We start from the raw sequence: 72,089 nt of genomic DNA, 5'->3' as shown, positions 1-72,089 counted from the left end.
TGAGCTTCGAGTGGTGGAACTCAGAGTGAGTGAAAAAAAAAGTGTGCATAGCTCCAGTTCTTTTGTCTATGGGTTGGCTTAACAAGGTCGTGTGTTTAGTTCCTGCGCTATATCGTTCGGCTCGGTCCGGGTCAAGTTGGGGTCTTACAATCAGCCCACAACACCAAACACCCTTTGAGACCATTTGACCACAATCTCTAGGTTTGTAACTATGTGTGAGGTGTTCAGTGGGTTCTTCCAGTGCGGGTCACACTTCTTGTTAGCCAAATTTCATCAAAGTCCTAGGTTTTCCTTCTCATGTTGTGTCCAATTTACTAGTGTTCGATTTTGAAAATCGGACATCTGATTTACCAATGTCCGATCTTGGGGGTCAGACAAGTTCGAGTCCGATTGTCACAATCAGACAGGTGTGTGTTCAATCAAACAACTAAAACTGGTCCAATTCTAGCGGTCTGATTGTTGTGTGTCCAATTTTCGTGCGTTCGATTTGATAGATGACCGATTTTGGAGTGTCTGATTCTGAATGGTCTGATTGGGGTATGTACTATTTTCAAAATCGGACAGGATCTGTCCGATCAAACAAGATGGGTTGGTCGACTCTGTGGTTTGATTGTCGCAATCGAACGGTCCGAGTTCGAGTGGTCGTCCGATTTTCAAAATCAGACAGTGTGTCCGATCAGACCAGGTGGGTTTGTTCGAGTGGTTTGACTCTGGGAATCGGATGGTTTGGTCGGTCCGATTCTGGAAATCGGACACTGTGGGGAGCGTCTGTTCCATCGGGTTGAAACACGTGTCGATCACTTATTTGCTGAAAATCCAAATGTAGATATTACTAGTAGCTATCAGAACTTCTAAGAATCAAGGAGGAGTGTAGGCCAAGGGCATTCCATACCTGAATCTCACTGGAAGTCCCGATATGCTCCGATCGAACCAGTGTAAACTTGGACCTGCAAGCTCTCTCTCTCTCTCTCTCTCTCTCTCTCTCTCTCTCTCTCTCTCTCTCTCTCTCTCTCTCTCTCTCTCTCTCTCTCTCTCTCTCTCTCTCTCTCGCAAAGCCAGCACTGTAAATGAGGTTTTCCCTGGTCACCCAGGACCTTAAGCCTTGGCTGGCCTCTTTTAGCCTTCCCAATCACTCAACCTTAAACTCTGAGACATCTGAGCACTCTTTTGTTTTCATTTTCCCCTGTTATTGCCATGTTAGGACTGTTTTACAGCAGTGAACTTCAAGCTTCCCTCTCTGATTTCCTCGAATTCCTCCTATACCTATCCTACTCCACAAAAATCAAAAGCAAGGTAGTGAAAGGATTTCTCCTACTCAACCAATCATCAAAAACCAAAAATACTTACTTGTAGCACGGATTAAACCCAAAGCCTTCTATCTATCTCAAGCTCCGGTGCAGGGATGAAACCCTTTTTTATGCTCGTTTTGAAGTGCGCAAGCAATCAAGCTTGAATCTGTTGGTCCCAGCAACGACACCAAAATGTAGAGGCAAGCGCACCGCCAAGACCCACGGACCGCTTATTGTTTCAAGCAAGCACTATTGGCTACCTCTCACATAGCCAACGCGCTATCCCTCTCTAAGAGTATAGTGAGCTGACCTTGATGCCCGATTGAGTTGCTTCCTCTCTCAAGCACTCTAATAGCTCCACGATTCGTGATGCAAGCTCAAGCATCCTCAAGCCTCTTCCTCCAAGCTCCATCCTCCATAGCCACGTGCGAGACAAGAGAAGAGAAGAGAAGAGAAGAGAAGAAGAAGAGAGGAGATTGTGGAGAGCTTCACCTCCAAGATTCCTCACTCTCACAATCTCACTCCCTCCCTCAAGCACTCACAAGCAAGCAAGAGAAGAGAAGGAGAGAAGAAAAAGAGTCTACTTTTCCACACACCAAAGAATGAGCTCTCATTCATCTTTTGAACTTTATATACAAAGCCCTAAATCCCATTTGGGCGGTCATCCCCTTTTTACATGGCTAGGTCCTTTTTTCCATTGTTTTCCTATCTTCCTAGCTTCCTTTCTACTGCCCATCTATATTTACAATTTGCACAGGTTAGAGCACGGCGCTCTTAAAATAAATCATAGTGCGCCTTGCACTCTTTTACAAAAGTATTGACTTGTGCTTTTTCCTGAGTGCCTCTCCTTGATTTAGGACTTTTTCACACTTCTTGTGTTTCCCGATTTTTCTTGGCATGCCTTCGTCCTCCATTTCGCTTTTGTCTTGGCTTTGTCTTCTACTTTAGATTTTCTAGATTTTTCACCTTGTTCGTTTGAGGGTTAACATGGATAGATGGCATAATTGCCGAGCTAGAGAATGGTTTCTACATAGGGCAATTTGCAAAGAGATGAGTGATTCCACACTCAACGCATCTAAGATCGGTCTTATCGTGGTTTGCTTACTCCCTTTTGGAGCAGTGTGAGGAGATGTGTCCTAGGTGACCACAAGTCCAAGATTTTTTCTTGGGTCTGCCCTCCGAAGCCTTTGCCTCTATCTCTACCTAACGAGGTCACCAGTACAAGTCGGTAATCCATAAGGATTGCATTGCCCTCTTCGTCATACGAGACCTAAGGGTGAATGTAAGGCTCTTTGTCATTTAGCTCCTCCACATAGTGGATTGGAGCGTTGCTCAATGGATGGGTGACGTAGTGTCCAGGTGGTCTAGGTAGATCTGTGGGGTTTATCTCCATCCTAGGATTGGCCGGTTTGGCATTGTTGGATGTCGGGAGAGCCAATGGGGCTTTCCTTTTGAAGAAGTTTTGCAGCCTATTTGCTAGGTAAGGCTGTCCATATGGTTGTGAGTATGGGAGTCTCCTCCGTAGCCTGCAATGCAGGGTATCATGGCGAAACCTACCACAATTTGCACAAGGTCAGGACCTTGGGAAAACCCCCCCCCTCCGAAGGAATAATTTCAGCTCAACCCAAGTCCCTTAGGGAAGGGCTCAATTACAATCAACCTGAGAGTGAGGAGAAGTAATTCTCACTCTCACAAGATCATTCAAAGATGTACAAACACACATGCATTATCATCCTTTGTACGGATCCCGAAATGCAGTAGACAGTCTCTGTAAGTGTATGGCAGCAGTAAGCATGGATCTAGACTACATTCCTTCGGGGGGGGGGGGGGGGGGGGGGGTTGCCCATCTTCAACCCTCAATCTTGTCTCCATTACTTTTACATTTTCACGACTGTAATTTTGTGAGTAATTTTCATTTTTAGCTTTAAGTGTTCATTCTCTTGTATATTAAATCTCGAAAACAAGCGAATATCATAATTGTTAAGCATACTACGTTGTTCGGGGCGTTTACAGTGGTATCAAGAGATACCACAACTCACCATAGTACACATCCAACATGGGAGGGACCATGCAGTAGCACCCAAAGTGGTAGTGTTGTTGATGAGGAGCTCTTAAGTTATTAATGACGAAGAATACAACATTGAGCTCAATATGCATTCATGTGAGAATGATAGATCAATCCCTCATCCCACCGCTCACATCACTCAGAGCATCCATCAGTAGGCTGAGTGCGCAGAGAGAGAGAGAGACAGAGAGATGGCTAACGCTCAATATTCGATTAGTCAAGTAGTGCGCATAAAGAAGCAAGCGGCGGGCAGGATGGCAGACGATGACCTTAACCGCTCCGTCTCTCACAAATTATATGGAGCCACGCATCGACTGTGCTCACTCGGTTGGCAAGTGGTTTCCACTACAATACACGCATTGGACGTGAGGCCGTGTTGGTTGTCTCATCATCTCTTGTAACTCAGCTAGCTCCATCTTCATCTCCACTAGCTCCTAACTTGGATCAGTGCCCTTTCCTTTATCCTAAGTAATTGGGCTTGATCTTTCGCTAGACATTGAAACTCTCTCTTCTCGGGTCGAGCTCCTGGAGCTTCTCTCTTTGAGTTGGTCGTCCATTCTAATCGCCTCATCAAAGTCCCTAGCTAGCGAGTCTCGCTGCAAGTGTGAATTGCCTGCCAAGGCCTTGTAGAGTTCATCACTTCGTATCCCATTGATGAAGACTGTGGAAACCGCTCTTTTGCTGGGTCGCTCGCCAGTTGGGATTCTCTTAAAGAGACTCTGCATATGGGTGACATAATCTCTGATGGCCTCCTTGTCTTTCTGCTTGATGTTTATCAAACGCATTAAAAGGTTATCGGAGAACTCGGGCCCAAAGAATCTCTTAATGAAGAGGCTCTTGAGATTGCTGAAGTCGGTTCGCTCAACAGCATCCAGACTTGTGTACCAAGTCATACCCTTATCGCCTAAGCATAGACCGAAAGCTTGCAAGCACTAGAGTAAGATTAATGAGGTCGTTGGCCTCACAGATTTGCTTGAACTACTCTATGAAGTTGTATGGGTTGTCATTTGGCTGGTACTTGTCTAACTGCTTAGCCATGATAGGAATTCTCGATTGGCTCTTAGAGCCCTGGTTAACTCCTAATCCTGCAAGCAACTAGGTTGCCAATGTTGTGGCGTTGTGCTCTGCTAACAAGTTGTCTAGTAGCCGCTTCGTAAGAAGCTTGCTCAACGTGAGATCACCATCTAGCACTATTTTTCTCTCTACATCAGGTCTTGTCCTACTTTTGCTTAATAGGGCTAGCACTCACTGAATATTGTGCATTTCCATACTTTGGCGTAAGCTCCTAGCTTGTTGCTCCTGATTGTAGGCTGCTATGTTTTGTAGGGCCTTTTGCACTAGTCTCTTCTCCTCTTTGAGGTCCGTTATGATTTCCTCAGATGGCCTACCATGGTAGTCCGTCGTTCGGGTCTACAAATCGTAATTGGTGACTAGTTGTTGGATTTCCGTCACGAAATCTCCTAGGTCAAGCTCTTTGCTACATCCGTGATTAGTGCTTCACTCTGCCATATTCGCGGTCTTGTGCTCCACCAAGTTGTCAATGGGATTGATCAAGTTGGGTAGATCCACTCCTCCAATGGTGTCGGTCCTTGCTGCATCTGATTGCTATGTTGCGTCCCTGCTTGGTTCTATACTTGGGATTCTCAATCACCAAACTACATTTCAGGGTCTTCTCCTACTGGTGGGTGTTCGTTCTGATTGCTAAGTCTGAGTGAGTTCCTTATTATTTACAAACAATTCTCAACTTACTCACTCTGTGTGTGTGCGTACTCTCTTCCGTGCACCATGCGAAATCAAGCTTTCAACTTTTCTTAAATGCACTTCAAGTGCTAGAAAACAATGTGGGTGCAAATACAAAGTGACAATTGTAGCTCTCGCACTCTTGACTATGTACTTGGCCTAATGGGGCTCTAGGCTCAATTCTTGGCCATTCTTGCTAGTGATTAGGGTCTGTGATGCATCTTTCAACTCATTCTAGGTCAAATTGGGGTCTCTTGGTTAGTCTACGGCTCTAAGCGTGTTGAATATGATGATGCGAGTGTCAGCACTGTTCCTAGTCATTTGGTTGCGATTTTTAGGGTTAGGTTTTCTTGTAAGGCTTTCGGTGAATTCGCTTGTTGCAATTGTGCTCTCTGTCATCCTGGACACACTAGATTTATCAATTTTGATGTGTCAACATCTAGTTCGATTTTGTAGAGTCCGATTCTGTAGTGCATGATTCCAAGAATTAAACATCCAATTTGACAGGTGTCCGATTTTAGCAGTCCGATTCTGAATGGTTTGATTTTCGTGTTCGATTATGGGATATCTGATTTTTGAAATCGGACAAGTCCAATAAGACAGGATGGGTTGGTCCGATTTGAGTATATCCGATTGCCAAAATTGGATAGGATGGTCCGAGCGTTCAATTTCTAAAATCAGACAAGGTCACAGGTCCGAGTGTTCGATCCTCAGGATCAAACATGTGGCGATGGTTCGATTGTTGGTCGTCCGATTCCAAATCGGACGGATATAGGATGTTTGAGGGTCTGGCTTTCAAAATCGGATGTCCAATTCTAGGAATTAGACACTGGTAAGGTGGTCCAATTCTACCGATTAAGGGGTTGAAATGACGAAAAATTGAATCTATGACACGATTATGGGCAAGCTAGGAGTCTAGGACTTCTAGAATGCAACTATGACCATAAGGCAAGGTTTGTATATACTTGGGATACACTAACAATGCCAGTGGGAATCAATCGATTCATAGGAAACCACGGTTGTCCAAGCTCTCTCTCTCTCTCTCTCTCTCTCTCTCTCTCTCTCTCTCTCTCTCTCTCTCTCTCTCTCTCTCTCTCTCTCTCTCTCTCTCTCTCTCTCTCTCTCTCTCTCTCTCTCTCTCTCTCTCTCTCTCTCTCTCTCTCTCTTAATGCCACAAGTGAAAATGAGGTTTCCCTTTACTTCCTAGGGTCTTAAACCCTTGCTATACTCAACATTAATCTCCCCAATTACTCCCCGTGCAATTCTAACACCTCTAAGCACTCTTTTTTTCCATTTTTTCCTTGTTTGTGCCCCATTTGGGCATGTTTCACAGGACCAACCCTAAAGCTTCCCGCATCAATTTCTTGGTCCTATCCTACTCTAAATGCAACACAAATCAAAAGCAAAATACTGAAATGATTTCTCATGCTTTCCTAATAATCAAAAAACCAAAATACTTACTTGTCGTAGAGATTAAAAACCCAAAACCTCCTACCTATCTCAAGCTCTGGTTCGGGGATGAAACCCTTTCTTCATCGCTCAATTTGAGGTATGCAAGTACTCAATCTTGAATCCGTTGGTCCCAACAACGGAACCAAAATGTAGAGGTGAGCTCATGCTCAATCACCAAGACCCACGGACCGCATATTAATCAAGCGTTTCAAGTGAATACCTATAGTTATCTCCCACCTAACTAACACACCTTCGATCCTACTGGGGTGTAGTAAGCTTACCTCAATGCCCAAATGAGTTGCCTCCTTCCTCAAGCACATCGGTAGCTCCACAATTCGAGATACGAGCTCAAGCATCGTCAAGCCTCTACCTCCAAGCTCCATCCTCCATAGCTGCGCATGAGATAAGAGAAGAGGAGAGGAGATGATGGGGAGCTTCACCTCCAAGATCCCTCACCCTCACACACACACTCCCTCACACTCCTCACACTCCCTCTCTCAAGCACATACAAGCAAGCAATAAGGGGAAGGGAAGAAGAGAAGAAGATGAGTCCACTTTGCCACACACCAAAGAATGAGATCCTCTATTCACTTTTTGGCTTTTATACATACCCTAAATCCTTTGGGCACCCATCCCCTTTTTCACATGACGGGCCATTGTAGCAAGGTCTTATTTTCCCATTCCCTTCTATTTGCTCTATCTCCTTACCTATGCGTGTCTACCTTTTACAATCTACACATGAGGGAGCCTGGCGTTCTTTTACAAAACTTTTAGGGGAGCCTTGCATTTACTAATGTGCCTTTGCCTTTGACTTAGCTTTTGAGGTCACCCTTGCGCTTTCGGCCATTTCCCTTCCTGCTTCTTCCGCTATGACCGATTTCCTTTTGGGCCACCTCTTTCAACTCTCGACTTGCACTTTTCCACTTTTTCCGCTTTTTCTTGTGCTGAGGTTAACACCATGACCAACTTGAGCAACCACATCAAGAGCCACACAACCAATGAAGACCTTTAGTCAGTCATCGTCGTCACATCTCACCTTGAGTTAGTGCAACCACCTCGATGGATAGAATGCATATTCAAAGTCATAGTGTCTAATATCCAATAAATGACATTATTGATGATGATAAATACATGCACCATTGTTTCGATTGGACAACTACATATTGGCTAGCTTACAACCACATACCTTTATATTGCACATATATTATTGCACATATATTGTATAGACCTTCAACTCATAGAGTATATTGCCAACTTCCTTGTACACAAGTTTTGTTGGTAACCAAACCTTGTGTGCTTTAGTGCAATAACATTGCATCTATTGCAATTAATTTTCTTATTCAATTTATATATATGTGTGGATAACAAATGCTTTAATCCAAACTTTAATTACCTTAATTTCTTGGCTAGAATATCTCGGTTTTGTATAGGCTATGAGATTGAATGCAAATATATATTTGATAGATTGATGCCTACACAAATCCCATGACCACCTCAAGTGATAATCAAACATACATTCTATCCACTTGGGTGAGAACAAACCTATTGACCACCTTGAGCTCTCATGTTGACTACCTTGAGTGGTAATCAAACACCTCAAGCCTCAAGTTCACATCTTGAGTTGAACCCACCACTTATCTCAAGTGTATCCACATCGAGTTATTCTCACATTGAGTCGATCATAATACAAATAATACATGGAGGATAATTAAACATAATAATAAATTAATTAAAATAACAAATATTATTCAATATTATAGATTATAGTTATATATTAATGTATATACATGATACACTATGTGTATACATTAACTTATTTATTAATTATTATATACATATACCATATTTTATAAATACATAATTAATATATTAATAGTTAATAATTAATAAATAATCAATTGTGGAGAGAGAGAGAGAGAGAGAGAGAGAGAGAGAGAGAGAGAGAGATGTAATTATTTTCTCTACAATGTAGTTGGACAAGAACCTATTATGGATGATCATTACTATGAATGACTCTTCAAGTTTTTGAATCAAGTGTCAATCTCAATCCCTCTTGAGAAGGTTGCTATCTTGGATTCCCCCTTTTCAGTGGACAAGCTCAAGTCTATGCTAGGGAAAATGAAGAGATCATGTGGAATGTATGGCTTGCACGTGGAGCTCTTTTGAGTTGTGGGATCTATGTGATAATGACCAAAATCTCATGGTTAATAAGGTCAACAAGTTAGGAAAGTTGACCTAGTGTCATTATATTGATCCCTTAGAATGCTAGAAGATCGTTATGTAAAAATTGCGAGTCTATTAGTGTACTCACTATCTCTTACAAAATCTTGTCTAAGGCCTTGGTGATGCAATTCAAGTATTTTTTTTCGTTCTCCATGGTCACAAAATTCATGAAGCGATTCTCAACTTGATCTTCTCTATTGAGTATGCCTTATAGCTAGGTCCAAAATGATATTAATCATTATGGATATGCATTAGGCTTATGATAAAGTCCATTAGAAGTTCATGCTAATTCTCTTGGCTAGAATTTGTTTTGGACCCAAATTTTGTATTATGGTGAGTGCATCGTTTCCAAAGATTTGATTGGAATCTATATTAATGGACACTTTCAACCTCCCTTTTTGCTTCAAAGGTTGGTGTGACTAGGTTGTCCACTTGCACCTCTTTTTTTGCTCTTGTTACTAACCCTTTGATTAAGAATGTTAAGTGTTTGGTGAATCAAAAGATGATTAAATGTCATCCCTTACTAGATGGCTCTAAGTTCACATGTCAATTGTTTGTAGATAATAACACAAATGTAGTGGCTAAAGACAAAGAAGGCATCCAAAGTCTTCTTCAAGTCTATGATGAATTCTGTCAAGATTTAGGCTCCAATTTTGAAGTTTTGAAGCTCCACATGGATGATTATAACATTGTTCTTGAGACATTTTGAGAAGTGCCCATTAAAATCAAACAATGGGTGCATTGATAGCTCTAAGGAGATCAATCGACTTCCCAAGCTCCTCCCAAGTAGTAAGCCTAGCCTAGATCTTGACATTTATAATAGGTTCTAAAAATACTCTAGCCACTTTAACCCTCCAGTAATGTTATGTTATTTATTTTTCTATTTCCTTCTCTGGATGATTAGATTATCCTCTTATCTTAAACAAGCCTTTAAATCTCACTCTATCCTTATCTAGCTAGGCCCTTGTGATTGCATCACCTTGTTAACCCTTCCCTAGAAATGCAAAAGGAAAATCAATCTTGCAAACAAGCACCAACACGAGACAATTTTATTTAAACTTGAAAATTCCTTACGATGGGTTAATTGCCAAACTAGAGTTGATCCCATCTACCATGAATGTTATTTTGATCTACCATATTCAATCACAAGAGCAAGACACTTGTTGTTTCCCTTTGCTAGGGCTCTAGCCTCTCATCACTCACTCCTTGTTGCTAGTGTTCATAGCTTGTGCAATGGTGATTCCTCATAGCCCGTGAAGGACAACTTTGGAAACTTGTTAGCATCTTGATGGAATCTACCATATTGGATTACACTTTTCTATCAAGATGCATTAGCCTCTTAACATTGCATTCTTTGTCCATTTTCTTTAGATTCTATTGTTTTCCATATAAAGATTGACGTAGTCCTCTCCCACTTGTCAAGAGTAGGTCTAGCATATCTACTTACTTGTTTACATATGCATGAAATCTTGTTATCTCATTTGTTTATATCAAACTTTCCACATGTGCATGGCCTATCGTGTGTATAGGATGTGGTTGATAGCTTATAATTGTTTAGAGTTTTCTTGTGAGAGTGATTTCATATAGTTGACTAAGGAAACATAAAGCTTCAACTCATGATTTACAACCACAAGCATGTCTAGATGTGGTGGAACCTTGGTAATGTGAAATGGGACGAGGATAGAGAAAGATATTGATTCAATTTGCATGTCTATTGAGCGAATCGTGGTTGGTCATGTGCTTTAGCATTGACAAGTTCACTAAGAGCTAGGCCACTCACAAGTAAGTTCTACCCACAAAAGTCCACAAAGTAGAGGCTGCAACATGTGTGACTAGCACACTTTAACTATTGCAACTTGTTTGTGAGCACTTTGTGAGATGATGGAGTACCCTTCAAAAATGAGAGTTGCGCCACGCCCAAGTTTATTGACTTGAGGCATATAGTAACTAAAGTAAAAGTATCGTAGTAGCCACACTCCTCTAAACTTAAATTGGACCCCACCATTGCCAACTAGGAGAGAGACTCTATGTGCATCCATTGAGAGAGAGAGAGAGAGAGAGAGTGTGTGTGTGTGTGTGTGTGTGTGTGCAAAACCTACCAATGAATGATCACCACGTCATTTTCACTCTTGGCTAGTTCATGGATTTCATGGAGCACCTCTATTTTTGGAGGTACTCCATCAACTCTAAAAGCTATGACATAAAAAGTTATGGATAGATAAATCGCCCACACATTATCAAACTTAAGTGCACACACTTGTGGAAGTAGAATTTGCCTAAGCATGTCCTAGCTCTAAGGGTAACCCATGAACTTGCTAGATTATATGGTATGGGAGTTGTGTTCTCTCTCTTCCTTTTTGTGTTCTTCCTGAGTGACTTGGACTTGCATTGGCCATGCAGACTCGAAATCCTTAGGCCCGTTACACATCGGGGAGGGGCTGCCTGGTCAAGGTTATGCTGGCCAATCGGGTGGCCCAAAAACAAAAAAAAGGCACTCCCCCATTACACATCAGGGGAGCCCAGTCTCCCAGAGTCGGGGGGGGTATTGAATGCACCCCCCGCCCTGTTTCCCTATTCCACAAGGTGGGGGAGCTCCCCTGTCCGAACTCGTCCGTGTACATGGTGGGCTCCTCCGTCGCTCGCCTATTGGTTGAAGGTTGCAGTCCGTTGCGTTTTGCTATTGATGTTCGTTGCTCCTTGGGTGATTATCGTCATCGTTTGTTGATGCTGCTGTATAAAAACGTGAACAGGGGAAATGCATGCCTGCACATACGATGACTTGCAACGGATCAAGGTATGCTTCTCTCTCTCTCTTTCTTTTTCTTGCACATGCATGGTCTCTTTGGCGATTATGCATGAATGGTCTCTCTGGCGATTACGCATTTCTGTAAAAATATGTTCTTGTGATAGTTGATGCTCTCTCTCTCTCTCTCTCTCTCTCTCTCTCTCTCTCCCCCCTCCACAAGAGAGCAGTCCACCATGCATCATCTTCTCCGTTGCTCATAGCATGTCCTTCATTCCTCCAATTGGTTCAATTTCTGGTTCACAGCATGTCTTTTCGATTGATTTAATTTTTGGTTTAAGCAACTTGTGAACTCGAATTTCTGGTTTTAGTTAATCTGTGAACTCCAATCAGAAGGGCAAAAATGCAAAAAAGCCACGTTACAGTTCATTTGAATTTCTAGTTTAAATAAACATGCATTATCTTCTTCATTACTCAACATGTCCTTCATTGTTTCGATTGGTTTAATTTCTGGTTTAGGGTCAGGTCCTTCATTTTGGCCTTTTCGATTGGTTTGATTTCTGGTTTAAGTAACCTGTGAACTCTGAATTTCTGGTTTAGTTAATCTGTGAACTCCAATCAGAAGGGCAAAAATGCAAAAAAGGGTGCCCCTCGTTACAGTTCATCTGAATTTCTGGTTTAAATAAACATGCATTATCTTCTTCATTGCTCAACATGTCCTTCGTTGTTCCGATTGGTTTAATTTCTGGTTTAGGGTCAAGTCCTTCATTTTGGCCTTTTCGATTGGTTTGATTTCTGGTTTAAGTAACCTGTGAACTCTGAATTTCTGGTTTTAGTTAATTTCTGAACTCCAATCATAAGGGAAAAAATGCAAAAAAGGGTGCCCCCCGTTACAGTTCATCTAAATTTCTGGTTTAAATAAACATGCATTATATTCTTCATTGCTCAACATGTCCTTCATTGTTCCAATTGGTTTAATTTCTGGTTTAGGGTCATGTCCTTCATTTTGGCCTTTCCAATTGGCATCATCTTCTTCATTGCTCAGCATGTCCTTCATTGCTCATTATGTCTGTAACCAGTGAACTCTGAATTTCTGGTTTGATTATACATGCACCATGATGCATCATGATAATCATGCTTTAATTATGTTTCTGGAATGATGCATCATGTTCCAGATTTTCTGAAATGATGATAATCTGTATTTTTGGAATGAATAAACTTGTATTGCTAGCGCCATAATTGTTAAATATGCATCATGCATGAATGCTCTCTCTCTCTCTCTCTCTCTCTCTCTCTCTCTCTCTCTCTCTCTCTCTCTCTCTCTCTCTCTCTCTCTCTCTCTCTCTCTCTCTCGCACAAGAGAGCAATGCATCATAATTTTTTGTTTAATTAAATGTGCACTGTGATGCATCATGATAATAGTGTCGTAATTGTGTTTTTGGAATGATATATCATGGTCTAAATTTCTCGAATGATGATAATTTGAATTTCTAGAACGATTAAACATGTATTGCTCGTGCCATGAATGTGAACTATGCATCATGCATCAATGGTGTCTCTCACTCTCTCTTTTTTGCACTGGCGAGCAATGCATCATGCATCATTCATGAATGGAATGTAACAAGTCTAGGGTTTATGGATATCGATACAATGCCACTCCATAACTGGCTATCACAATAACATATTTTTGTAGGATTACGCATTGGCTCTTGTTTTGAGGCAAAAATTTCATGGATACTCTTTTGGTGCGACATATGACAAAATTGGCTCTTGTTTTGAATATAAAATAGGCTCTAAGCATTAGCCATTATGTAAATGCTCTTAGCATAGGTCAAGCAATATAGATAATCTTATCTTTTATACATAAAAGATGTTTTAGAAGGCATCGAACAACATGGCATACATGTCAAGCGAAGAGGTGCAACCTTGGTAGAAACTATGGGTTAAGGAAAATGACACCCACGACAAACCTTTTCGATTGATGACTCTAAAGCGACAATAGATAAAACCTTTGGCACTTGTTCATAAGCATGTTCATAATGATGACTCTCGTAAAGTTATGCAAGAATATTAGATAGGTGGCATCATGGTTTAGCCAAGTTCATAAAACATATTTGCAAACTAAATTATGTTTTTGTAAAAACCTAAGTACATTCTACTTGCTTGATAAGTTTTGACACATTACTTACTTGATAAGTTTTGACATATTGTAGTTAGTTTTCATTAAAGCTATTTTAACTTTACAATTCATAGTTATGGATAGAATAAAGTTATTGAACAATAAACCTATTTGTCCATTTACGTATTGTAAATTATGGATAATTTTTATGCATAAGGTGGAGCTCGATGGATTCTCAAGAGAGCACTCCCATGGAGGAGTTTCAACAGTTCATGTCTCAAATGAGTCAGGATGCAATATGCAATAAAGACTTTATGTACTTTTCGAGCCAAAGTTTGGGTGTTCCAAGCCACCTTCCAAGCCATGGTGTGGTTGGCAGTATTCCGATAAAAGTGTTTCCAAACTACCCTTCTTTGATCAATCCTCGTCCTCCTCATTTCTCACCGTTCCAATGACCAAGACATTCAGGTGTAGAGGGACCCACAACAACACACAATCTTGTAATTCATCGTCCAATCGCACATAGTCCTCAACATGGCCCCCCGGCACCACCACAACAAGAACCACAAGCAATAAGTTCCTGTGATGCAGTCCAGGACACATGTGAAGAGGTTGGCTTGGTTCAGACTCAAGAACCAATGGTGCCATCTTCCGAGAATACCAACAAGCAGCATCGACAGTGAACCTCATTCGAGTTCGATGTGCCAAAACCTCCTAAAGCAAAGAGGGTGCGAAAAGGAAAGAATCAGGATGACGGACCTGAGACACAAGATCATTCAACAACCACAAAAAAACCGTTTGCGCAGTGGAAGGATGCATGGACAGTACAACTCATTCACATCCGAGGATCCATGAGTGCGGAGTTCTCAAAGCCACCAAAGCAAGGAGTGGATATATGGTCGAAGGTAGCCACACAGCTAGCATCTCTATTTCCAGAGTTCGACAAAGATGGTGAGGCATGCAGAAAACGCTGGGGACACGTTTATGAGTCATATAGAAAGGATAAGGCCTACAATGCCATATCAGGTAATGATCGGAGGATCATTTGTCAATGGTATGATCTTGTGGATGAATATATGTAGAATCGTGCAAATGTTGTCAGCGATGCACATGCCTCATCTGTTGGTGGGTTGTCTTCTCCAGAAGACAACACTACATCTATCTCCAATGATCCATGTGACCACACCCAGGAAGACATTGGATCTAATGAGCCTTCGAAGATTGGGCAAGATCAAACAACTAGCCAAGGAGCACGCAATAAGAAGGGTAGAAAGATAGAGGAGTCTCTTAGTGACATGGCTAGCACCGCTCGATCTATGTTAGCCAACCAGAAATCAAACCTAGAGGAAAAGAAAGCATTTGAAGAGCGCAAGCTCGTTATCATGGATACACTTGCCTCCTCTGTATCTGGGTTGTTAGATGTAATCAAAAGTCTTAAAAAGGAATGATAGTTTTAACTTTAGATGAATTTGGAACTTAAAAAAAAAGAAGTTTTTTACTCTACCTAAACATCTCTATTCAATTCTCATAGAGTTTCATAAAATCTTTTGACAAGTGAATGGACGACGAAAGTCTTTTGATAATGTATGTCATCGGTGTTACAGTTGCTGTCATGGCAATGTTTCAGCTATTGTTAAGTGATTTGGATGACGAGGACGATGACAGTATGCAATTGCATACTTTGATGGAGTGCATGGCTCGTGGTTATGTTGCACGTCGAGCTAGGATAGGTCAGCGAAGGCATGATCAACGGTCATGCTAGGCCTATCCAAGACCACAAACTTTTATGGAGTAGGGGCTTCTGGGGAGTTATTCAAACCGAATGTTCAAAAGCACGTTATGAGTTGGCAAGAGTACATTTGAATATCTCGTTGCAAAGCTAGCACCACAAATGCGATGCAAGAACACGAACTATCGAAGAGCAATGCCTGTGGAGAAGCGGGTTTGTGTGGCTCTGCATCGCCTGGTGAGTGGCTCAAATTTGGGACTCATAGCTGATTTATACGGAGTCTCAACTTCTTTTACACAGATGGCTATTCTGGACTTTTGCGATGCATTGGCCGCATGTGGATTGCATGGTATGTACATAAAGTGGCCAACATCACAACAAATGCAAAAAAATGTAGATGCATTTCAGGCCCTTCGAGGTATACCCTATGTCGTTGGTGCAGTAGATAGTAGTCATATTCCCATCATTGCCCCAAGAGAGAACCATGAAGATTATATTAATAGGAAGGGCTTCCACTCAATTATTCTACAGATAAGTGTGGTAGCCAATTGTGTTGTTTGGGACTATGACGTTGGCTAGGCAGGTTCTATGCACGACTGGAATGTTTTTCAACGTTTAGACCTAGGAAAATGATGCTTAAACAAAGCTTTGGGACAATACTGTCTACTAGGTGATTGTGCTTATCCTGCACACTTTTGGATGCTTCCTCATTTCAAGGGTGGTAAGGATGGCCTATCTTCAGAACGCTATCATTGGAATTACATACAATCAAGTACTCGTATGCTAGTTGAAAGGGCATTTGGCATCTCTAAAGCCCGATTTCGTATTTTGTTGAAGAGATGTGATATGCTTTTACAAAATCTCCCGAAGATGGTGGCAGCATGCCTTGTTCTACATAATATATGCATTGTGCATGGAGATAGTTTTGATGATGCATGGATACGTGAAGCGACAGCAGAACTTGAGAGAGAAAATAATGCACCTCGTCAAGATATGGACCAACAAAATAGTTTGAGGAATAGATTAGCAGAGGTTGCTACGCTAACTAACACAGGTACCACACAAGCAATACAAAGAGCCCAATCAGCGGAGCCAACGCCGAAGGCAAGCCATCCTGGGGGGGCATCTCAAAGAGACAACATTGCTCGAGCCATGTTTCGAGAGAGGGAGAACACAAATATGAGAACAGTCTTTGGTGATTCTGACTTTGCGGAGGAAATTGACAATGAAGATAACGGTGAGTAAACTTCAGTAGCGTTTGCAATGCAGGTGGAAAGGTGGAAAGAGGGGTGGTGTGCTAAATTTTTTTTCCTCTTTCCACCTTTTTGCAGAGAGCTGGGTAGAGCCATGTCTAAATAGCATGGTGAAGGGGTTCAACTCCCCTGCTCTCTTTTTCATTACTAATTTGCGTTAGTGTTATAAGCCGTTTTTAAAAAGTTTGTAATGCTTTGAATTCTGCTAGTCGCTTTATAGTCTTGTAACGGTTTTAGTTTTATGAATCACTTTTTTTCAATTTTAATAGTCATTTTTTAAAATCTAGCATCAATAATTGTGTTTAAATAGGTATTCAAATAGTAATTATTATACCACTAACGATCAACATCCATAGCAACCACTCATTCACACATGAGTCGAGAAGTGTCCGGTGCATAGGTGGTGGCCGGTGTGTAAACGATTACGAACGGACACTTAATGACCACGAGAAGTGTTCGCCGCCCAGTGTGTAAGCAAGTGATAGACAAGTGACCGCCCATGTTAACTTTTCCTATGCCCACCAACTGGGCACAGATTGGGCAGGCAATGGCGGTGTGTAACCAGCCTTAGTGCACACTCGCAACTCTGTATACTAGAGCATCGCGAGGCACTAGTCTAAGACGCTCAACTCATTCCAATTTGCCCGATTGTTCAAACCACCCAGCTGGCAGCCAGACACGCGCAAAGTAGCCCCACATGGAGATGACGTAGACTTGCGCAGAAATCGATTGGCCTGCTGGCGGTGCCACGCCCCTAACGAGCGGTCGACGGGGATTTTTGTGGCGCAAACAAAATGGGTTGAAAAGTAGTTCGGTAATGGGAGTGGAAACGAATCATCGTCAGCCTTCATCACCAGCCTCCAGGGCAATAGGTTTGCGAAGTGGATGTGGAACGGTATAAACACTGCAACAGCGCGCCGAGACCAAGCCTCTGAAAATTGGTAGCAATGGAAGCACTCATCTGCGGTTGTCCTGCGTTGTACACTTACTCTACCTCATTCCATGCGCCCACTCGTACTTCATCATCAATACCATCTTCATCGTCAACATCTTTCTCCTTCTTGCAGCGCCTCTTCGCTCCCCGCTCGCTCCAGCCCCAGGTAGAGCCAATCAGCTGCGCCTGTGGTCCTCTTCCAATCAGAGGTCCCGCCTGCAGGTACCGAGGTTTCTTCGCCTCGGAGGCTCGGCTCGGCAGCAGCGGAGGCGCAGGTGTTTTGGAGCGCCCCGGCCTTGATCAGTCACAGTCACCTCAGGAAGCTCGGGTCGAGGAAGGTATTCCTGTTGTTTTCGCTTTAGCAACGGAGTAATTCTATTTTCCTTGTGGAATGATGTGAAACTGTGGAAGATTTCAAGTGATGCAAGATGCAATAGGAGGATACTTCAGAGAAAGCTTTGGTTTGCAATTGGAGAAAGTGAGATTCTAGGCAGAGCTGGTCCAGATGATTTCTTTGGCTTGAGTACTTCTTACTGGCTAAATATTTACTAAATTTGGTACCCCTAGCTTTGGGCATGATAGCCATTGCTTTGGAAGTGAAGGATATGCGTACTAGGTATCCAAGTGGACAAAGTTTGGGCCATGGCACAAGGGCAGGGTCAAGAATTAAGTTCAAATCCTAAGATGTAGTAGATTTCTAAGGTTAAATGTGAACCTTATATTAATGTGAAAGTTTCGACCTTTGAATTTAGCTTTGATTAAAGTTTGGCTCAATGAGCAACTTGGATTAAATACCAAGTAGCCCCTCTAGTGTATTAATTCTAAGTAGGTCCCTTGTGTTTCCTTGCAGCTTGTGGGTGTTAGAGATTTATTCATCTATTGTATGAAGTGCAAGAAAGAGGCGAAGTTGTTGGCTTTTGTAGGTTTTTGCTGTTTGTGAAGGAGAAAAGGCTGTGTTTTCAACCTTTTGTTGCAGATTTTGAGTTTTCATTATCTCCCGTAGGGTTGAAAGAGGTTTAGGATGAATGGAGGAAGCCGGAATAGGCACCCTTTTGTGGAGTTAGAGGGGGTTGCCCTTGTTTTTTTTACATGTTAGAAGCATGGTGGGTAGAAGTACCATAAACTCGATGGGTTGCCCTTTATGAACCATAAGGTCCTCGTGTTACTAACTCTTCCTTGAGATTAGAAGCTCGATGGATAGAATTACCACATTTGGCAGGTAATGATCCTTGCCATCTTGGACTCCTACGATTTGGCAAAGCTTGTGATCGAGGCTATAGAATGTCTCAAAGCCCATGATGCCTCCAAGCTGTTTGTTGATGAGAAAGCTGAGTTGGTGAAGGTACAAGTACATTGGGACAAATTGAATGCTCACATCTACTCCTTATCTCCCTCTTGCGCTTCGGCTATAATAGCTTACATTGAGCATTTGATTGTTGCTCAGGAGATATGGCTAGAGTTGGACGAGTTGTACAATTAGGTGGCCGTGATGAAATGGATGTCTATGGTCGATAGGTTCTTTGTGGAGATCATGAGGAGAATGGATTCTAGAAGATGTGAACTTCATCAGCTCTTACTTTTCTTCTTCTCTCTTTGCAGTTTGAGATTGAGCTATGGCATGCTTGGTTTGGCCATCTCAACTGCTAGTGCCTTATGAAGATATCTTGTGGTGAGCTTGTGTGTGGATTGCCAAAGATTAGGGTGAGTCACTTGTCATGTGTGTCTTGCATTCGTGGCAAGTAGCATAGAGATGGAATTCCCAACAAGGCTTCACGTAGGGCTAAGAAGCCCTTGGAGCTTGTTTCGATGGATTTATATGGATCGATGAGGACGAAGTCTTTTAAGGGGAGTTTGTACTTTATACTTATTGGTGATGGTTTTAGTAGGATGACTTGGACATATTTCTTGGAGCTGAAGTTTGAAGCGTGATCTTCAAGGAGAATAGGTCTGGTAGGAAAATCAAGACCGTGCGTTCTAGCAAAGGAGAGGAATTTGTCTCCAATGAGCTAGGCAAGTTTTGTGCAGATCATAGCATTCACCAAGAGTTTTGCCAACACAAACACATCTCAAGAGAATGACATATTGGAGCGCAAGAATTGCAGTGTGATCGATATTTTGTGGACTATGATGAAGCATTGGCAGACATCTCAATGCCTATGGGCCGAATCAGTGGCCACTGCTTTATTCAGACATGATAGTGTAGTTATCTTTTGAGCTTCGGTTCCGTTGTATCAACATTTCTTCTCATAGCATGATTTAGTGCATTATCATTGTGTTCTTCTTGTGTTTTTGAGTTTCTCTTCTCTCTTAGTGTTTGCCTTATACATGGTGTTGCTCCCTGCAAACCCTACTGTCTATTTGTACCGTCGCTTATTTTGATATGGTATGAGAGCATGCCTGCTATTTTTGACATAAAGAAGGTCCTTTATAGCCTGGACTAGGCTCCATGTGCTTGGAATGATAGACTTGTTTTTCCAAGGGAAGTTAGGGTATCGGCATTCTTTTGTCGATCCCTAGTCGTATGTCCACACCTCAACTGAAGGGCCCGTGAAACGAGTCTTCTTCTTTGGATAGGGTGGTAAATAACTTGATTTAGTACTAATTACAACGAGCTTAAAATTCAATAATCTAGTTTAGCACTTATTACAACAAGCACAAAATTTAATAAACTGAAAACGTACACTTTATCACTTTGATCTTGGACATTGGACACCGTGTTAGCCCCAAAATTGGCACCCCTTGCTGTATTTCTTTATCTTGTATTACAAATGGAAGGAGTACAATTAAGATCCTTTGATCTCCTCTGCTAGTCCAAGTGCCTCTTGTTGTCAAAACTGATTAGCAAGCCTCCAAATCAATTTGCCCCTTGGTTTGCTTGGGGATTGACCTTCATCCTGGTTCTTGAAAGACAAATTCAGTCCCAAATTTGATATTGGTTGGTAGGCCTCTTGAATCTTCCTAATTTCTGCTGTAAATTAGGGTTTATAGCAGAGATTGATTGAAATCTCTTTCTCCACTAGCTCAAATTGCTGGAAAATGATGAGATAACTTGAGAGATGGCTTGGGGATTAGAGAGAACGCTGTAGAGAGAGAAATTTCAAAGTTTCATCGCGACAAATGTTGAAAAACTGTTGCTGCCAATAGACCCTTAGACTGATATTAATTAATTGATTAATGCTAGTCCCTAGTGTCAACACTGACACTTATTGACCAAACCATTGCCCTAAGGTTTAATCTGATACCAATTGATTAATAAAACCCAATTGGCATAACTTATCACAACTTTTGCCTTTGATATCCTTTATATCCTTGGGGTCCTTGGCTTGTTACCATGAAATAAGTGCCATGTGCATCATGTGCTAAACAACCTTGCTCATTTGAGTAATAACTTAATTAAATGTTATTAGTAAGATTAAAGCATTTTAAAATTTCACGTCCCTGTGATAACACACGTTTCGTGCTTTATGTGGATGATCTCATTTTGACAAGTGACCATACTTAGAAGGTCGAGCAGACGAAGGAGGCACGACACAAGATGTTCGAGATGACGGATATGGGCATTCTCTACTTCTTTCTAGGTCATGAGATTTGGTAGACTTCGAGGAGGATTTTCATCTCTCAGTGGTGGTATGTGCAGAAGTCTTTAACTACTTTTGAGATTGAGGGGTGTAAGGCTATTTCTACTCCCATGGATTCGAATTAGAAGACTATAGTCCATGCAGATTTAGCGGCAATGGATGCTACTTGCTGGATGCAGTTTATTAGGTCATTAATGTGGCTTTTTAAGTACTCGGATTGAATTTTGTTCTCATGTAGGTTTGCTTGTAGGGTTCATGAGTAAACCCGAGCTGGTTCATTGAAAGGTTGTGATGAGGATTTTGCGGTTCTTGAGGAGACCCCTTACCTAGGTACTTATTATCTAGCAGGTACAGGAGATTCAACCTTTGTTCTACAGGGTTAGAGGGATTTAGATTGGGTTGGAGATGTTGACCATAGGAGGTCAACAATAGGATATTGCTTCACTTTGGGTGCAAGTGCTATCTTTTGGAGTAGTAGGAAGCATAGTTGCCCTATCATCTACATGGGTGTAGTGCAGCGCCTACTACTAGGTGAGGTAGTGTGGTTTTGGAGGTTGTTAGGAGAACTTGGCTATCCTTAGATAGGTTCTACTACACTATATTGTGATAATGAGAGTTGCATTGCTTTGGTATAGAAGCCCATATTCCATGCTAGGTTGAAGGACATGTAGATCTTGGATGAGACCATTGATGTGGCGTATTACAAGACAGAGGATAACTTTAGAGATTTGTTTAGGAAGGTTCTTCCTCAGGCCATCCTTCGACAACACTCCAGATCTCTAAGCCTTATGCCCTGTCGAGGATCTAGGAGGGGGTGTTAGAGATTTATTCATCCCTTGGATAGGGCCATGCAAGCAGTGTAGATGCCATGCGGCATAGGCATTAGTGTGCAACATTTTTAAATCATTATTTATTGCTGCAATTCCACTTTTGCAGCAGTTGGCCAGTTTTTAACTGACTCACCTGATTGTTTTATTTATTATTTCTTGCCTATTTATAGGCTGGCCAGCCTCCAACATCTTCACTTGTCTTTTCAAGTGGAGAAAAAGATTGTTCGGTAGTGATACACTCGACAATCCTTGTATGTATCTGCCCTCTTCATTTCAGCATTCATTCTCTGCAGATTTCTGCGTTTTACTGTCTCTTCTCTCTCCTTGTTCTTTATGTGTTCATTTTCTTTCAATCAGTCCAGTCATTCGCTTCTGCATTTGCTGCACTTTGACAGTGGGAAATTTTAACAGCTTGCAGGGATGACTCAGTTGGGCATCGAGAAAGTTGAATGATGCCATTTACAGCTCCTCTCAGTTTTTGGGCAGCATGAGTTCTGCTATGTATTTGGTGGGAGAGCAGATTTTGAAGAGTTTTAGCTATGGAGGATGCAATTCAAGCTTGTTTCAGCAACTAATCTTCTCTACTTTGTATTGGAAGTTTCAAGTCAGCATTGTACTTTTGGAGCACCAAAGCCAGCTTTCTCTTCCACTGTTTTCTCTTTTTCTCTCTGGGACAGGCTATTCCAGGTCCAAGAGCTGAGTTCTTCTCTCTTTCTTGGAGATCCTAACATAAAAACCACTCCCGGACATTTTCATGTGAAGAAAGTGAGTTTCAGATAGTTTTGTCCATTAGTGGCGTACATATCATGGGTTAGGCACTATTGTTAGTGGGTACATTGGTCAGCATATTAGTTCAATGCATGTATGAAGATTAAGTGCAAAGGCTAAAATTAATGGCTCAACAAGGGAGAGTGGAGGCACTGTTGGTCACACAGTGTGTTGGTTACCTTGGTGGTATTGTACCCTTGTTCTTATGCTTCATTATGGATTCCATTGCCCATTCATGATTCATTCTTGAGTGCTCCATTCTTCTTATTCTCTGCTCATTGTGTTAGTGTTTGTGCTTTGTGTTAATTACTTCTGCTTTCGTCCTGCACTCTCATATGGTATTAGATTTCTAAATAATGGATCTAGGCATCTTTTTGCTGTGTTCTCACTGGTTGCGGGTCTCAACTGCTGCATTATCCTATCTTAGAGGTGCTAAACCTTGTGTTTTGCTCTCCCAGGCCTTTATCTACATCAAGATGGCCTGTCCTGAGCTGGCCAACTTTGTTAGTGGGCTGGATGGCCTGTTTCCTGCCTGAATCTGGCATCTTACACTGCAATTTGGGTTGCTATCACCTTTTGTGGGCTGGATTTGACACTGGTTTTCCACCTCCTCAACCTTGCTTTTTGGGTTGCATAATGCATTGCTCCTTTGACTGTGGTAAACTGCATTTTTGCTGACCTGATCCTTAACACACTTGCATTTTATGCTTAGCTTAAGAGAGGGCATTCATGTGTTGATTTTTATGCTCTGTCACTAAAGTCACTTCGCCATCATTCCATTTTGAATGTTCCTTGTTTGCTTGTATGTATTTGAGCCGTCGAGTTCTTGTCTTGTTTGGGCCATGTAACTGTTACATCCTTGGACATCTAGATCAGTGCAAGTAGCATGTCACAGTGGTCATGAAGTGTTCAAGAGTGAATGCACTAGGGACACCTAGGTTTAGGGCAGCCAGGCACTATTTATAGAACTCAAGGCCCTATTGTGCCGATCATTGTGTGATCATCACTCTTGGACTCTTGCCCATAGACTGATGCATCTACACATTGGGATGGTGTGGGCTTGTCCTATGGGATGCTAGCTCTTGGGATGTGGCGGTGACTTGGTATGTTGCTAGCTCGCAGGTTTGGGGCTAAGCCCATTTCGCTCTATTCTTGGGAGATGACTCTGATGTCCATTCCTCTAATGTTCTTTGTTGTGGGTATAGCTTGTGTCATGTCTCGCATGCATGTTGGATCTTTGGGAGCCTGGAGGGCATTTCATTGGTATTTAAAGCAAGAAGCACCATGTTAGTTCACTTGTTGTTTGGACTAGTGAGCTTGAGAAATGCTTTCAAACCATGAAACAGCTGGTTATTATTGTACCAATGTTGCACATTGACAATCCAAATAAACCCTATGAAGCTCATACGGCTGCCTGTGGTTATGCTGTAGGTGGTTTTTTTAATCAAGACATGCCGATCTATCACACGTGAGTGCACACAATGGAAAGGAACAATGAACACAGAGTGAATAGAAAAGGAGATAAGAGGAAGACAGTGAAATTAAGGAAGGAAACTAACTAAAAATTTGAATGATGCAAGGCTGGTCCTAGCTAGCCCCTACATGCATTATAGAGTGTAAGTGAGATCGCTAGAAAAAGGTAGCATTATCAAGATTGAAGGAGGATGGCTGGCAAAATAATTGAGTGAGTGATAGTCGAGTGAGGAGGACTGCTATAAACAGGCATGCATGCATAAAGTAGACGACTTGCATTTAATGTAGGCTGGACAAACTTGCATAAAATGCCACACAAGCATGAAATGCTGCAATAAATTATACCTAGCTGCTTGATAAAATCTGCCATGCCTGTGGCAATAAATACTTAATTAGAAATGAGGGAAATAGGTTGGCACTTTTCTAATGGAGGAAAGAAACTCCACCGAAAGTGTCTAGGACAAATGAATTGATGGACAAATTCACTGTTTGAGCTCCTAATATCTTTGTTCAACGCAGATCGAGACTCCCGTGTAAGGGATGGGCATATAAAACACAAGGCTTCTAGCACCTCCTCCTAGATCATGGATGTGGTGGAAGGCCAAAGGAGATGGAGTAGATCGAAGGGTAGTAAGAAGAGTGTCATATGTGTTTGCATAAGAAAACATGGAGTGTACAACCACAATTGATAGTGAACTCAAATACTAATGCAAAAATGCAAAAAACACAAGAATGTAGAATGTAGATAATTGAATTACGAATGAAAATGTAAAACATGCTCAAAGGGAGAGCTGTCCAACAGTTGGTGGCTCTCGTGGGAGTAGGTTAAGTGAGGGGTCAATGTATATCATCCACCAAACATGGATCCGGAGTGGAGTAACCACCAATCGAAGTAGAGGCTGATGAAGGGAAGTGTTGAAAAGACAAGAATTAATGTGACTATACCCTCTTTGAGTACAGATATCTTGAAGCCTATCTCGTCGAGGAGTCATATGACTTAAAGCGCTGCTATTGATGAGTTGAGGTCTCTCTCTAAGGACAAGATAGTCAAAGAAAACTTCTCCAAGTATTGGATGTGGAGGGAAACTGACTCTGTCGTGATGGTGGATGCAGAGGTAGATGTAGATGGAGACTCTATCATCACTCCTTTCTTCATTTGTGGACAAAGGTGAGGTTACATCTTCCAATACTACTCCTTGGGATGTGAGGTCTTCCTACAATGTGGACACTAAGGATATCCTTAGCACTTTCCCTTTGTGTTGGTATTAAAGTCGGAATATGACTCCCCTTCTTTGGCTTCTTTTCTTCTTTGTTCTTCTCTTGCTATCACTAATGACCAGCAAGCCTTCATACTAGTTTGCCCCTTGGTTTGCTTGGGAATGGGTCTCCACCTTGCTCTTTGAGAGATGAATTCAGCCCCAAATTCAATATTGATTGGCTGGCCACTTGAATCTCCATGAAATCCTCCAATTTAAGCTGATGGAATTTAAGTTCTAGGCCTTAGAATTTGAGCACATGTTTGAGGTAGCTGTCAAAACCCTAATTTCTATTGTAAATTAGGGTTTATCGGTAGAGAATCTTCAAATTCTCCACCCCCAATGGCTGGGATTGCTGAAAGAGGAAAGTTGGGAATTGGTTGGAGCATGAGAGAGAATGTTGAGGATAGAGAAAATTCAGACTTCGATCACGAAGTAAAAGGAAGAGATCAGCTACTACCCTGTCTAGACAGCCATTGTAGCTGTCACCAACTACCAGGACACACAAATAATGCTGTTGCTTACTCCTGTAGAGCCTTGGAATATAGTCGGCTAGCTCAAAAGCATCTCCTGGTGATGGCCAATGACCTCCTACAATTGGTGACTTGATCACACAGCTGCTCTTCGCTCCTCTGTTGTAGAATGACTCTCCCATCCTCTCTCCCAACTTCCTACCAGCCTCTTCTCACTTGCATGGGCAAGTTCTTCCAAGTGGCAGCCTTGCTACTCCATTTTCCAGCAATTTTCATCCTTATTAAATTAATTTTCAGAATATTGATTTAGAAATTAATTTAGCAATTATTTTTTACTTAGAAAAATAATTTCACTAGCTAATAATTTTAGCATGGTACCCATGTTTTCAAATAGTTTCTTCCAAAAAGATTTGGTTATCCTTGGATCTTGATCACTAACGATTGATTCTAGCATGCCATGTTGCAAAAATAAGGGTGGCGTATGATCGGCCTTTATCTTTTTTCTCATTGGAATGAAATGGGCTTGCTTATTGAACCTGCTAATGGTAGTCCATATCCCATCATTTGGTGTAGGTGTTATAGGAAGCTTAAAGATAAAGTCCATAGCGTTGCTCTGCCAAGGGCTATCAAGTATAGGCAAGGGTTGGAATAAACCTAGCACCTTTTGTCTATTGTACTTGACTTTCTAGCATACAATGAATGTATGGACAAACTGCTCTACATTGCGTCTCAAAGCTAGCCAATAGAAAAAGTGCTCCATAGCCTTAATTGTAGTAGCAATATCTCTATGCCCTGCACAAGGAGGAGCATGACTCTCACTCATCACTTTTGGCCTTGAGTATTTTTGTAACACAAATATATCCATGCATCGTCAAAAAGCCATCTCTAAGTATATAGTGCTCATGTCTCTGGCCATTGCCAAGCTGATTATAAACATTTGCAAAATCTGAATCAGCAACATACCGATTCTTCATGGCATCCAATTAAGTGTGATAGACCAAAGTAACTATTGAAATTTGAGGAATTTTGATAGTGCATTAGCCACCACATTCTTTTTTCCATCGATATGCAATGTGCACAATCTTAAAGTGAAATACGGAGAGGAAATTCACCCATCTCATATGCTTCTTAGACAAATTTGTTTAGGTTAAGAAGTAACACAATGTTTGATGATTTATATGCACAGTGAAATCACCCTCTAAAGATATCGTTTCCATGTTCATAGTACCTGGATTATAGCCAGTATTTCCTTCTCATAGATATTCAAATTCTTTTTTGCACCATGGAAAACACAATTCTCGTAGGCTACCACATGACCATCTTGCATTAAAACAACCCCAGTGCTATTACCACATGCATCACATTGTACAACAAAAGACTTCTGAGATTTGGCAATATAAGCAGTGGATCTAAAGTCATCTTTTCGAGCTTTTCAATTTCTGAAATCTCCATTGTTGTCCATCTAAATGGAATATATGTTGAGCTAAAACATGCTTTTCAGTTGATTAGCATTCTTAAACAGCTCCAAAACACACTTAATTAATGAAAAATCCTAAAAAGGGGAGTGGTCCGAGAGAGTTTCAGTGGTCCCAAAAAAAAAACCCTAATTCTTTGGGGCACCCTTCAACATCTATAAATAGACAGGTTGCCCCCATTCAACCTTATTCCTGTTTGTGCAGGTTTCACACCCTTGAGTGCAGATTTCAGCCATTAGTCTACCTCTATGTGGCTGTCCAGCCTTCTAGACTGCTGCCACCTCTCCATTAGCCCTTGTAGTGCCTTGGCGCCTTTCTCCAGGCTGTCGCCCATTGTTTGGTGTCTTCCTACAGGCTGCGTTTGGCATCTTCCAGCCATCGCCAGCATCTTCATCAACTCTAGCTCCTTGTGTTTGGTGTCTCTTCCTCCAGGCGATAGGTGCTGGTGCTCCTCCTCATCCAGGCGACATCCACAATTTGCGTTTACACTCATCTGGGGGCTAGCTTCCATCTCCACAGCTTCTCTTACTTGCGTTTGGTGCTCTAGGTCCTTTTGGCATCATTGTTTTGCAAACTACACACTTCGATTGGTGGTCACAAACTTGGGATCTGTCTTTGATAGATGTCACTCTTCGACATACTGCTCTGCCCTTGAGTATCTGTACACTCTTACATTCATTTGTAATATTCATTCACTTTAGAGTTGTGTTCTTCTTTCCCTTCTTTTGTTTGTGTTTGAGTATCTGTGTTTGAGTTTTGAGTTTTGCGTTTAAGATTTGAGTTTTGCTTTTTGTGTCTGTTTCTATCTCTTTGTGTTTTGTTGTGGTCATACACTTTGTGTTTCCTCAATGCAAACCCTAGCAGTTTCCTTCACATGGTATCACAGCCGGTGCTCTTGTAAAGAGTATCTTATGGATATTATGGAGAGCTAGTCTTTGTGCGAGGCACACAATACGACTCGTAACTGAATCACAATGTCCCAGACACCTTCTTCTTCAATTCCTATGATGTCCTATCAGGCTTCTCCATCATTGGAGGCCTTGAGATGGTATTATGGACTCGGTGAGGAGAACGACACTCCACTTTCTCCTTCACCTTCTTTTCTACTTCTATTCCTGATTTCACTAACATGATAGAGGAGGACATTGAGGAGTACTATCGCAACAAGTACGGTAATGTTTATATCCTTCTACAAGCTTTGCTACCACATTTGGACTGGTTGATAAGGCTAGCCACCTCTTTGATCATGGAGACATACGACATTTGGAGCGTCTGGCAATCCATCTTCATCATTTTAGCCAGGTCTAGTGTTTGGTTTGTACAACCCTTTTGAGTTGAATGAATCAAAACCCTCGCTTGTTTCTTTTTTTGAGGTGTAGGATGCGGATGGCTTTGCGCATTGAACTTTAATAGAGGGGGCTCACGAAGCAAACATAATTTAGGTACATCTACAACTTCTGTTTCATTTGAGCATGTAACAACACTTCTCACTTCTCACTTCCCTTCCATTCCACTCTCTTTTACCTCTATTCTTGATCATCTCTCTTTATCCTTTTAAAATCTCAGATTAGACTCCACATCCGCTTCACACACACTAGGGGTTGGATTTTCCATCTCCGCTCCTAGCACCTTCTCCTTCTCTACCCCATTCTCTACCTCTTTGCACCATGGTACTTTGTTAGGGGGAATACCACCCTTTAACACAATGCCTCTCACCTTGTTGCAAATGAGCACACCCATAGCACTTGGGATGGCTATGATGGGCATCCCTCTCACTACCCCCAGATTCACCCCTCACATGACCACTCAGACATAGGGAATTTCATTCTCGGCTTATGGTGCATTGTCCCACTTACCTTGGGTTACACCTATGCAGGGATTTCCATCTTCTGCTCCATGTATTCCCATCCCATCTCCACCATGGGCTACTCATGCGACTACCATGCCCATGCCTAGTTAGCCCATCCCTATCTATGGATCCACCTTGCACACTATCCGAATGCTTGGTGGGCTCTTTGGGGCCCATTCCCAAGTGCACTTTACTCCCCTATCTTACCCCCATCACACTTTTTCACACTACCCATCTCTAAGTACTACCACTCCTTTTGCAATGGCCAAGAATGTCTTCACGGATAAGACTCGTTTTAACGGGTTGAATTTCACGACTTGGTCAAATTTCATGCAATAAGTGCTTGAGTCTCATGGTCTTTGGGATCTCGTCATTGTTCTAGAGCCTATGCCAGACCCTCAACTAGCTCACCCTGACTACATCCGTCAAAGAGCTTGTAATGCCACAACCATTGTTGAGCTGATGCAGGGATTGCTTCCGGAGTTTCATTCTTTGTTATAGCACTTTCCGCTCGCGTCAGAGCGTTGGAGTCACCTTCTCGATTTCTATGTGGCCCGAGATTGTACTCGGTGCATAAATCTCGACTTTGAGGTTCAAGAGTTCTCTATTAAGGAAGGGGATGATCTGTAAGTTAAGCTGGCTGTATATAGGCGGTTACTTGCCAAGTTCGCTACTACTGGCTCTCCAAAGTCAGACAACGATCAGGTTATGTTCTTGAATAAGTCCCAAAAAATACTTTAATTTCATTTAGCACATCATCTCATAGCCTCAATTACCAACCTTCTACGAGTTTGAGTGCTAGTTCTTGTGTTACGCGAGGCTGCACGATGAAGTCCACAAGAAATCCTCATCACAGCCTTATTTAGAGCAGAGGGGGTTGGTTGCCTCTTCTTTGGGAGGGAAAACCAACAGTGGCAAGAACTCACAAGATGCGAAGGCAAGCCAATCAAAGGGTGACTTCTCTTCCTCAGATGGAACCAAAGAATCTAGACCTATTAGGTAGCAACTCCCTAAGAAAAACCGGTTTTGCACACTGTCAGAGAGCAGGCCATGTGGATGAGGAGTGTCGCTCTAAGGCCCAGGGTCTTCCACCTAAAAAGCCTCAGTAAATTGCTGCGACTGCATAGTCTAGTGGGGCTACGCCTTCCGTTCCTGCTTCATCTGCTACTTCAGCACTCGTTGTTGTTGTTGGATATGTGGCCCGAGCACAGCCTTAGCAGTCGGTCTCTTTCACTACCCTTGAGGGACTGGCTGATTGGTTTGTAGGTCTCAATCCTGTTGCATTTCATGCATCCATCTCACCTTCCTCTCCACCTCGTCAGGTGTTTCCTTAGCAGAGCCTTACTATTGGACGTACACGATGGTGGACACCTTCTTAGGCTAGCATGTCTCTAGGTCCTTTAGGATACCCTAGGTCAGTCTAACATCCATTTTTCGCACCGGTAGAGTTGGGCCAATAGGATTCTAGGATTCATTGCCCTAGCTTTTCCATTCTTAAGTCTTTCGTTGCATTTACTCACACACATACACATTCATTGCATTGTCTTTTTAGTTAGATTTTCTCTCTGTTATGTTTTGCTTTGGAGCATCTTACTATTGACCTTTGTGTTTGCAGATCCTCATCTCTTTTGCAGGGTTTTGTCTTTCAGTGTAGGGCTAACTTGCAGATTGCTTTGGTCCTACCTGGGCTAGAGACGTGGGGATATGCACCGTTCTTTTCATGGTTTCATCATCCTAGGAGTGCTTGCTCTTCTTCCAGCATGGTGGTTTCCCTTCTGGAGGCAGATTGTGCAACATCTCTCTTGATGCTATCATGGCGGTGACTTCTACCTTGCTCTTCTAGCGGGGTGCTTCATCCACTTCATCTTCATTATCTTCTTTCATTCCTTATTGTTCTCGGCACCACACGAAGATCGAGATCAAGCTCCTCTTCCTTCTTCAGCATCTACATCTAAGTCGAGAGGGGGTTCCTACCCTTCTTGGTATTCTACAGGCTTCATCACTTTGTCTTCGACATTGGTTTCTCCCCCTCTGTTGTACCTTTCTCCTTTGCATTGCATGATTTCATCATCTTTTTACTAGAGCGCTTGGGCAAGTGAACAATTTTCCCAGGAGGGACACTATCACCTGCTGCATGAACATTCTTCAGCATGCAACATACTTTGTATCTCATTGTGTAGAGCACCACTTGAGCAGATCCTAAGCTGTTTCCACCAGCGGCTGTTGACACTACACCACCATACTCCCTCATCATATTTTACGTCGCCATGGACACCCTTGAGTGGATGGGTAAGCTTGTACTGTTTTGTGATGTGTTGGGTGTATCCTCCCTACTGCCGTCTTCTGGGTGACTGTTACTCAATCGACCGCATCCCATAAAATTTGACTCACTTAAAAAAAAAAAGTTCAATGTGGTTCCATTCGCCTTTGTAGGGCTTGGTAGGCCATTGGGCAGTCGACGTGTACATTTTGTTTGATGCCTTGTCCTCTCTGGGGTGACTACTTGGAGGACTCCATTGGTAAGATAATCATCGCCTCTGTAGTTTTGGTAGGCCACTGGGCAGCCGACGTGTATCCTTTGTCTAATGCCCTGGCTGCTTGGGATGGGACGCCTTGGGGTAAGTAAAAATCAAAGTGACTAGCCTAACCTTTCGGCTCTGTTTTGGGCTTGAGAGGGGGTCACTTCTAGCATCATTGTTTTGCAAACTACACACTCCGACTGGTGGTCACAGTCTTGGGATCCGTCTTCGGTGGATGGCAGTCTCCGACACACTGCTCTACCCTTGAGTATCTGTACACTCTTACATTCATTTGCAGTATTCATTCACTGTAGAGTTGTGTTCTCTTTTCCTTCTTCTGTTTGTGTTTGAGTATCTGTGTTTGAGTTTGTTGGGAATAAAGGGTGACTGTGCCTTTTAGTGTGTTCGGGTGTGAACGCACCCTTACACTTTGTACTTTATATATATTCAAAACCTAAAATGTGGTACATTAGTCATTGTACCAAATACCCATTGTGTTGTGCTCACTCTCTCACTCTCTATTGGCCTCAACTCTCCGCATCTCCACTCTTAGCTCAGCTCACGCATAGACTCGTCTACATCAAATTGGTATCAGAGCACACAGGTTGTGTACGCTTTCTGCAGCCAGTGACGGGCGTCAGGCGAGCAGGAGCTTCAGGTCCTAGATGTGGAACGATAGTTGGTAGGTCGCAGGCTGCAGGAGATGCGTTTAAGGCGACTAGACTCGGGCCACACGTTGCAGACGAAACAAGTCGCAGGTTGCAGGAGACGTGTTTGAGGTGACCAGGCTTAAATTGCATTGCTGACAAAATGCTGCAGGTGAAATGGGCTGTAGGCACATGAAGCATTGGATTGGACGGATGAGACCAGCTTCAGCCGACGACCACGACCAGTTGCTACGAACGTGGCTCACGCGATAGGCAGCAAGTCAACGTTTTTTCTTTTAAAGGAAATATCTTTTTTTCCTCCTTCATCGGGCGTTCACACGCCAAGGCACAAAGTTAAATTCTCCCTAGGGAATTTGGGGCTTTTCTCGGATTTGGGGATTTTAATGCAGAAATGGATAATCTGACTCAGTAATTGCGAAATCAGTGCACAATTGCGCGCTAAATTTTGGGGCTTTTTGACATTTCAGTGAAATTTCTTCAATTTTAGTGAAATTTGTGCACACCGAACTTGAAAAATTTGGGGCTTTTGCAGAATTTCATATATTTGTGCAAGAATTGCTTGGTATATGTGTTGAGAAATAAGAAATGATGTATGCTCTAGGAACAGATGTCTTGAATCCCATATGCACAGTGAGGATAGTGGAGAAGCTGGAATGCTATAAAGACATGTACTTGGTTCACTTTTAAATGTAATGCTATTGTCCTTTCAATCAAGTGTTAGTGTCATTGTCCTTACACACAAGAATGTGTTTATGAGTCCCAGTCTCAATCTTGGAATCTAATTCACTTGTGTGACAATTGGTCTTGTCTAGTCTATGTCTTCATCAGTTTGTACTTTGAGTTCCAACCTCCATAGCTGCAGCCATGCTCTAGATCGGTGTTTTCTCACATGGTATCAGAGTGCAGCTGAGCATGGCTTAGCATGTGTTAGCTCATCTCTTTGCCTCTACAGGTCTCCTCTCACTCCTCCCAGCTCAGCTCCAGCTTAGCTCGAGTACATGAACTCCATTTCCTCACTTCTGTCCATCTTGACTAGTTGGTAGCCATAGCCAACAGGACCTGCAACCATTTGAGCTACTGGATCTCATAGTAGAGGCTATATCTCCACAAAGTTTCTTCTAGACATATCTTTCTACACTCCTTGTGCTCCTTCCTGGCACCTTATAGTGCAATATTGGTCTGTCTAGGCTCCAGCATTGTCTGCATCAGCCCACTGTCATATTGCACCTTGTCAATGGTCGTACCATCAGTTCTTTCCTTGTGCGCTGTGGACATTCCTGTGAGTATAGGGCTTCTAAAGCCTACTCTATAGGGCACCTTCTCACCAAATATCTTATGGAATGGGTCACATATCGAGCTGTTGCGACTGATTTATTAGCCGCCTGTGGAAACCCTAGTGCAGGACTCCATAGCCTTGAGCTTCAAACTCCTAAACAACTTGAAATTCTCACTCCTGACAAGCTACTACCACTCTGATCCGAGTCTACACTCAGTTCCAAGCAAACCATCACATCAAATCAGCAAGCAAGAGGCAGATCAAGCATTGACATCCATCACTAAGCTCAAGAATAGTATCCATTGATACTCAACTCGTGTCATTTGACATTGATATTCTTGTGTCTCTTGACACATTGACCTACAATCTTTTGCTGGTTGTTTGAAGTTGATAAGCATGACAAAGCTTGAGCAAATAGCAAAGTTTAACAGTGAGAGCTTTCATGCTTGGAAGGAGAAAACCATGTACCATCTCATGAGGAAAGACCTCTGGGATCTCTTTGAGGAAGATGATGCCGATGACAATGCTAAAGAGGAAGATGCTGCAGAAGACCAGCCTAAAACAAAGGCATGGAAGAAGATGAACAACAAAGTTCTAGGTATTATTGCATGGGGTCTATCAGATGATGTATTACACCACATCTCTGGCATCAAGGATGCAAAGAAGGCATGGGAAGAACTTGACAAGATCTTTGGTACACAAGCAAAGAACTCGAAGGTAAAATTACTTATGCAATTTTATAAGTTGGATGTAAAAGACAATTCATCTATGACTATACATATCAATAAGTTCAAAAGCCTTAAAACTTAGCTAGCAACTCTTAAAAATAACATTGATGAAGATGAGGCAATAGCAGTGCTACTTGCCAGTGTTAATCATGAACCGTATGAGAACCTTGTTTCAACACTAAGTAATGTTTCCAGTCTCTGACTCAAAGACATTGAGCACTCATTGCTTGGTGGAGAAAGCAAATTTAAAAGCAAAGATGAAAAAGAAGCCAATTCAAGGGAAGATCTTTTATACACCAAAGGAGCTACTAGACCCAAAGGAAGAGGATTCAACACCGACAACAAAAGTCGGATGACATGCCATTATTGTGGTAAGACTGGTCATATTACGAGTGAATGCTTTCACAAGAAAAGAGCACAGTAGATGCAGAATGACCACCACCAAAGTCAATTCATGAATGAAGAAGAAGAGGAAGATGCTTTTGCTACCATTAATAACTATGATAGATTGTTCTAAGGAAATTTGTTCCCATAGTGGATCTCTATGTTTCCCTTAGTGGATTTACTTTGTAAAAACCCTTGCCAAAGATGTAAAGTCTCAAGCTTTAACTTGACTAGGATGCCTATGAGCTAGTCTCTCAGGCCAAGTTATCTGTAGGGGGGGCAAAAGCTAGCAAGTGTAGAGACTCATCATTTGAGGGGGGGTGTTGAGAAATAACAAATGATGTATGCTCCAGGAACAGATGTCCTGAATCCCATATGCACAGTGAGGATAGTGGAGAAGCTAGAATGCTATAAAGACATGTACTTGGTTCACTTTTAAATGTAATGCGATTGTCCTTTCAATCAAGTGCCAGTGTCATTGTCCTTACACACAAGAATGTGTTTATGAGTCCAAGTCTCAATCTTGGAACCCAATTCACTTGTGTGACAATTGGTCTTGTCTAGTCTATGTCTTCATGAGTTTGTGCTTTGAGTTCCAACCTCCATAGCTGCAGCCATGCTCTAGATCTGTGTTTTCTCACAATATGCACTTGGGTACTTGAATTGATACAATTTTGAACAGATTATCCTAAAAAATTTGGGGCTTTTGATCCAAATTGTCAAATTTGTGCTCGGGAATGCTTTTGGAGCAGAAATTGCAGTGAAATTTTGGGGATTTCACGTGTAATTGTTGGCTTGGTCTCTAATTGTGTCAGAAATTGCTTGAGGAGTGTAGGAAACGACATTTTTTAATTCTGAAAATTCATTAGCAGATCTGAAAATTTCTGCAATCTTGGGATTTTCATTGTTGGTTGGTACTCTTGTGCATTGTGGTCACTTGTGTCATATTTGGGCTTGCCTTTGGTGACTGGTTAGTCCATTTGGGGCTGCAAATTATGGCTGGAAATAGTGACAACAGTAAACTTTTGCACATTAAGAAGCTTGAGGGTGCCCATAATTTTGCAATCTAGTAGAAATAACGCTGTAATGTCTTGGTGCAGAAGAAACATGTAAAGCCCGTCAAAACGAAAGGAATCAAACTAGCAGACTGTCAGAGTGCAGCGGTGCGGAAGCGTAGGATTGAGAGAGAGAGAACGCAGAGAGAGAAGAGAGAGAAAGAGACAGTGGAAGACAAAGATCTGCTGTATAAAGTGTGCTGTATACAAAGATATGTAGATATGTACACGGGCGCAGTGCGCTGGACTGCGTGTCTCCACCTCGATGATGCAACCTGCTGTTCACCTCGAAGTCCGCTGCAGTCTGCACTGTCTCCTGTCTGAAATCTGCGGACAGAGAGGGCATCTGCGCGTGCCACCAGTCTGTAATCTGCGAGCAGAGAAGTGTTGGAGACTGCTGAAGAACTCGGCTATTTATAGCCAGAATCTGGGCGAAAATCAGGGCAGGTCGGATGCAGCCGACTGGACTGTAGGTAGTCGGACTGTATAGTCCGACTGGACTGTGCAGTCCCGTACAGGCGATGATCTCTAACACCCTGTCAGATGACTCAGAAGAAGACTATCAAGCCAGAAGAAAACCGTCCAGATCGGTGAGCACGAGTGATTCTTTTTTCCTCCCAGCCTTGCCTAGTATGTTGCTGGCCAGACCATCGTGATCCGATTGCCAGCCGTCAAACCTTGGTGAGTCCTACTATTCTTGGACTCTCTTAATTACTAGGCTCCCCTTAACCCCGTTCGGGCGCCCAAGAGCCCGGACGGTCATCCTCGTGTGTGTTTCTCTTGATTCACCTTAATGTCAAATTAAATGTCACTTTAATGTCACATTCAATGTTTGTGACCTTAATGTCACAGTAAATATCACATTAATGTCACACACCCCCTCTCAGAGCCTGGGCGGGGCAGAAGCCTGAGGGATCTGGAATGTCTCCGAAGTAGAGCCTGGGGAAGTGCCTTCGTAAACAAATCTGCAAGATTGTCCTCCGTCTTGCAGTAGTCCACAGTGATGGTCTCATCTAGAAGCTTCTCTCTAATGAAGTGGTACTGGATCTCTATGTGCTTCGTCCGGGCATGAAAAACAGGGTTCCGTGCCAAGGCAATGCAACTCTCATTGTCACATTGCAGCAAAGTAGGACGAGTCTGGGGGCACCCAAGCTCCTCCAATAATCTCCGAAGCCACACAGCCTCACATGTGGTGGAAGACGCAGCCCGATACTCCCCCTCAGTAGACGAAAGGGCTACCGTGGGCTGCTTCTTGCTACTCTATGAGATAAGACTTGCACCCAAAGTAAAACAGTAACCTGTAGTAGACCACCTGTGGTCCACATCACTGGCCCAATCCGAGTCGCTCCAACCTGCAAGTACAAGATCTGAACCATCTGTCCCTGCGGGATAATGAAGCCCTAAATCAGACGTCCCTCTCAAATACCGAAGTATCCTCTGAGCAGCCTGCCAATGCACCGTCTTGGGTTCACTCATAAACCCTGCCAAGAGCCCAATAGCAAAACAAAGATCAACACGAGTGTTGAGAAGCCAAATTAAGGATCCAATCAACTGAGGATAGCGGGAAGCATCCGCCAGGGGAAAAGCTGAATGGAAAGTGGCCTTCCAGTTCGGATCCATAGGAGTAGAAAGAGTCCAACAATCCTTCATCGCAAAAGACACCAAGAGCTCCTGTATATATCTCTGCTGAGAGATGAAGATCCCCCTCTGAGACTGATAAATCTCATGGCCCAAAAAGAAATGGAGTAGACCCAAGTCTGTCATCTCGAACGTCCGATGTAAAGCTGACTTTGTCTCTTGGACCTGCTGTGCATGATCACCTGTGACAATCAAATCATTAATATACAACACAAAAAGCACATAACCATCCTCGGAAGTGTGAACATAAAGCTGCGGATCAGCCTTAGAACGCCGATATCCCAACTGAGACTGAAGGAACGAATCAATCTTCTCATTCCATGTACGCGGAGCCTGCTTGAGGCCATACAAGGCCTTCTTCAACCTGTAGACTTTCCCATCTGAAGATCCAAAGCCAGGAGACTGCTCAACATAGATCTCCTCCTTCAAATCACCATTGAGGAAGGCCGACTTCACATCCAACTGGTAAACAGGCCATCTCCTATGGCCAGCCAAAGCAAGAACAGCTCTAATGGTCGCCATACGAGCAGTGGGGGCAAAAGTATTATGACAATCAATCCCTGGGCGCTGTGCAAAACCTTTAGCAAACAAGGCGAGCCTTGTGCGTATCCAAAGAACCATCGCTAAGGTATTTGGTCTTGAAGACCCATTTGACGCCAATCATCTTCTTATGCGGGGGGTGGGGCACGAGTGACCAAGTGCCATTCCTCTCAATAGCCTCCAACTCGGCTTCCATAGCTTTCTTCCATGGTGTGGACTGTAAAGCCTCCTTCACGGAGGTGGGCTCTCGATCCTGCATAACATGGGTCATCAAACAATAGTTAGAGCAAACAAGCTCCGTAGAATGTGCCTGGTGCCTCCGTGACCGCCGCGGACCATCTTGCGGTCCCCACTCCTCAGGAACCCCCTCGATCCCTGAATCACGAAGTGTGTCACGGGCCCATCGAGGAGGAGGCTGAACCTCCCCTCGTCTCTCTTCATCAGCTGAAGACTCTGGAATATCCACCGGTGGTAACTCCTCAGGGGTGACCGGTGGAACAGTAGACTCTGTGTCAGAAACAGAATCATAATCAAAAGGCACGGGCTCCAATGGAACTGTAGCAGGAGCCCAACTCTCCCCTGGATCTCCAAGAACGGGATGCTCCTCACCCGTTGATATGGTCGGAACCTCCACAAACCGCACATCGCGACTAGTGTACATATCCCGCTTAACGGGATCATATAATCTATAGCCTTGGGACTGGGAGCTGTAGCCAACAAATACTTGACTTCGGGAAGCTGCTTCAAATTTATCACGGTGAGCCTTGGGAATGTGAACATAGACATCACACCCAAAGACCCTAAAGTAAGAAACATCGGGCTTAGTCCCAAAGTAAGCCTCAAAAGGGGTCATCCGATCAACGACCGAAGTGGGGGATCGATTAAGGATGTGGACTGCAGTAGCCACAGCCTTGGCCCACAGAACCTGAGGGGTCTGTCGGTGCTCCATCATGGTGCACGCCATCTCGATCACACTGCGGTTTTTCCGTTCAAGAATGCCATTTTCTTGAGGAGTGTTGGTATTGGCAAACTCCTGGTGAATACCTTTATCTGCACAAAACCGAGCAAACTCATTAGAAACAAATTCACCACCCTTGTCGGATCGCAAGGTCTTCAATTTCCGGCCTGATCGGTTCTCCTCAAAGAGAAGCCAATCCTTGAAGTGGGAGAAAGCTTCTGACTTCAATGCTAAGAAATAGGCCCATGTCATCCTGCTGTAGTCATCTACGATCAGCATGAAGTACGAGCTTCCACGCAAGGACTCGTTCCTCATAGGGCCACATAGATCCGTAGATACAAGCTCCATCGGTGCAGTAGACCGCCGCGAAGCTGTATGGGGAATGGCATCCCTATGCTGCTTCCCACGAATGCAGGAGACACATGGCTGCTGGCTCACCACTATATCCGGCAACCCTCGAACAAGCTGTCCACGTGACGCCCTCCGAAGATAATCATAGTTGAGGTGACCAAACCGAGCTTGCTATAACTCTGACTGTGCCTGAGAGGTAAGAAGAAGAGTAGAGAGAGCGGTGGAAGACTTCAATTTATAGATGCCGTTCTCCTCATATCCGGACGATAGAACCTTCCTTGACCCACGATCAAGGACTCGCACCAAATTACTGTCAAACTCCACCAAAAGTCCAAGGGAGCAAATCTTATGAACTGACAGGAGATGATACTCTAATCCTGGTACATGCAAGACCTCTGAGGTATGGGTACCACCGCGTCCATCTGGAATAAGCTGCATCTTACCCCGTCCTGCAATAGACACTGAAGAGCTATCTCCAATGAGAATCTGCCCACGCGAGGGTCGCAACTGGGCAACAGCATCTGATGGAGTCATGTGCCGGGAGGCACCACTATCAACGATCCACTCTCGAGCCTGGGGAGCCGTCATCGCAGCATCAGAAGCATTCGGTGAAGAGTCCTCAATGACAGCTAGATGAAGAAATGCAGCTGATGAGGGTGCAGCCACCGCTCCAGAATCCTTTGTGTCCTTCTTGTTGGTGTCCTTCTTGTCTTTGTCAGGGCAATCCTTCTTCCAATGGCCCTTTTTCTTATTTTGGTCCTTCCCCTTCTTCTGAGAGGCTTGACCTGTCAGCGCCTCCGACCTGGAAGCATTCTGTCCCTTGAGCTGTTCCTCTTGGTCCAAGACCATAGGAACCAACTCTTCCCAACGAAGAGTAGACTCTCGCCCCGAAGCAATAAGGGCAGAGTAGAATGTACCGAATCGTGGCGGCAACTGGGACAAGAGTGTGATCGCCATGTCTTCTGAGGAAATCGGCTTCCCCGCATTCTGAACGTGCATCTGAAGTTGTCTTAGCTTATTGATGTGCTCCCGTAGCGAAGAAGACTTGTTTACGGACAAGGTCCGCATCTGAACCTCCAAAGAAACCCGCTTCATAAGGGTCATCTGGTTGTACATCTGATCAAGCTCCAGCCATATCTCCCCAGCCACCGTCAAGTGCTCGATGTGAGCTATCACGGCTGTAGTACAAGATAGAAAAAGAAAGGAACGAATCCTGGCATTCAATTTGTCCCAATGAGACTGAGCCTTGGCCAACTCCGCACGAGCCTCGGAAGAGAGTTTGGACTCATCTCTTACCGAGGGCCGGTCGATCTCCTCCTGTACAAGCTCTGCCAAATCATAGGACTCAAGGATGGCCAACATCATGACGCGCCAGATGCGGTAGTTGTCGCCATCGAGCTTCTGATCTGCGGGGAGAGCCGGTAAGACAGGCACCTTCCGGTCCATAATCGTCTGGAACTCCAAGTCAATCTTTGTAGACATCTTCACCTGTAATGCCTTCACAAACGCAAAAGCAGCCCCCTCTGACTGTGAAAACTCAGCTTGCTAAGGCTCTTCCGTGTCCTGAACCTTCTTCACTCGCCAGAGGCGATGAAAAAGCAAAACCTGCACTTGAAAGCTGAAAACTCAAACTTTCTCCTCGTCAAATAGCAGTAAACAGCAGTAAATCCACCACCTGGACTCCTTTCCTGCGCTCCCACGCTCGCTTCAGCCTTGTTCCGAGGCGCAGCCCTCCTGCCTGCCCTCAAACGCTGAAAACGCAACCTTGTGTCGCGATAGAAACTCCTCTTCAGGTTGGTTCTGCGCTCAGTCAGCCCTCTAACACTGCTCTGATACCATGTCAGAGTGCAGCGGTGCGGAAGCGTAGGACTGAGAGAGAGAGAATGCAGAGAGAAGAGAGAGAAAGAGACAGTGGAAGACGAAGATTTGCTGTATAAAGTGTGCTGTATACAAAGATATGCAGATATATACACGGGCGCAGTGCGCTGGACTGTGTCTCCACCTCGACGATGCAACCTGCTGTTCACCTCGAAGTCCGCTGCAGTCTGCACTGTCTCCTGTCTGAAATCTGCGAACAGAGACGGAATCTGCGCATGCCACCAGTCTGTAATCTGCGAGCAGAGAAGTGTTGGAGATTGCTGAAGAACTCGGCTATTTATAGCCAGAATCTGGGCGAAAATCAGGGCAGGTCGGCTGCATTAAATGTAGCTGACTGGACTGCAGGCAGTCGGACTGCCACGTGGCAGTCCGATTGGACTGTGCAGTCCTGTACAGGCGATGATCTCTAACACAGACATGGAACAAGAGGAGTGGGATGACTTGGATGAACTTGCTCGCTCTACCATTGAGCTCTTAGTGTCAGGCAACTTGCTCAGGATATGCAATGTGGAAAAGGATTGAAGAATTGTATACTCAGAAAGGTGCAGCCAACAAGGTTTATTGGCTGAAAAAATTGATGGAGTTTTGCATGAAAGAGGGTATAGCCATGTCTGTACATTTGAATGAGTTTAACTCAATTTTCAGTTAGTTGATTGCTTTGGATTTTCATATCGATGAAGAGTTCAAAGCTACCTTCTTGCTATGCACCCTACTTGAAAGTTGGGATACTTTCTTGACAGCTTTGAGTAATTCGAATGCTAAGCTGTTATACTCTGATGTGGAAAGTTCTTTGCCGATGGAAGAACTCAATAGGCCGAACAACTCAGCAAACAAGTCTTCAAATGCATTACACACTAGAGGCAGATTTCAACATAAGAGCAATTTTGAAAAGAGAGCATGCAGCAAGTCTCGTGGAAAGAATGTGAAGAATGTGGGGAGTGCCATCATTGTGGCAAAAAGGGGCACTACAAAAGGGATTGCTTTCAGCTAAAGAAAGAGAAGGGCAAAAACAAAAACAATGAAGCCAACAAGGCTGAAAACAAGGACAACCACCCTATCTAAAAGAGCAATGTAAAAATAGAAGAGGTTAATGTAGTCACTCATGATAATGACAGTGATGGTGATGTACTTCTAGCTTCTTCTTTGGATGCACATGCATTGATTGCAGATTTTGAGGATGACATTCAGAGTTCAATACTTGATTCAGGTGCGTCCTTTCATGTCACACCACATCATGAGTGGTTCTTTGACTACAATGGTGCTCTACATGGTATTGTCCACTTGGGACAAAACTATGCATGTAAAATTGTAGGTATTGGCAGTATGAAACTGGAATTTCAGCATGGCTCCATGTTTGTTTTGCATAATGTGAGACATGTACCTTAGCTTAAGAAGAGCTTGATGAGCACAGGGCAACTAGATGATGAAGGCTATCACACCACCTTTGGGGATAGCAAATGGAAAATATGTAAGGGCTTCCGCATTGTTGCCAAGGGGTCCAAAAGTGATACTCTGTATCCTTTGCATGTATCTATTGTGCGTGACCATGCTGTCGCCATAACTGAGTAGCCAAGTGTTTCTTTGTGGTATAGCTGGTTGGGACACATGAGTCAATTTGAAATGAAAGTGCTCTCTCGTTTGGGTTATTTACCGTCTTTGAGGTATGCTGATTTTGAACAATGTGATCATTGTATTTATAGTAAACATGCTCAAACATCGTACAAAAAATCTCTTTCTCTAAAGTCTTTACCCTTGGAGTTAGTACATTCAGATGTATGTCAAATGCCAGGATTATCTCTAGGGGGAAGAAGTAATTTATTACCTTTGTTGATGATGCCACATGTAAAGTTTGGGTTTATCCAATCCATCGCAAAGATGAGGCCTTGGATAAATTTAAAAAATTCTTGGCACTTGCTAAAAATCAGACCAACAAGACATTAAAATGCCTTCGTTCTGACAATGGTAGGGAATATGTGTCCAAAGCCTTTCAAGACCTTTGTGACAACAAATTGATTAAGAGGGAGCTTACTGCTCCTCATAATCCGTCCCAAAATGGTGTTGTAGAGCATATCAATTGGATCATTCAAGACAAGGTCCGTACTGTTGGGAATAAAGGGCCATCGTGTCTTTTATATGTATATGGGTGTGAACACACCCTTAGCAAATTGTACTTTCATATATATATCTATCTAAAAACCTAAAGTGGTACACTCGTCATTGTACCAAAAACGTGCTCACACTCTACACTGCTTGCTCTCGCTCTCTCTCTCTATCTCTCACTGCAAGTAGGACAATTTGCCGAGATCGTGGTGCTCTATCGGCCCCTACAAACTGGTATCAGAGCCCCTAAAAATCTTTGGGGATAGCAGTTTGTAGGGCGCCTAAAAATTGGAAGTCCACTTCTGGGTATGTGTTTACTTTCACAGGAGGAGCAGTCTCTTGAATCTCCAGGCTACAAAAGTGTGTTGTATTGTCTACTACAGAGACAGAGTATGTGGCTGCCATTGAGGCATGCAAGGAGGCTTTATGGCTTTCACGTCTGGTGGGAGAGCTTGGCATCACAGAGTTACCTGTTCTCCATTGTGATAGTTAGAGTGCTATCATGCTAGCACGGAATCTTGTCTTTCATGCAAAGACAAAGCACATATAGGTGAAGTACCACTTCATTAGAGATGTACTTAACAACAAGAGCATTGAGCTTGTCAAAGTGCATACAAATGATAATCCTGTAGACCCTCTCACGAAGGGTCTTCCAGCAGAGCGGTTTGCTCATTGCTGACAGATGATGGGAGTTGGATAGATATATTTATTTAAGCTTTGTACATACCTAGACTTAGTTGATTCTTTTCTCCTCTTAAGGCACATTGCCTTTAGGTGGAAGGTTGTTGGGAATAAAGGGCCATCATGCCTTTATATGTGCACGGGTGTGAACACACCCTTAGCACATTGTGCTTTCATAGATATATCTATCTAAAACCGTAAAGTGGTACACTCGTCATTGTACCAAAAACGTGCTCACACTCTACATTGCTTGCTCTCGCTCTCTCTCTGTCTCATTGCGAGTAAGACAATCTGCTGAGATCATCGTGCTCTATTGGCCCCTACATGTACAATGCTGTCACATGCTGCTTTACCCCATGGTTTTTGGGCAGAGGCTGTTATGACAGCTGTACACTTGATTAATGAGTTAACAAACAGGTCTTTGGGGGAGGGGAGTTCACCAAGAAGTGTGGTTGGGCAAAGCCACCTTCGTATGCACACTTGAAAGTGTTTGGCTGTGAGGTATTTGTGCACATACGTAAGGAAGAACGTAGCATACTTGAGCCAAAGTCCCGTAAATGTATTTTCCTAGGATATGGTGATGAAGGTGAAATGGGGTATAGATTATGGGATCTTGAGAAAAGAAAAGTAGTACGCAGCAATGATGTCATCTTCCGGGAAGATCGCATGCACAAATAGCCCAAAAGAACACAGGAAGTTAGAAGGGTTGTATTCTGGGAGGATGCACCAATAGGACAGCAAAGAATGCGTGTTAGACAATAGCAAATACCTGCTTAAAGTGTCCCTAAAAATGTAGGGATTGATGCTGTAAATGATCAGCAAGATCTTGCCCATGATGTTCCACAAATTCAGCAAGAACATGTGCACTTGGAACAACCTGAACCGGTTATATAACAAGCTGTACCTGCAGAACAAGAAGCTGTTAATGCAGATTTACAAGCTGAACAACCAGCAAATATTGACCACTGGGTACGTAGGTTGACCGGAGTGCAAAAACAGCCAAGTAGATTTGTTCCTGGAGTAAACTATGTGGCTAATTATGTCATGTTAACAGATTGTGGTAAACCGTCATGCTTCCAGGAAGCAATGAATAGACAGGATAGTAAGAAATGGCAAAAAGCAATGCTATTAGAAATGGAATCTCTCATGAAGAATGGAACTTGGGATTTTGTACACTTGCCAAAAGGACAAAAAGTGCCACCCTACAAATGGGTTTACAAAATGAAAGTCACTTCTGGTCTTTGCCCAAGTACAAGTCAGGCTTGGTTGCTAAAGGGTACAAGCAAGAACATGGAATTGATTTTGATGAAATCTTTTATCCTGTAGTAAAAATGACTACTTTGCGAACCATCTTGGGTTTGGTTGCATTTGAGGACATGGAACTCATACAGGTGGATGTAAAAACTGCTTCTTACATGGTGATCTGCGTGAGGAAATCTATATGCAGCAGCTTGATGGTTTTGTTGCAAAGGGAAAAGAGCACATGGTATGTAAACTCAACAAAAGTTTGTATGGGCTGAAGTACGTACCACGCGAATGGTATCACAAATTTAATACATTCATGGAATCTGAAGGATTTTATCGTTCTCAAGTTGATCACTGCTTATATATCAAAAAGGTAGCAGATGGCAGCCTTATTCTCTCGGTATTGTATGTGGATGACATGCTAATTGTAGGCTAGGATGTTCACACCTTGGACTCCTTAAAATAGAGCTTGCACAATAGCTTCGATATGAAAGATCTTGGTGAGGCAAATCACATTCTTAGCATGTGTATACTCTGAGACAGATCAAAAAGTCTTCTTTATCTATCATAGCAGGAGTCTATTACGAAAGTTCTGCAACGTTTCAATATGCAGGGGGGGAAAGCTATTAGTGTACCATTGCCTTTATATGTGAAACTTAGTGCAGATGACAGCCCTACATCAGATGATAATAAGGCTGAAATGGCCATTTTACCTTATGCTTCAGCTGTTGGTAGCTTCATGTATGCTATGGTTGCTACACGTCTTGACATTGAATTTGCGGTGGGAGTAGTTAGCAAATTCATGGCATATCTTGGCAAAAGCATTGGGAAACAGTGAAGGATATCATGAGATACCTTAAGGGCACAAAGGATTTGTGTATCTGCTTTCGTAAGCAAAAGTAGTCTATTGTTGGTTTCACGGATATAGACTATGCTAGCCATCTTGACTGAAGGAAGTCTACTTCAAGATATGTGTTTATGTTCACAGGAGGAGCAATCTCTTGGATATCTAGGCTGCAAAAGTGTGTTGCACTGTCTACTATAGAGGTAGAATATGTGGCTACCACAGAGGCATGCAAAGAGGCTTTATGGCTTTCATGTTTGGTGAGAGAGCTTGGGATTACAGAGGTTCCTATCCTCCATTGTGATAGTCAGAGTACTATCATGCTAGCACGGAATCCTGTCTTTCATGCAAAGACAAAGCACATACAGGTGAAGTATCACTTCATCAGCAGGGATGTACTTGATAGCAAAGGCAATGAGCTTGTCAAGGTACATACAGATGATAGTCCTGCAGACCCTCTCATGAAAGGTCTCCCAATCGAGCGGTTTGCTCATTGCTGCAAGATGATGGGGGTTGGATAGTATATGTGTCTTTCAGCTTTGTACATACATACACTTAGCTGATTCTTTCCTCTATCTTTAGGCACGTTGCCTTTAGGTGGGAGGTTGTTGGGAATAAAGGGTCATCGTGCCTTTTAGTTTGTTCGGGTATGAACATACCCTTACACTTTGTACTTTATATATATTCAAAATCTAAAATGTGGTACACTAGTCATTGTATTGAATACCCATTGTGTCGTGCTCACTCTCTCTCACTACTGCTCTCAACTCTTTGTATCTGCATTCTCAGCTCAGCTTCCGCACACAGACTCGTCTACATTAGAGTTGACTTTTGCGTTTAGGGTTTGAGTTTTGAGTTTTGCGTTTCAGGTTTTAGTTTTGCTTTTTGTGTCTGCGTCTGTCTCTATGTTTTATCGTAGTCGTACACTCTGTGTTTCCTCAGTGCAAACCCTAGTAGTTTTCTTCACAATATACTCCTACAAAGCATGCAATAGAGAAGCAATTTCAGCAAAGTGCCAAACATACTTTCTATATCAAGGACATAGGCTCAAAAAGTTATGAACTTCATGCATAATTAATAAGTGTCGCCATAACCGTATTGCCTCAACCTTTGCAGGTTCCATACGATCCCATCAGCCAATACAATATGCCCCAATAGTGGTTTTTACACAGAAAGAACTTACTTTTAGTGTCATTGATCACTAGTTGTGCTTATGTAGTCATTAAACACCATGCCCAAGTGCTTTCTATGCTCCTCTTCATCCTTTGAATGCACTATCATGTCATCAAAGAACGTATCCACAATTCTTTGTGTGGTCTAAAGACTTTGTCCATCGTCCGATTCAATGTGGCAAGAGCATTTGTAAGCCCAAACGGCATGGTAAGAAGCTCATAATGAGTGTATGGAGACAATCATACAAAAGATGAATCTGGCCCTTGAAGAGCCAACCCAAAAGCATAAATTCATAGATGGTCTTGATCCAAATGTATATCAACGTGCGAGTTTACAAAGGATTTCTACATTAGCAAATGCAAAGAATCATGCTTAATGGTGGAAAGAGGTTCAACTTAGTCAGCAAATCAATTAGGGCACCTAATCCATCCATGACATCATTGATCCTAGCAATAAAAAATCGGTTCTTGATTATGATCTTGTTCAAGGCATGATAGTCCATGTACATATGCTGAAAGTAGCCTTCCTTCTGTGGATGGGTCGTAAATCCCTAATTACAACGATCTTGTTCAAGGCATGATAGTCCATGTACATATGCTGAAAGTAGCCTTCCTTCCGTGGATAGGTGGTAAATCCCTAATTACAACTTAATTACAACAGCAAACAATTAATGCAAATCTGAAAATACAAAATTACCTACTAATCTTGGACAATGCACACCCGATTGGCCCCAAAATTGGCGCCCCTTTCGGTATTTCTTTAGCTTAATTGAAGAGGAAGTTGATTTACAATGGGATTCTCCCAATTCCTTTCGGTATTTCAACTCCCCTTGTTGTCCAAAGTGACTAGCAAGTCTTCAATCTATTTTGCCCCTTGATTCAAGACAAAGAAAGAGATCGCGTCGAAGCTCATCCTCTTCTTCAAAGTCATCTGGCGCCTATTCTGATGGATCCTCTTCTAGTAACGAAGAGTCACACCCTTCTCGTGGAAGACCTCATCATCGTCAAAGGCGTCGACATTCTTCACCCTCGTCTCCATCTTCATCCCCATCAATCAGTTCATCATCTTCAACCTCAAGATCCGAGCATGGACGAAGGCATAAGAAGAAGAAGAAGACTAAGTCACTATCTCAACTTGAAAAGAAGATCAAGTTCAGTATGTATGATGGTTCCCGAAATCCTGATCTTCTTCTGAAGTTTATTCGTCAATTTCAAATTTTGTATGGTCGTGACAAGTATAAAGAAAAAGAAAAGATTAAGTTTGCAGCTTTACATTTAACCGACTTAGCCCATACTTGGTGGATGGGGTTGGAATATGATCATGCTGCCCCAAAATCATGGCAGTCCTTTGTTCGGATGATACAAAGCCAATTTCTTCCTATTCATTTCCAAAGAGAATAGCAAGGAGGTAAAAATGAATAGCAAGGTAAGCAAGCACTATTCTTGATAGATCTTGGGGCGAATGAAAATATCATTTCCTTGCAATTAGCTAAAGAGCTTGGATTAAAGAATGAAGAGATGGACACTCCGGCAGAAGTTCGCCAAGCTTTAAATGCTGATGAAGGTGACACAGTGAAGACTGTGATACCCTACATTGGCAAGCTGAAGTTTCAAATTCAAGGCTACAGTGACGAAGATACCTTCTGTATCGGAGACCTTGATGGAATCATAGAGTAGATTCAACCATCTTCTCTCAGAAAAAGAAGGTAGAACTCACCAACAAAGGCAAGAAGTACGAGATCCAAGCTGGAGTTTCTGGAGACACCATACCTATGGTAAGCCATATGCAAGTCTCTAGAGCAATTAGGGATTGTGTTCAATGTTGTCTGCTTTATGTCACTGATGTAAAAGATAATATGAATGCTGAAAACCAAGAGCCACTTCAGCTCTTGGAAAAGTATAAAGATTGTTTTTCGGAAAATCTTCCTTATCAGGTTCCCCCAGAAAGGCCAGAAGACCATCATATTGATATTATCCCGGGCAGTTCTCCTTCTAATATAGCACCATACCGTGTGAGCCATCCTCAACAAGAAGAAATCAGAAAGCAAGTCGAAGACCTACTCAACCGTGGGCTAATTAGGCCAAGTAGCTCACCATTTTGTTCACCGGTTCTTCTTGTTCAAAAGAAAGATGGCACATTCAGGATGTACATTGATTATCAAGCCCTCAACAAAATCACTGTGAAGAATCGGTTTCCTATTCCCAGAATTGACGACATTTTGGATCGTCTAGGAGGCTCAAAGGTTTTCAGCCGCATTGATCTAAAGAGTGGTTATCATCAAATTAGGGTAATACCACAAGATGTACACAAAACTGCTTTTCGCACTTCATACGGTCTTTATGAATTCTTGGTGGTTCCTTTCGGATTAACCAATGCACCAGCCACCTTTAATCGAATGATGGAGCGTATCTTTAAAGAGCATCGACAATATGTCGGTACTTTCTTTGATGATATTCTTGTCTTTAGCAAGAATGAAGAGGAGCATCATCAACACTTGGAAATTGTTCTACAATTACTTCAACAAAATCAACTCTTGGTAAATGGTAAAAAGAGTGAATTTTTCATGCATAAAATAAATTACCTTGGGCATGTCATCTCTTCTGAAGGGATTCAGATGGATCCTGAAAAGATCAGGATAATCCAAGAATGGCCTCATCTCCATGATGTACATGAGGTGCGATCGTTTCTTGGCTTATGCTCTTATTACCGCTGCGTCATCAAGCATTTTGCACATATGGCTTCTCCACTTCATGACCTTACAAAGAAGAAGATCTCTTTCCAATGGAAGGAAAAAGAGAAGGCAGCCTTCACAAGGCTGAAAACAGCTCTTACTTCTGGACCTGTTCTTATCATTCCAGATCTGGTAAAACCATTTATGGTGGAAGCAGATGCTTGCGGTGATTGTATTGGTACAGTGCTAAATCAAGAAGGCCATGCCGTAGCCTTTGAAAGCCGCCGTTTAAATGATGTGGAGAAAAGGTATGACATTTATGAAAAGGAGCTCTTAGCAGTGGTTCATGCTTTAAAGATATGGAAACATTATCTTTTAGGCAATGAATTCCTTATTAAAACCGACCATCAAAGCTTGAAGTATTTCAAGACTCAAAAGCATTTGCAGGAGAAACATGCAAGATGGGAAAATTTCTTGTCTATGTTTCATTTTCAAATTATGTACACTCCAGGGAAACAAAATGTAGTTGCTGATGCACTTTCTAGAGTGCCTCGCATTGCAACTATTACAGTGGCTCATCATGAAGATTTTCAAACGATGAAGAATACTTATGATGAAGATACTGATTTTGCAGCAATTTGGTCAAATTTACAGCAAGGAGGTTCTCATCCAGATTATTCCATCAAAGACGGTTACCTTCTCATGAACAATCGCCTTTGTGTCACTCTTCCTGTTCGACAAAAGGTGCTTAAAGAAAGTCATGAATCCCCTAATGCAGGGCATAGAGGGAGGGCAGCCACTCTAAGTGCAATTGAGCGCTACTTTTATTGGCCAACATTACGAAGAGATACACATAACTTCATTGAGGCTTGTCTGGTATGCCAAAAATCCAAATATGATAAGCAGAAGATTCCAGGATTGTTGCAACCTCTTCCAGTGCCCAAAGATCCATGGGAATCTATCACAATGGATTTCATCTCAGGTATTCCAAGAACACCTCAAGGTCATGATATGATTTGGGTCATAATTGATAGATTCAGCAAACAATCACATTTTATTCCATGTCATAAAACATTGAAATCCGCATAAGCTGCAAGACTTTTCATTCAACATATCTTCAGATTACATGGTATGCCTTCTGAGATCATTTCAGATAGAGACTCCAAATTCACAAGTAACTTTTGGCGTGCTTTATTTGAGAATTTGGGAACCACTTTAAAGTTCTCCTCAGCTTTTGATCCTCAAACTGACGGCCAAACAGAGGTGATGAATCTCACTCTTTTGGATATGTTGAAAGCTTATGTTAGTGAACATAAGTCGCAATGGGAGAAATATCTTCCATTATTGGAGTTTGCTTACAACAATACAGTGCACTCATCCACAGGGAAAGCTCCAAATGAAATAGTACAGGTTAAAGTGATTCCTCCTCCAATTATTTGCACTAAAGATAAGATTTTTGCTGTTGATGAGTTTACTTCAGATTTAAAAACAACAATGGATCAAGTTCGAGCCACTATCAAAGTTGCCCTAGAGCGACAAACGAAGAAGACCTTTGGCTTTTGAAAAAGGTCAATATGTCTTGCTAAAGTTTGATAAAAGCAGGCTCAAACAAGGTTCTGGTCAAAATTCATCTTTTCCAAAGCTCTCCAGTAGATACTTTGGACCCTTAAAAGCGATTGAGAAAATAAATGAAGTTTCTTATCGACTTGAGCTTCCTACTCATTGCAAAATATACAATGCTTTTCATGTAAGTTTGCTAAAACCTTACATAGGACCAGAACCAAAGGAACCCATTACTGAAGATCCCCCAGAAGTTGAAGAAACAGAGCAACTCTTGGAACCTGAAAAGATTTTGTTTCTCAAGGATCGAACCATGAGAAGTGGCCTTGTGACACGAAAATTCTTACTTAAATTCAAGAATCTACCCACAACAGATGCACAGTGGGTAGATGAAAAATTCATGAAGGATTACCCAAATATTCTACAGCAATATCAAGAAGCTTTTCAGCTGAGGACAACTGAATAAAAGCCAGAGGGCTGTCACAACTCTATAGAAACAGAATTTGTATCATTTTTCATTAATTTGTCTATATAATGATTTATTAAATTTATTTCCTTTGCACTAATTAGATATAAAGAAAAGTGCATTGGAGCTGGCCACTGATGAGTGGTCACAGGCTATGGTGGACCCACGCGGTGGGTTAGAGAAAAGATAGTTCACACTTCCACCTATATGGTCCGATTGGGCGCCTGTGACTAGAACTCACGCATATCAGGGTTAGACTCGCACACAGAAAGGATTGATGCCTTGAAGTGTGGGCTAGATCCACCAAAACAGACAGTTACAATCAACAAGATGGCATGATCATGAAATGCTTGTATAATGTGCATGTGTGGGCTGAAAGCTTGAAATGCACATTTCTTTGCATAGGAAAGTCACATGAAGATTCTGATACCGTTTTTGCGATGTACACGGAAAAAGCTTTCATATGACACCCATATTGGGGGGGTCCCTAAATTTTAGGAGGTTCCTAAATTTTAGGAGCCTCGAATTAGCCTAAAAATGCTAGTCCTAAAAAATAGGAATGTCATTCTAAAAATAGTAAGTTCTGTACTCTGACTGTGCTTACTAAATTTGGTTGTTTCTATTCTTGACAGTATTCAACCCAAAAAGGAAGGCCATAGAGAAGAGACAAGTGTCAAGACATTTGTCACACAAGTTTCCAAGTGTCCCACCACTTGTCACATCTCATGACATGTGGCTGGACACTTGTCTTGTGCCACTCCACTTTCCCCTTTTGTACTAGCTCTTCCATCTCCTATAAATAAGAGCTCGTTTTTCTTCATTCAACATCATTTTTCTTTGCTGTAAACTCATGTACAACACCCACAGATAGCCAGAAACTGGCCCCATCCATCCCCACCGTCATCCCCCACTTCTCCATTATCAAATTCCTCCATATTCCCTCTTCTATCACTGCTGTTTTACAGGACAGCAAGCCTGTAAATTCATTACAGCACCTTGTTTTCAAGCTCTTTCTTCCATTTTAGCAACAAGAAGCAAGCCCTATCCATGTACTACTGTTCAACGATGGAGAAGGCTGATTTTCCCTTTTTCTTCTCTCATACTGTAAAGAAATCAGTTCTTATCATTGCATAATAGATAATGCATGTGTGTTTGTACATCTTTGCATGATCTTGTGAGAGTGAGAATTACTTTTTCTCACTCTCAGGTTGATTGTAACTGAGCTTTTCCCTAAGGGACTTGGGTTGAGCAGAAATACATTCCTTCGGGGGGGGGTTGCCCATCTTCAATCCTCAATCTTGTCTCCATTACTTTTACATTTTCATAGATGTAATTTTGTGAGTAATTTTCATTTTCAGCTTTAAGTGTTCATTCTCTTTTATATTAAATCTCGAAAACAAGCGAATATCATAATTGTTAAGCATACTACGTTGTTCGGGGCGTTTACATAGATGTACTTGAATTCTGTCCGCTTCGTTAGCCCCCTCTATTGAAGTTCACATACGCAAAGCCATCCAGATCTTGTACCTCAAAAGAAGAAACATGCGAGGGTTTTGATTCATGCAACACAAAAAAATTGTACAAACTTGATATTGGACCTGGCTGAGATGATGAAGATGGATTGCCAGACGTTTCGAATGCCATATGTCCTCCATGATCGGAGAGGTGGCCAGCCTCACCAACCAGTCTGGATGTGGTAGCAAAATTGGTAGTAGGAGGGGTGTAAACATCACCGTACTTCTTGCGATAGTACTTCTCAAAGTCCTCTGTCATGTTAGTGAAATCTGGTGAAGGTGGAGTGTCGTCCTCCTCACCGAGTCCATAATGCTATCTCAGGGTCTCCAATGATGGAGAAGCCTGATAAGACATCATAGGAACTGGAGAAGCTGTCTAGGACATTGTGATTTGGTTATGAGTCGTATTGTGTGCCTCGCACAAAGATTAGCTCTCCACAATATCCGCAGGATACTCTTTAAAAGAACACTGGCTCTAATACCATGTGAAGAAAACTACTAGGGTTTTCACTGAGGCCACACAGAGTGTATGACCACGACAGAAACACAAAGAGACAGACACAGACACAGAGGGAAAAACTCAAAACTCAAATCCTAAATGCAAAACTCAAAACTCAAACACAAACAGAAGAAGGGAGAGAGAGAACACAACTCTGAAGTGAATGAATGCTGTAAATGAATGTAAGAGTGTACAGTGTGCTTAAGGGCAAAGCAATGTCAGAGTGTGACGTCCATCAGAGACGGATCCCAAGTCTTTGACCACCTGTCGGAGTGTTGAATAGTAAATGGCAGCAGGCTGGTCACCAAAACGTAGCAGTTTGGAGGCTGGAAACTAGTAAACGCAGCAGTGTACTGCCGATCGGAGGTTGGAAACACGGATGGAGTGGCAGCAGTCTCGAGGGCTGGATAGCCACGTGGGAGGAGGCTGATGGCTGAAATCTGCAAACGGAGCAAGAAACTTGCACAGATGGAATGAGGCTGAATGGGGGAAGTTTGTCTATTTATAGATGTGAAAGGGCACCCAAAAAATTAGCGTTTCCATTGAACTCTCTCGAACCACTCCCCGTTTTAGGGTTTTTACTCTAAAAGAGCATTTCTTAATGTGTTTTGGGGTTGTTTAAGAGGCTAATCAGCAAGTAATGCATATTTTAGCTCAAGACACGGAGCCCTCGGCTCTACGGCTCGGTTAGAAAGTGAATCATGTGGTAAAGGCTAGTAGGCTGTGCCTCAGTGCGAGCAATCGCTAAACCAGTCTGAGAGTCAAGGATCTTGATTGTGGTCGTTGTAAAGAAAACTACTCGCCTCAACTGGCAAAGTTGCTGAATAGATAACATGTTCACCCCAAGTTGGGGAACATGGCCTTTGCGGTAACCTCGTCAGGATGCAACTCACAGATGTGGACGAGACTCGCATTTGTTGTCTCTATGGAGACGATGTGGGCCTTTGCAGACCAGTCAGACAAGTCCTCTGGAGTTGAGAATGTTGTCGATTGAGATGGTTGGGCGATGACAATATGAGTTAGACCTTTAAATTACCCCTTGCCATCACCTTGCCTCCCCGGCTGGGGGTTGCTCGACTGAGGGGCGAGGATCTGAGACTTAGATTTGGGTGCTATGCCTTTGGCCTTTGAGCGACACTCCTCATCAAAATGACCAACCTTTTGACAATATTGACAATATCTATTCTTTTGAGGTACATTTAGCCACCCTTGTTTGAGTTGTGATTGGAAGTTGCCTTGTGATTCCTCAGATTGATTTCGTTTTTGATTTTGAGTGGAGGTTTGATTTTGTTTGCCCTTCCCTTGTTGCCCCTTCTGAGAATGCTTAACAAAAGCCCCCTTTGAGGAAGAGTTTATATGAAATTGATTGAACAGCCGTGCGTGATGCAACAATTGACACTCAAATTCATAAAAAGTAGGCATGGTAGGCTTTGAAACTATATCTTCCACAAAGTTAAAGTATTTCTTGGGGAGTTTGTTTAGAAACAATGTGAGTTGATTGTCAGAGGACTTGAGAGTCCCCGTAGTGGAGAATTCGGTAAGAAGTCGCCGATACTCAGCCAACTTGACTTTCAAGTCATCCCGATCAAATTTTTTAAAGAGTTGGAGTCCATGGTCAAGATTTATACGACGTGTTCTATCCCAAGCCGTGTAGCTGTTAGTCAAGTGTGCCCGTCATTCTGATGCTAAGTCAAAATGCTGAAGCTAAGAATGAAACTTAGGCAATAAGCCCTGTATTAGCTTGACAATAGCAGAGGCATTTCTAGCCTTCCATGAGCGGACAACCTTGTATGGAACAAGTGCGGAATCGGGTTCGGGTTCCAACCCCTACACAAGATCCCATAGGTTTTGGGAGTCAAGGACATGTCTCATCAAGTTCGACGAAGTGGTAAAATTTGACTCGTTAAAATGAGTCTTATCATTGAAAGCATGCTTGGCAGAAGATGAGGTGTAGCCATGAGGTATCGAGAAAGTGGGATAAGATGGAGGTGGAGGGTAAGATGGTGGTGGTGGGTGTGTCTGATAGGAAGGATGAGGGGGAAAAGGTGTGTAGGCACAAATAGGTTGACAGTATCTAGTGAGTGTCGATTAATGCGGAGACATTGGAACATGAATGTTTCCATAAGGTGTTGATGGAGGTGGAGGCACTGTGATATGAAAGCCCTATCCAAAGCTTCGCTGGGCCACAATAGAATGACTAGGAGGTTCACTAGGTAATGCTATAGAGGCAAGCTATGGTGCCCAACTGATCCACACTTGGAGAGATTGGGGGGGATACCTAGGCTACAATGATCTCGAAAGTGTGTGAGAAGAAGGTGGAACACCATCCGATAGAGGAAAGGATGAGGTCCTAAAGGCGGTGCCTATGTTTCCATAACCCCTCGGTACAGTGTGATGTGCAACATGAGGTGTTTGATAGGGGAATGTAAATGGTGTAAAAGGAAGTGGAGAAGTTGCAGAAGAATGTGGTGGGATGGGTGGGTTTTGAATTTGTGGTGTGAAATATATAAGCATTTTGTTCATTTGTACCACTTAATGATTGAAAATGAAATGATAATGATGATGATGCACCATGCAATGTAGAAATAGGAACACCAAATTCATTCTGATTTTGAGAAGTAAATTGAAAATAAGGAAGGGTAGAAGAAGAGATACTTGGCTTTTCCTTATAATCCCCACGATGTGTGTTAACATACAAGAATTGGTCCTTAAGAGAACCTTTTCCATAGTCAACTGATTAAATTCTATCTTCCTCATGATTTCTACCAATATAGTGCAAAGCAGAAGAGATAAAAGACGAAGGAACAAGAGATGAATCTAAAGTACCTTGCACGGAAGTGAACAGAAGAGGATGAAAGAACATAATATATCCTTGAGGGAGGTCTCGATGGTCCTGCAATATTATCAGATTTATGCGCAATATCTGAAGAGAGAAATTCATGCATACCTTCATTGAGTAGCTTCTCCTAAAGGGCAATCCTTCGATCGAGCTCCACAATCTTCTTTCTCTAAAGTCCATGATCACATGATATTCTTCAGTGGAAAGCTTGTTTAGCCTTTCTTCCGTGTTGTCGGAAGTGTCTTGTATCATGTTGGAACTTTGTGGAGCAAGTTGTTCTGCCCACTCTCACTCGGTTCTTGGCATATATTGTTTTGGAGACTGAATTGGTGTTGATGTGTTCGAAGTCATTTGAGCCTACTATTGTTCTTACTTCTTGTGGAGAGCTTTTAGATCAAAGGCCTAGGTTTCTCAGAGAGTACCATGCTCTGATACCATGTAAAGAAGTACTCTTGACATAGAATCACAAATAACAATCGTACGACAAAGCACAGGCTGATAAAAGAACACAGTTAGGTGGGGTAACTGAGAGACAATGAATGTAGAAAATAACCGAAGTGATATAACTGCTGAACATACAATGCTCATGCAGCAAACACACTATGTAGTGAATGAATATTGAACCTCGAACCCCTGTATCTCAAGGATTAGAGCAGGGGTAATGAGCTGGAGAGTGTGTGGTACTCTGAACAGATCCCGAATGGCAGTAAGGCAGCCTTCGAATGCCAAACACCAGCAAATGCAGCAGTGAGAAGTTGAATCTGATGCAAACGACAATGAGGAGAGAAAGAGACTAAAAACGCAAGCTCTAGGAGAGAGACTAAAAACGCAGGCAAGACAGCCTGTAGGAGAGAGAAAGACTAAAAACGCAGGGAGGACAGCCTGCATGAGAGAGAAAGCTGCTTGGACAGCTTGTCGACAATCTGCAAAAGTTGGGCGACAGTTGGAGGACAGAGAAAACTGCCAAATGCAGGCTGCAGATGACGTGGCAGGCAGTATGGATGCATGTCTGTGTAGGAACAACACTCATTTGGCCAGGATCAGCTCCAAACTGCGAGAAGAGGGCTGAAAATCAGACACCAACTGATGTAGACAGCAATGGACAACTTCAGCTGAGTGTCCTTTGCCAACGGGGTGTGGGCAATAAGTTGAAATTCTTGAAATCTGCAAAAACGAGATTGTTAACTGAATGGAGAACAACATATGTATTTGTAGAAAGTGGGTTTGTGCTTATGGGACACGGAAACTCTCTAGGATCGCGTATTTTTTAAATAAACAAGGTCTCTTCATTAATTAAGTAAGTTTTGGGGTTGTTTAAGTAAAGCTAATGCATTTTTAGCTCAAGAGTCCTCTCATGGAAAAGGCTAGGAATGCCTCCGCTATTGTCGAGTTGATGCAAGGCTTATTGCTTGAGTTTTATTCTCAGCTTTAGCATTTTGACTTAGCGTTAGAGCGATGGGCACACTTGACTAACCGCTATGCGGCTCGGGATATGACTGGTCGTATAAATCTTGACCATGAGCTCTAAGTCTTTAAAATCACTGACGGGATGACTTGAAAGTCAAGTTGGCTGTGTATCGGCAACTTCTTACCAAATTCTCCACTACGGGGACTCCCAAGTTGTCTGACGATTAAGTCACATTGTTTTTGAACAAACTCCCTAGGAAATACTTTACTTTGTGGAAGGTATAGTTTCAAAGATTACCATGCCTACTTTCTATGAATTTGAGTGTCAGTTGTTACGTTACGCAGGGTTGTTCGATCAATTTCATATGAACTCTTACTCAGAGGGGGCTCTTGTTGCTCATTCTCAGAAGGGGCAACAAGGGAAGGGCAAACAAAATCAAACCTCCACCCAAAATAAAAAACAAAATCAATCTGAGAAATCACAAGGCAACTTTTAGTCACAACTCAAACAAGGGTGGCTGAATGTACCTCAAAACAATAGGTATTGTCAACATTGTCAAAAGGATGGTCATTTTGATGAGGAGTGTTGCTCAAAGGCTAGAGGCACAAAATCCAAATCTAAGTCTCAGATCCTTGCCCCTTAGTCGGGCAATCCCTAGCAAGGGAGGCAGGGTGATGGCAAGGGGCAGTTTAAAGGTTAGACTCATACTGCCACCGCTCAGCCATCTTAGTCGACAACATTCTCAACTCCAGAGGGCTTGTCTGTCTGGTCTGCAGAGGTCCACATCATCTCCATAGAGATATCGGATGTGAGTCTTATCTACATCCGTGAGTTGCCTCCTGACGAGTTTATCGCAAAGGCCCACTCGTGGCAGCCAAGCACTTCATCTTCTGTTTGGATCGTGGATAGTGGAGCATAAGTCCAATGCATGTGGGTGTACTCCTTCAAGCATAAGGCCAATGCTTTTACCTATTTTGCTGCTTGGGTACTTCTGGTTCATAACGAGACTGGTCGTTTGTTGCTTGACCGAAACGAGACTTGGACATTGGTGGATTGTCCAAGCCACAAGAAAGTCATCGGGACAAAGTGGATTTTCAGGACCAAGCTAAAAGCTGATGGGACTTTAGATAAGTACGAGGCTTGCCTTGTTGTTCAAGGGTTTTGACAGAAGCATAGCGTTGATTATGAAGAGACCTTTGCTCCTTTTGCGCGGTTGACATCCTTTTGGTTGCTTATCGCACTCACTGCTCACTAGGATTGGCCGATATATGAGATGGATGTCAAGAGTGCCTTCTTGAATGGTTATTTGGAGGAGGACGTCTATGTGGAGCAACCAATGGGCTTTTCTTTAGGGAACCCGAGGGATAAGGTATTTCGCTTGGAGAAAGCTCTTTATGGGTTAAAGCAAGCACTGCGATCTTGGTTCCATAGGATGGACGAGTTCTTATGGACTCATGGATACCATTCTATCCCTTATGACCCGAACTTATATGTTCGATCTACTGCAGAGGGGGTTAGCTATATCTTACTATATGTTGATGACTTACTCATCACAGGCTCAGATTCCAGTGCCCTAGCAGGCATCAAGGCAAAGCTTAGTGCTACTTTTGAGATGACAGACCTTGGTTTGTTGTCTAATTTTTTGGGGATGGAGATAGTTCGTTTTGGGGGATGCATTTTTGTGTCACAACAGAAGTACGCACCTCTACTTGTGGAATAACACACTTTGGATCAGACACGGCGTGTGGCCAAGCCTCTTGATCCTATTGTCCACTTGTCAAAGGATACCCTAGGACAGCCCTTTGATGCACATACCTATTGCTTTGTTGTAGAAAAACTTCTTTGGTTAATTCACACTAGGCCAGATTTAGCTTACTCAGTCAGTATTTCATAGCACCTAGGATGTCACATTGGATTGCATGTCTTCGTGTGTTGCGTTATTTAGGGTGTACTTATTCTTATGGCCTGACATATGGTTCTGGTTTATGTTTGCAGGGGTACACTAATTCTGATTGGGCAGGAGATCGCGACACCGTATGTTCTCATGGCGGCTACCTGTTTACCTTGGGCATCGCTCCCATTTCTTGGTCAAGCCGTAAGTAGGAGACGGTGGCGGGTTCGGCGGCCAAGATTGAGTACCAGGCTCTCTTCGATGGCACTACCAAGGCCACCTACCTGAGGAGTTTTTTGGCGGCAATTCATTACCCATGCAACTCTCCTACCGTTGTCTACGGCGACAACTAGAGTGCCATTGCCCTTGCAAGCAATCCGATCATTTCTCCACGAACGTGGCATGTGGGAGTCCACTTCCATTTTTCCAGAGAGCAGGTTGAGCTAGGCACTATTTGCCTAGAGTTTGTGTCTATATTCGACAATTTTGCAATTATTTTGACGAAAGCGGTCAACCGACTGGTTCTTCATTACCTGTTACCCAGGATCGGTTTGGGTACACCCTCCCATACTTCTTCATCTTGGTGGGGTGAGGGTGTTTCTCTCTTGCTTTCCTTTCCAGTTTGAGAGGGGGTGGCTTTTACTCTTGATAATGACAGTTGCTACTTACAATTTTTCGACATTCATTCATTTATTCTTTTGTATTGTATTATGGACATTTGTAACTTCATCCGCATTGTTAGGATGATATGATTGTAAAAGGGCGCTTGGGCAAGTGAACAATTCCCCTGCAAGGGCATTGTTCAAGTGGGACCGTTTTATTGCATCTTGTGTGAGCATGACATCTTGCATCGCCCTTTGCATTACCCCATGCATTGGCATTCTGTTCATATAAACATGCATTTGTGTGTATTTATCCTTTTTCGGTCTTTTAGAGTGGTCGACTCTGGATCCACTATATTCGTGGCATTACCCATGGCAGTCTCCAAGGCAGTTTCTCCTTAGCTTGCTTGCTTGCATTGTTTGTCTTGCTTGCTTCACAGATTTGCTATATCCGCACCTTAGCCTTATTCTTGTTCATCGACAGTCGAGAGAGAGAGAGAGAGAGAGAGAGAGAGAGAGAGAGAGAGAGAGGCATGACAGCCCCTGCCCCGTTTGTCTTTGAGTTGTTGTGAGCTTTTGGGCTTCTGCGCCTTTTGCACAGGGAGCTACCCTTTGACCTTGCGACTGCCAGCCTGTTTCATGGCTTAGAGGCCACCTGTTCTGCTGTTCGTGGCTGCTCCAGGCCAGGGCTCTTGCATAGCATGTAGAGCACCCTACATCTTGCTTGACCTGTGTGGTACATGCATTGCCCTGCTTTGTATCAACACTGGGCTGACTGCACTGTGCCTACGTTCTTAGTTGCGCCCTATGCTCTTGTCCTTTGGAGGGCACTGCTGCACCTTGTCTGTTTGGGGCTGATGCCTATTCATGGACTGTGCTGATTTACTCCCCGTGGCCGGAGACCTGGCCATGGATGTCGAAGATGGCGCAACAGAAGTAGATATGGTCCCTTGCACTGATGAGATAGCTTCGTCACCTTGTGATGATCAGCCTTCTATCAAATGTAGCAAGCATGAAGAATTTTCTATTGCAACAGAGGCCCTTGATTTGGGTGAGTCTCCGCTACACTCATATGCACAAGTGGCCTCTCCTTTGCTGGATTTTCCTCAGCCAAATTAGGAGCAGCTAGAAGAGTTTGTTAACTCTCTTTTGGAGGAGTATGTGGAGCATAATCATTGAGAGATTCCTGTCTGCACAGAGGAAGAGATCTTGGACGCGCAGGTGAATACCCACGAGGTTTTTTACTCCTTTTTCTGCTTTTCATGAGAAAGGTATTTTTCTCTTCCTTATAGGCCGAATCCTTGTCCTCTCTAGGATCTGTTAGTGGTTGGTATCTCTTCTTCAGACTGATGGTGTGGAGGAGATTTTTGCTGGTCTGCATGGCTTCTATGAGGTTGTGCTTTGCTCTTGGTGCATTTTGTTTTTTGGTATCCAATGGCGGATTTCCAATGTCGCCCTAGCTTGAAGGCAGCTAAGAGAAACAGGATGTGTATGCTTTGGAATACAGCCAGAAAGAGGCCCAATTGGTTGTGCCTCAATTGCAATGGTATGTGGCCTCTTTGGTTTCTCTTCAAGTGGGGTACTTATGTCAGCCCCCCAAAGAGTCGCAACAATAACAACTTGAACGTGATCCACCGGCCCTATTGGCCTTTGATGCGGATGGTCAAGTGATTACTTTGTGGGATCTCAAGTACCCAGGTTCTACCTCCCACCCTGTAGATGGACCTTCCTCCCCATGGGCTGATCCTTGGAGGCCCAATCCTTTTGCAGTGGTAGGAGATTTCTTTGAAGATGGTGTACTGGAGACATTGGCAGAGAAGGCCCAGGCCCATGCTGCAAAATCTTGACAGCACTCTTGATCTTGTGTCTATTGAGTCTTGGGGTGCCTCTTGCACACTTTTCCTTGTGTTTGTTGAATCCATTGTAACTGGTTTATATATGATGGCATAGAGCCACTCCGAATCTTGTGAACTTGTACTTTTTTTCGTATTTAATATAAACAGCCCATTACGAAAAGAGAAAGAGACAGTCTTTCACTTCTTCCATTGGTTGGTATTTTAATTTTTGGCACATTTGGATGGTATTGATTGCCTTTTTTCTTGTTCTCCTGTGGGCATCTAGGTTCATCGCTAGATTTCTAGGGTTGATTTTGTGGTGGCTATTAACTATAGGGGCAGCAAGATTTGTACTGAGCTTCTTACGAAGAATCATGTTTAAATGGGATTCAAATGTTGGCCAGAAGGCTGAGTGTATATGTGATTTTTTAAAACAACACTAACTATTATGGGGGGCAAATAGACAGAGTATGCTGACTGGTTGACCTGCTGGTGTGGGATTTTTTCAACCTGCCAATGCTGGAAGTGAGTTGACTGGGTACTGTGGTATGTTGCTTGTACTATCTGTCACAGAACCACAAAGATGGATCATATTTCATTTTCCAATGGGTCCTGTGACAGGGATATTGATTGTTAGAAGAAACTTGAAAGTGACCGGAACATTATTTCTGATGTGCTTTGGGTGTTCCATGTGTTGACTTTATTTCATATATGCAGTGCACTTTTCTGGATCCCATCTCAGTTCATTTCAATGAAGCTCTTATGCTCCTGAAGGACAATAATGCACGCAATCACCCCTGCTTATGATTTGTCCTCAATGGCTAGGTCTTGCTCATAAAAACTAAAGTTAAAATTTAAAGGGATACATTAGTCTGATATTTTGTCTTTAGTTAGTTCTAGACTTACTTTTGAAACACTGTTTACTCATTGTTAAAGTGATCTTGCTCAGGTGGAGAGATGGGAAAACTTGTACAAAGGCGGATATTTGGTGGGGGAGACCGATATAGGGTGCTATTGCTAGACCATGAGAAGCACACAGAATCTCAAGGTTAAGTTCTTCTTGGCTAAGGATTACATCATTTCATAGGACTTGCAATATAGTAGGCTTAAGCTGAGCCATCTGTTAAAGCTGCTTGGGTGAGAAGCAGTTTTATTGCTGCTGAAAGTTGCAGAGCTGGTGGACAATGCTCTTATTTAATTTAGATTTCTCCTCATTAGTAAGAGCCTTCAGGTGTGTGACATAGTTCCTGGTTTTGTGTTGTTCAGTTGCATCTGTCCTTCCAAAGGTAGTTCCTTCAGTGACAGTAGAGGAAGCAAGGAATTGCTTTCGCCAATCCCGGGAAAAGGGTATCGGAGTTGTAACAGTAACTGTCAAGGTGAGACCACGTCCAAATTAAAGCAATCTGGTTCTTCCAAGTTTGTGAACTTATATCATGATTGTGTTTCTAACAGGAGCATGCAGAGTTTTATGCACAAATGATGGCTCGCTGTGGTTTGAGGTCGAGGATTGAGCCCGACAGCAACACAATATAGGAGGATGTAACTGATCTGTGTGTAGTGATACATGCCAGTGGCATGACTAGAGCAGATTCACTCCTTGGCTTGGGAGTATGCACATTCTTGAGTCTCAGCTCTCTCACCAATTCTTAATGTATTATCCCGCTCCCCCCCCCCCACCCCCCCACCCAACCACCAAAAAAAAGCAAATTTTGATCTTTCACTCAAGCGGTGATGCAAATGTTTGCAATAAATAGATTTAGCATTTGAATTCTCAGTGTGCACCCTTGAAGTGGGAAATTAAACCATTCTTCTGTACATATACTATCTGATACAAAATACCAATAACAAAAGGGCAATGCTCTCGTGCATGCTCATGTGCCCTTGTTCTATGTTTTGGTGATTTGCTTTTTGCATCTTTTCTTCGCAATTTTCTATATGGAGCCTTGTGAGAAGCTCAACTCTTTTATCTTTTGATGTAGCTCAACCGTATTCGTGCTTCTTGAAGAGAAGCTTGTAAACTTGCGTACGTACTGCAATGGTTTCGTTTCATGCTCTGCATCGATGTGGGATTTGAAGACGACTGTCAGACCCAATTCATGTGGTTTCCCCTTCAAATGTCTGTTTTTTAAATTGCTATAAATAGTTTGCATTCATTGGTTGGCTTTTTACTTATTTCATTGTTTGCAAATTCACCATATCGTGGTTTCTCACATACATACATGATATTATATTGCTTCATGCACTTGAAAAAAGGGAAGAGAGTTTACAGAAAGTGCCGAAAGCAAAACATCCAAATGGTCATTCGGGGTATGATCTCCACATTAGATTGACAAGAGGGCCAAGTGTACATATGACTTGCCTACTCTTAACTATCGTGAGAGGGCACTCATTGTGAGTCCAAGTGTGCGCGAGTGTATACACCAAGTGATACAATAGTGTATGCAGTACTGTATACATTATGTTGAAGGCATGCAATACGTTAGCACTTTGAAGGTTAGACGGATCTAAAATTGTGTTGCTGATGCAACGTGAGAAGCATTTTATTGCTTACTATTGCATGGTACGCGTAGTATAGTGATGGTTCAACATGATGCCAAGTTTGTAATGAATGGATGATAGATGAGAAACAAATTTTGGCTGTAAATGACTTGAAAGGACCATATTGAGACGTTCTTCTTTAGTAACAAAAAAGAAATTTATGTTAGAAGGCATGCAAGGTGTTGAAGTTATGTAAAACAACCTTAAACTTTGTTGCTTGTAATGCATGATAGAGGGATTGCTCTTGAAGTTGCTCAATTAGGGCATTGCACCATCAACATTTATTTTAGAATATAAAGTTGAGGCAGCCAATAGGCTCATGTTAGAGTTAAAGCATAAAATTGGTCCCAACATCTGCATGAGAAGTAAATGTTATTTTTATAAATGTTTAATGTGTCTAATATGCATGTTTTTCTCAGTGACTTTACACCTCTCTTTAGAATAACTAGGTTGACATGTGTGGTGATGTGCTTCTACGATGAAATATAGTTTTACATCTTAATTTGCATGCTTGAAAAACCATAAAATGTCTTCAACTATATTTAAGAAAAAGGAGGCATTCTCTCTTTTAAACTATGCATTACATAAATAATACTTACACAAGTTTTTGGAGCTAATTTGATTTGGTTAGAAACTTGTCATACACCTTGACACATGTACAACTTGACATGTGTTGATGAAGAGCATATTGTAAAACATAAATCGAAAAACCGAAAATTCGATTGATCAATGTTTGAGATATGGTGGTTTTTGCATTTCACTTTTTGTAAAAACATGTATTGTTTAAGACGTAAGCTTTTAACTTTGTATAAGCAAGGTAGAAAAAAAAAAGTGTAAACATGTTATACAAGCAGGATGTCAAAGAGTTGGCATAAGTCTCTTCATTGTCTTATAATTATAGGGGAAGGTGCCATTCCCTCGTCTTTTGAGGATATATGCACTTTTTTTTAAATTTTTTAAAAGCTTTCATTTATTGTTGATGATAATGAAAATGAGAAGATGTAGATTTTAACCTTGTGAAATAGTGTATATATGAAAATTATAGTTGTCTTTGCTACATTAAAGCTTGAAATGATCGAAAAAAAGAGAGCATACTAGATTAATTTCAAGTATAATAATAGAAATACATAATTTGTATTACATTGTAATATTTTCGTCGAAAATATTTCTAACCCACGTGATACTTATGCAAGGGAATGCCGGCATGGAATAAACGGACGGTGCAATTGTACAATTTCTATCGGCATAAATAGACCAAAGAAAAAGGAACCGAATATCCTCGTATGAACCTCCTCTTGGGAGGAGGTCAAGAGGATAAGGATTAATACATTTATGGCAAATTTTTTTAAATTATCCCCTCTTTCCCCCAGCCGACGGTCATGCTGGAGGAGAGGTAGAGTGGCATGGATGACTGAGCTTGTTGCTGGAGCTCGTGGAAGGGGATAAGCCATGCATCAGGCCGCGTGGAGGGAGGGAGGTACCTCTCCCTTCCCTATAAAAACCCCCTGTGGGGGGGGGGGAGTAGGGAGGAAGGAGCGTTACGCTACTAGGCCAAGGGAGTGGTGGAGAGGCTGAAGGTGAGAGTCGTGAGGTCGCCATGCAAGTAAGAGAAGTAATTTTGTGCCAGCTGCCGCCGATTTGGCAGTCGTGAAGGAGATCGTGAGGAGCACGGGAAACTGTCGAAGCCGCCGTTGCCACCAGAACGCCGCCGTCTGCTTCATCTGGCTGCCATCTTCAAGCCTAACGCCACGTGCTGAAGCTCCTTATAAGCTTCTTAGAGAAGCTTCTAAGGGGGCTGTCATGAGCACCCTTTCCCAAGCAATTTTTTTTTCACCCCCTTTTTCCTTCGCGGTTTTAGCCCCTTTTCCCCCTTTTCCCCATTCTTTAAAGTCATTTAAGCCCCCTTCCTATGAGGCTTTCATAAGGCCCTTCCCTTGTGGTTTTTTTTTAATATAACCCTCCTCGGGAATTAAGCCCCTTTTTCCCTCTTTTTTTTTCATTCCACAAAGCCCATTTAAGCTGCCTTCCTTGGGCTTTAATAGGCCTTATCAAGTGAGTTTTACCCCCGGGATTTAAGCACCCATTCTCGTGGGGTTCCACTAAAGTCTATAAGTTCACCTTGCCCTAGGGTTTAAAGCAACCCTTCCCGTGGAAATCCTTACTCTCGTGTTTCAAAACCCTTTTCCATCAGCCCTACAAAGTGGGTTTTTCAAACCCGGAGTTTAAGCCCTTGCATTCCCCAAAGTCATTTTTGATGGTTGTAAAGTCCTAATCGTGAAATCCATACTTCGAGGAGGAAGCCTATAAATCCTTCTAAAGCCCGGTTTCAAAAGATGGTGAAATTGGTCAAGGAAGCCAAATCTAAAAAAGGAATTGCATGTGTGAGGGAGACGGGCCAAGATCATAAGTCTGCGGCCAAGGCAGAAAGGTCGAATTCGCGATGGCCCCTAAAAAGGCACAAGGTGCAACCGCAGGAGGATCATCTCCTAACATCCATGTGGATATTTCACCACAAGTCCAGGTTTTCTTCCTAATTTTGATTTACGTCGTAATATTTCAATTGTGCATGGATCATTTATGAAAATTAGGATGCACTTTTTCGATTGAAATACTATGGCTAAATTAAAGGAAATAGCTTACGATCAAGGAATCAGTCATTTGTATTTTTCAAATAAATGAACAAAGAAAGAGCATAAGATCTCTATTTATTCTTAGCAAGTGGTTTTTATGCATTACAAAGTAACGAATTTAGATCAACTAAAGATCATCTTTATAAAGCCGAAATTATTGTTGTATACTTCGATTATGCATGGAAAGATAAAATCGCATGTGGCATCATTAGACATCTATTTCTTTGCAAGTATTCATTAAAGAAGATTGCTAACAATCGTAGGAATTTGCAAGGCATGTAAATGATTCTAGGGCTGCATGAAGTAGATCAATCTCTAGGAAATTGGCATAAATCTCAATCAATTACGTAAGTAGTTATGAAAGGTTGTGTAAATTTAGCATACGAATAATTCATTCAGAAATGAAATTAGGAAAGGTTGCATGGTTTATTTTAAACATAAAATCCTAAAGCTTAGTAGCATGAATCTTGTTTGCATGTTATAGGAGGTTCAATTGGAATTATGCCATAACTTAACATATGCTTTGATCTTAACCAGAAAAGTTAGGGTTTGTAAATCAAATCATACGTAGGCAATGAATCATGTGATTACGAGAATGGTATCGTAAATATCTTCAAGAATACACAAGTAAATTGGTTTACCCTAAAACACCTAAAGTGCAAGGGACTCGTTTAGGAATGGTTAAATTGATGCAATATATCCCAAGTGCTAACTAGGATTTAGCACGTTGAGGACGTGACCTAATCGCTCTTATTGCCAAAGCTGAAACTCTTATACCCTAAAGACTTGCCCACATTCACGGAATGTAGGGACAATAGGACGTACTTGCGAGAGACGATCTAGGGTTTCTACCCTAAGGATCGCTCGCTAAAAAGATGAAACTCGGTTTGAATTTGGAACCCTAGGACCGACAATGTCGGCCTAGTGCAATCGGGAACTGATTGTTATGAAGACACCCTAACCCTGTTTCCTATCTAATCATGATTTCGTGATTAGGAGACGCCATTCGATGGGTAGAATAGTCCTATGGACTAGGTGCGACACTTGGCAACAAGTTGCAGAGTCGCATGATTTTGTGATTTGATCACAAGGGAATGACCAATTTCTTGGAATAGGATTGGCAGATTCTTGTGCAAGCTTATCTTGCAAGAGGATGAGTAGTCATCTTGACATAGCACCTTTCTTGGGAAAAGTGACAAAGACAAGCGGATTAGATATTTGCTTGGAAGCAAAGGACCAATCAATAATTTGGAGCAATATACTTACTGTTAATAGAACTTAAGGTATTGGTTAAGTTGGATTAACAGGGTACGGCCCTAACCCAAGGACATAAGGGTTAACAAACAAACCCTTGGGAATCTTGCCAAGTCGCAATTGGTCTCGGATCGAATACTGAACGCATTCGGAAAGAAGATTTCACTCCTTAGCAGTTGGCCAAATAACGACCACTGGAAATGATTGTGCTTGTAACAGTTTTAAAGAGCACTGTTTGCTTTGTTTGCTCAAGGAATTAAAGGATGAAAAGATATCTAATGCTTCAGGTTGAAGGCCTGAAGGGAGAGGCTGTCTCAATTACCCACGACTGCCTACTTGACCCTAACCAAGGGGGTTGTTAACCGCGCCGGGAAGGTGGATTGAACCCGCCGCAAGAGGTCTCTCCGTTGAGCGCTACTTGGAGCAGGAGGACGCTTGGGTGCCAGGGGGGGCTCTGGCCGTAAATCCCTCGCCTTCCAGGCCTTGCACAAGAGGTCAACGTGACTCGAGATTGGATCTCGAGTTCCGCATACTAGTCTACGGGCGGAATCTTGGATTAGTAATCCCTGTGGATTGCTGGATAGCCTTCGGGCGGATTATGGATAAGCCTATGGGTTGGACTTTATAAATGTATTTCAAAGATAAATATGATAACCTGTTGAAAAGGAACTTGTTTGACACTGTTTTTCTATGTCAAGTGCTATGATTATGTGAAGGAACCAGTGCCTAGCAGGCTAATTAAGGAAGCTGATTGATGCATGTCCAACTAAATGTGGTTGGTAATTAGATAACTAAAACAACTTGAGGAAAGTGCGATGGATGTGGCCATGGGTCCGTACTACGGATGGGTGGTCCCGGTTGGCCGGGAAATTTTCTCAATCATGATGGATAGCAAGAAGATCGTTTCAAAGGACACGCACATCAAGGGCGTTGACCTAGAGTCTAAGTTATAATAATCCTGATTTACGCTGTTTTAGGGGAACAGAATGGGACTATGCCTTATGGCAGAGAGGTTGAGCTTTGCATTCGTCTCATTTCCCATTCTCCTTGAACCAAGTGCAGCGTGAATCCGCTTCGGCCCTGGCGTTTTTGCGTAAAGTAGTTCACTTGGGGTTCGAGTCTAGTTGCTGTTTAGGAAATGACCATTAGGGAAAACCATGATTCAGGTCGGTCCTAAGTGGGAACGGCCAGAATACTTCCGCTACGTGGCAGACACGGAAAATCCTAGATCGCAAATCCCGTGACATTCCATCGGAGTGCCGGGCGGAGCTTTCTAGACATCCTTTCCGATGGACTGCTAAGACGTGTCCTGAAGATAACATGTGGACACGTTACAGTTGGTATCGGAGAGAACCAACAAAGGATTGGTTTTTAAGAAATCTTAATAAGATGAAGTAAAGCAAATGTTGTTGTTCTGAACATTTCCTTACTTTCGATGCTATCTTACAGAATTACGAAGCATGGAACAGGTTCTTAGTGTTCCGAGTCATGTTTATGACTGCAATGCATTCCCCGGATTATCGACAAAGGGTTGAGATGATGAACATCCTATATCGTATCTATAATCCATCGCCTTTGTACGTGGAACGAAGATGGACGGGTGCCTTAGGAATCTACTATATAGCTGCCCACCGGTTTGCATACCTTCAAACCAACCTAAAGCGGATTAAGTGGTTGGAAGACCTAAAAATCGTGAAGCTGTTCATTTTTGTGGAGGCTCACGTAAACTCAACTTTACATATTCAAGGTCGGAGGGTTGAGCTGAACTCATATGTCTATGAGGAAGTGACCAGTGTAATCCCCGCCGACAGGATCAAGGTGTTGGGGCGCTATGAGAAGAATGGGTTCCAAAGGAAAGGATACCCTAATCTTTCGATGATTTACCGATTCTTGAAGATCCATGATCCGAAACCATACTATTATCCAGTTCCCGTAGATAAATGTAATACAACATTATTCTCCCCAAACTAAATGTAACAGTTGCTCTATCATCTCAAGAAATGTTGTACTCCGAAAGGACTATGCCCATATAAACGCAATAAGACTTCTTTTTATCAATGTCTGTTTTGTCTATGAGAATTGATAAAAAGTTAAGTGGCTAGATTGCTTGGTTGATAGCTGAAAATGAAATCATAAGGATTAACGAGTAATAACGTTAAAAAAAAAACCTTTATCCAGGCACGACCCTAGGTACAGATTCCCAGTTCGCCTCCTACATCAAGTACTGCTATAATCCAGGAGAAGAAGTTTATTCTCAAGCAGATTAAGCCGCCCGAATTTGACGAGAAAGGTAGGATTGTCCAAGCGGATGCTGAAATTTGGATTGAATCCATGGAGGATTACTTTGAAGCAGCTGGTACTGCACCCGCCAACCAGGCTATGCTCGCTAAGTTGAAGCTCACCGGCGAAGCCAGGCTTTGGTGGAAGCAATGGTGCAGAGATTAAGGGATCGCGGAAGGATCTGTTACCTGGGAGAAGTTGAAGAAAGCTGTGCAGGGAAGATACTTACCACCTACGTATTGCACGCAGAAAATGAATGAGTTCTACGAGCTAAAACAGCTGGGACTAACTCTTGACGCATACTACTCTAAATTCGTCTCATTTCTTAAGTATGCGCCACAGATGGACATGACACAACAGGTGTCAAAATTTTGCGCTGGTTTAAACCCACCAATGAATACCCGTCTCGAATCTATGTGCCCATCAGATCTTCAGGACGCACTCATTCGAGTTGCGCCTATAATTTAGGAGGTACAGACTAGACCAAGAGGTAACAAAACTTGGTCTTATAATGACCCGAACAGAGGAGCATATAGACCTCAAATGAAGAGAGTTCAAGGTCAGAATCGGGGACAAAGAAAGAAAGCAAGGACTAATAATGCCAACACCTTTGTCTCTACCCAAAGCAATGGCTCGATCTTCCGTTGTTTCCACTGCAATGAGCCAGGACATTTCAAGAGGCAATGTCCCAAGCTTGGAGGAGGACATCACCAGGCACCTTTCTAAGGAACAGGCAGTGGCCAGGGAGCCGCTACCCAAGGCAGAGGAAGAACCGCCTATGCTGCCAACAGGGAAATGTACGAAGAAGAAGATCC

At 42.6% G+C, this 72,089-nt stretch overlaps 1 protein-coding gene across 1 annotated transcript; it reads left to right on the top strand.

Moving 5' to 3' along the window:
- Positions 1-17,391: 17,391 nt before the first annotated feature.
- Positions 17,392-64,577, top strand: LOC148035628 (ATP-dependent Clp protease adapter protein CLPS2, chloroplastic-like). The gene is made up of 4 exons (XM_087677602.1): positions 17,392-17,885; positions 63,522-63,620; positions 63,839-63,948; positions 64,025-64,577. The coding sequence occupies exons 1-4, from the start codon at positions 17,561-17,563 to the stop codon at positions 64,103-64,105; spliced, it is 615 nt and encodes a 204-aa protein (XP_087533728.1). The 5' UTR covers positions 17,392-17,560; the 3' UTR covers positions 64,106-64,577.
- Positions 64,578-72,089: the final 7,512 nt, after the last annotated feature.

Source organism: Lygodium microphyllum, chromosome 5 (genome assembly GCF_053477565.2).
Source record: "Lygodium microphyllum isolate KBCC chromosome 5, Lygodium_microphyllum_v1.1.10, whole genome shotgun sequence".
NCBI classification, from domain to species: Eukaryota; Viridiplantae; Streptophyta; class Polypodiopsida; order Schizaeales; family Lygodiaceae; genus Lygodium; species Lygodium microphyllum.
This window is presented reverse-complemented; position numbering and strand designations above follow the sequence as displayed.

Coding starts and splice junctions, on each gene's coding strand:
- LOC148035628 (XM_087677602.1), top strand. CDS start 17,561: ATGGAAGCACTCATCTGCGGTTGTCCTGCGTTGTACACTTACTCTACC. Junction 17,886..63,521: donor GGAAGCTCGGGTCGAGGAAG/GTATTCCTGTTG, acceptor GATCTTGCTCAG/GTGGAGAGATGGGAAAACTT. Junction 63,621..63,838: donor GAAGCACACAGAATCTCAAG/GTTAAGTTCTTC, acceptor TGTGTTGTTCAG/TTGCATCTGTCCTTCCAAAG.